Below are 71,877 nucleotides of genomic sequence, written 5' to 3' on the forward strand. Positions count from 1 at the left end.
TTTCGCTGAAAATATTAATGGAGATAATTGGACTTTCCAACAGGATAATGCTCCAATACATGTTTTTTGTGCTACGAAGAAATTCTTTGAAGAGAGAAGCATCCCATTGTTAGATTGGCCGGCCATGAGTTCTGACATAAATCCAATAGAGGATCTTTGGGGTATTCTTACTGCCAATATTTATGCTCATTCGAAGCAATACGACACTCTTAACAAGCTGACCTCCTACTTTTAAAAAAATTGGTAGATTCAATGCCATGTAGGATACAGTTAATAAAAATAAATAATGGAAACACATTACCTTATTGAAAAAATAAAACCACATAAAATAATAAATTGTTTTTAGCAAATAATGTGAATTGCACATATAAATATTTTCTATAAAGATTTAAAATAAAGTTAATTTTTATCTTAACAAAAATAAATTTGAATAAAATTTTTTTATTATTTTAATTAGACTACTAAACATAAAAACAAATAATAAACTAAATTCACCCTACAAAATTTGTTGGAGTTTAAAACAGATTTCAAGTACTGCACATATAATTATTTTACTGGGGTATAAGTTTCCTATAAAACATATGCGCTGTTGGAGTCTAATACAATACAAAAAAAGAAATAAACTCGATAGGCAAATATATAACATATTTACCTCAAAACCTTCAGTTTCGTCAAGGAAATCTAGAATGAGGTTTACCTCATTGTTGGTCCACTTTTTTTTGCTACATCTCCGAATATTTTTGGCCAGCAGCTCCCACATTGTTGGACGTAAAATAAATACAAAATCAAACCGTTTCGCTAAAGTAGTGCCCAGCTAACAATAAAAAAAGTAGTATCATTCACAATAGAGTCTTGAAAATCAAATATGCAAGAGGTAATTGGTGTTGAGTATATGGTCTTGAATATTGTCTTGCAAATGAAGTGCAGAATTATTTATAAGAGAATTGTTTTTGTAAAATCAAATAATTTTGAACATGCAACGATGCACAGACATCGTGAATACCCCTATTAAGTGCATTTAAATTTGAAGTTACAAACCAAAAAAAAAATGTGAATTTGTGGACAGTTTTAAAATTCTATGGATATTATGCTGAAAAATTGATTTAGTCATTTTTTTGCGAAGACAATCAACAAGCAGTAAAACTGGCAAGATTACTAAGAACATTTTTTGTATATATAATAACAGATAATCCTAAAAACAGGGTTTGATCGGAGAAATGTTTTATATTCAGTTATATAAAATTAAATAAAATGTTCTCCTACCAGTATTTTATATTGGATGTCCAAGCTATGGAAATACTGCCAGGTAAAAATGTCAATATTAAATTCAGTGACGACGCGTGCCCTAACTGAAAGGGTGTGCGGCCCTTCTACAATGTTTTACATGAACCGCTTAAATTAAAAATGATAAATTGAAATATATTAGATGTTTCATTAATAATAACTATATTACATAAGGGAACAATATACTCACAATATAATATTTGTCAATTTATCAACAAAATATCGTATTAAATAAATTAAATTAATGATTTATATATATTTATAAACTCAGGAACTTTTTTTTGGCAATGTTGTTCCCAAAACTTCTTCGTTCTTTTCTTAAACAGCAATTCATTTAAATATTACTCTTTATTTAATAATAGGCCTTTTCGGTGGCTCGCAAGTACGGCAAAAAATGCATGTTGGCCTATGTTGGTCACGCGAGTCATTGGCATCACTGTTGCAATCTGTCAAATGTTTTGTTTTGACAAACAGCAAATCTTGTATATGTGCATAAATATTATAAATATTATATTATAAAATTAAAATGAACACGGAATTAAAAGGAATGGTAAGAATATTAGAAATTTAAAAATAAAACACTAAGATAAGTAAATTTTTGTAGGTACTGTCAATCAAAGAAGATAAAGAAAAGAAACTGAGAGGAAATTTTGAATAATGGTGCCTCTTTGTGTAATATCGCAAAGAAAATCTCTTTTACTTATTTACCATACCAGAATTGTCAAATATTAAAAACGGTGTGGCTTATAACCTAAATATTTACTACATTTGTGGTTGCATATTAGCATGTAGCCATTTCTTCTAATTAGAAGAAATAGTATAATTTATTGTTCTTGGAAAATCCATTGTATATATTAATACGATTATAATGAGTAAATATAGGCATGATTTTTTATATCAGTTTTACTTCAATTTACATAAAAGTTTTAAATGCGCTATATAAATCAAATATAAATGAAGAATTGGTAAACTAAAATCAATAGTAAATATAAAGTAGCTATTATTGATATATGTAAATATGTATATATAATTAGTCATGAAATTGTTTTAATAAAGTTAAAAAAATTGTATCGTATTTATTAAAATAAAAGTTCTTTTAATCATGTTGCACATATACGTACTATATTTATATATATGCTGAGCATCTAATAGAAAAGTTAGTATGTGTTCATACATTTCGAGTATTAGGTTGCATTGTTTTAATATTTTGTTTTAAAAAGATTAATATTAATATAATTTTTTAAAATTCAAAAAAAGTTTGGTATATTGTAATACAATTTTTGCTTGTGCATCAAATTTTTTCAAAATAGAAAATCGTGAAAATGTACATACTGTTTACTACTACATTTTTTTTTGTAGTTTTAAGCAATCCTTTCAGTAAGGTGAAATGTATTTTGTATATGAAATTCAAGAAATTCTTAACTAGTTAATAACAACATTGTAAACAATAAGGATCAATTTCATCGCATAGTGTTAGAAGAAATATTAAATATATAAGCATTTTCCGCACCACCTAAGAGGTATGCTTGCTGGCGTGTTACCGAGTTTTAGGTGTTCGGTTCCCCAATAGGCCTATCCACCAAAATATTTTATTTAACAAATATACAATTTTATGTAAATACAATTTAGAATAACTTAATATATACAAAATAATATTACTATTTTAAAAATATTTAATATTAAACCAAAAATAATAAGGAACTATTAAATTAAAGATAAATTATAAATAAATTTAATAAATTATAAAATTAAAACTAAAATATTTTTTGTTTAAGCAAAAAATCACTTAAAGAATATGAACACTTTTGTGCTGTTTATAAGTGTTGAAAGCATAATTGTTTATATTTAAAATCCGGCACTTTATTATCTTGATTGAAATATTTTAAAATGAAGTAAATTCTTAATTTAATGAAAAAAGATAGAAGAGTTTCAATTTTGCAATTAGAACAACATATATAGGGATGAACGTTTTCTAATTTATTAAATAAATGTTGCGCTAAACCTAATTTATAGCAATTGCTGTCGAACTGATCCAAAAATTGTGATTCTAATTTTTCAATATATGTATATATAATAACAACACTCAATCAAAGTATAATTAATAATATTAATTTCTCTTCAGGATTTTTCCTTTTTTATAATTATTAGTATATCATGGAAAAAATAAAAAAATAAAAGCACAACTTAATTCGTAGTTTATTATATACACTAATTAGGCACACATCTAAGTTTCTAATGTGTTAATACATTTATATATTTACTTTATTCTACAACAATAAATTGCGTTATTTTTAATTAATAATATACCTTCGATAATCCTTTGGAAAAATATAGAGATGTTTGAAATTTAAACATCCAAGTACGCACTTCCGTTTCAATTGTAAATAAATATTAATTAACTAATAATTCATATATTTTTCTGGAATAATTACCTTTTTTTAATGCTTTTATAATTGAAAACAAATTCCGCCTTATTTTTCTTTTAGTAATGTGGTATTTGTGCACTTAATTGCAACTTTGGCGCATTTTCTCGTAACGGATTTTTAATGTCAAAAAACCAAAACAAACAACGAAATTTCTCAGAAACCTCTCTTACTTTAGCAAATATCGTGGTGAGTAGGGACCGGGTGGGCAAAGTAGCAGGGTCCGGGTGGGGAAAATATTCACGCGCCATTATGTAGCATTAGGCTTTTTGTTATTGTACTGCGTAATATTTTCACCTCATTACACAAAATTTTTGAATATTTTTTGAATAATCCAGAAAAATTTATACACAATTTTTCGAGTAACTCTCAGTTTCTTTTCTTTATCTTCTTTGCTGTCAATGTTGGGAGAAGAAAGCAACGTTTTGCAGTGGCCGAGAGATGCAAGTTGTTTCACGGATTTTTTAAATGTTATGAATGCCGCAACAACCTCCTCTGAAGATTCTCTTCCTTTCGTGTCAAGTAGCACTCTAGAAAAAATTTTTCTATAAAAAATTTTTTTAGAAAAACTTCGAAAATTATGTTTGTTTATTAATTTTACGTATGTAAACTACAAATTAAATGAAATAAAATAAATGTAACTTGGTAATAACTAACATAATAAAAAATTCAATGTGCTTAATACTTACGATTTCTCCATTCTTATTATTTCTTCGTTACTTTTCAAGATTTTTCAAATTTTTGAATTCTGTTTGAATTTTTATTTCCTCAATTTTTGACATTTGATTGCACTATTCGTTGGAATTTTCAATGAAGGTTCACAATAGTTCGCTTATTGCGTTGGTAACATTTTTTTTTTTACTGGCCGATGTGGTTGGCATAACTATGCTGGCCGAGGTAGAGAAAATAGTGTTGTTGTTTTGCATACATTGCGGCCAGTATAGGCCTGCATATGCCAACAACTTGCTGTTTTATGCGGTACTTGCGAGCCACCGAATACGCCTAATATTTACTGCCCGTACTTACCAAAGTCCAGCATAAAGAACACAAGTATTCTTTGATTCAGCATTTCCTTTGGTGTCTAGTATTCGTTGAAGAAAGCACTGTTATTTGTTGTTTTTGAATAATTTGTAATTTTTTATAAATCATTGCCTGTTCTTTTATATATGCTACATAACTGCTGTATTTATATTGTGAATAATATCACAAACATTGTATATTAAGTTATTTAAATTTTCTGCGTTTTCCATGATAATTTTTTTTGCATCTAACAATACATAATTTAATGTCATCTGTTTCCAATAAAAATGTAAAGAAAGAAAAGCTCTACAACTAGAAATTTTTGACACATACAAGTTTTTCCCCATTCCTTAAGTAACTTGTGATAATGTAAACGAAAAAAAACTTAATGTTACTAAGTAATTTACTAAGTAACTTACTAAGCAAGTAGTGAAAACGTAGTATTTTACCCAATTTTGTTTTTGCTTTTTTTTAAGCACTACGTGTTTTATTGGAGCATTCATGTCAAAAAAATACACCTATTAAAGAGCTAAGCCAATATATTAAACTTTATAATACTGTAACATTGAATATAAATATATATATATATATATATATATATATATATATATATATATATATATATGTGTGTGTGTATATATAGTAATAATAATATTATAATTACTAGTAATATTTACATTATATATATTATAATATTTACAAAATATTTGTATTAGATTTAATATTAATTTTGACTTGTTTTTAAAGCAATTGAAGCTTATGGAACTATTTATTTTTTGTTGTCGCCATTTTCATTATACAATTTTAATTTTTCTCTTTCAAAAGCAAGTTCTCAACACGTTCCAGGCGCCTAGATATACCTTTATAAAAAAGGTTTTGAGCATTCGTTTGTGTCTTTAGCAGATCTAGTCTTGCCTGATTAGTGGTTGCCTTTTATTATTTTGTAATTTTATTTAAATACCTATATCATTCGCCCACGAATATATTTGAAAAATTAAGAAATATTTGTATACACAGTTTCGGTAAATACAGGAAGACTTTTTTGTTTAAAATATTAGAACAAACACACAAAAGCAAATAAGAAAACAAAAATACAACAACTATTATTCTCAAAATATAATATATTACACTTTAAAGCCGATATATTAAGCAGCTAAGCAAAAAAAAATATTAATGAATCATTACTAAATACTGAATGCAATCATATTAAATTTCTATGTTAAAGTGACTGTTTAAGCAATTCAGCAGCATTTTTTTTATCTAATCGACAAGCTTCTACAGCTCAAACGTAATAGACAAATTTATTTATTGCTGATAGAAAAATTTCTATTGATTTTAAGCATGTAATTTTTAACATTTGATTTGTAAACAAAAACCTATGATTTCCTTAATTCGGAGCACTATGGACATTTTCTAAATAAACTTTATTGAATTTTAAAGAAATTAAGGGAATTTGTCTGTCTGAACATAGCAATAGACAACCCACAATAGGCAGTATAACTCATTTTTTAATTAGTTGATCAATTTTTGAAAACAATACTATTTAGAAGAATGCACTTTACCTGCAAATGTGTATTGCTTAACTTATAATTACAAGATATTTAAATATGACATAAAAAAACATTTAATGTGAAGAAGTCGCTCTGATTTGTGACGACGCAGTGTAATATATATATGAAATTATTTACTTAATTATATTCGTTTTCGTTGAATATGCAAGCAAATCCATAACGATACAAAATGTGCTTAAATACATGGAAAACCTCTGCAGTACGTGTGGAACCTCTCAAAAGCTCAAAAATTAATTAAATCGTGTCGAGTTTAGTTCCACTTTCCTAAAACTTCTCGCAGTTGCAATGGCCATTGTGAACAAGGCAGAATGAAAGATGTGATATCGTTTCGTATTTATATCAAGCGTACATATAGGTTCTTATTAAAAATGGTGTTTACAAGTTCATTGTGACTTAACCTTAAAGCGTTAATTACTTTTGCGTACATATTTTTAGAAATTTTTAGTATAATTTATATTGAAGCATTATATATTGATGTCAAGTTTTAAAATTGTCCCTAAAATAATGTCGGTTGTATAAACATAAAAACATTAAATGAAAGGAGTGTATTCTATAATATAATATAAATACATTTTCGGGACAAATTTGTTGTTTATGAGGTTTTATAACTTCTCTGAAGAAAACAATATTCTAGTTTCACGAAAATATGTTTGAATAATTTACGATCGAATGTGGATTGCAGTTTTTAGATCAAAGTAATTATCATTTGCAAATTGATAGAATATTAAAGGTAAATTTTATGAACGTATGTGTATTCTAAGTTAAAACAAATTTGGTTTTAACGTTTAAAATAAGAGTTAAATGTTATCCTATATGTGGAAAATTGGTCCCATTAGCAATTAATTTTATTGTACTAAGTAAAAAACAATAATATAACGATTCTATGGAAGTATTTTCAAACGACAAATTACTATTTTATATCACATTCCATATTTAAAGTACAATATTATAACTGATACGTAAAGGTTATATGGAATACTAGAACAATTTATAATAAATAATCAGGTAATAGAGTTTAAAATGCGATCAAAATATATTTTTTAAAACTAAATATATTAACAAAATTTTAGAAGAACAGTGTTTGCAGTTCCTAGTGATGGAGTTTTGCAAATTGCTGTGTGAACATTTTCGCATTAAACAGTTTTTCTTGCTTATATTATAAACGAGAGTGTTGAACTTTCGAATATAATTTCATGCGCTTTGTTTTTGTTTTTCCATTTTATCTTTGTGGGAAGGTTTATTTCTGAAAACGGTTATTGGAAAGTTGAGTACACTGCTTTTATATTTGTATATGCACTGCTACAACTTATTTCTACATTACGTAAAATATCTGTGTCAACAAGTGTTTATTCCTCCAGGGATATATATCGTTTGCAGTAGTACCCTCTTTGCCTTTTTTAAACTTCGGTTTCTCTTTATTAAGTTTCTTGTTTTAAAATTTCATACACCATGCATGCATGAAGGATTTGCTACTTTCTTAAGCAGATATCAACAGCTTTTAAAAGTTTAGTTGTTTGGGTTGAAATCCTTTGCTATATCGTGTTTTCGTCCATCCTCGAATTTTTATTGGCTTCAATCTGTTGAACATATTGAGAACCGCCTAATCATACTTTACCCTAAAGTAGTAATCAATATTATAAATCTGACAAAAAAAAAAAAACGTATTTCGAGACCCCAAAAATGTATTAGTTGCAAAATTAGTTATTCATTCTTGTAACATAGAAAGTAATTGTTTAATTAATATATTCAGGATAAAGTTGCAAATTCATCGTATTTATTCATCAACTAGTTAGAATTAATATTTTTAACTGGGGCAGAAAATTAAAATATCTGTATACTTGTATGATTCCTAGCATTACTTGTAAATTAGTGATTCCTAGACATTTAATGTGTTAGTTATATGTATATATGCTTCCATTCAAACTTTCTGCCTTTGATAGTTCCTTCAGAAGGTGCTGAGTATGCTGCGAATTATTTTTCTTTTGGAATAAGACACAGTCAGTATTCGGATTGATCGATATTAATGCGTACGCTGTTCAAGTGTTTGAGAACAAATACAAATAAATTTAATGCAATGATGATTGTATATGTATAACTACAGTGGCTCACAGCTTATTTCGTGCAAGCAATATTTTTGTAGATTTAGTCGTGAAAATCCAAAATTTTGTTCAAAATAAAAAATTTGAAATATGCAACTTTAAAGAATGTTTAGTTTTTATTATAAAACAAAAAAAATTAGCAAAAATATCAATATTCAAGAAGTTAAGTGAACAAAAACAAACATACACCAAATTCTGACCTTACAGCTTATTTCGTGCAATACATTTTTTTTAGAAAATTAATAATTTTTGGCATAAAAAAGTGAATTTTAGTATTTAGTGGGATAGCCCTTTTGTTTAATTACTGCCTCCAACCTTGAATGCATTGAAGTAACTAATTTTTGAGTATATTCCACTGATATTTTTTGCCATTCCAATTTTAAAGCAGCTTTCATACTTTCCTTGCTATAAATGTTATGTTTTCTTATGTTAGTTTCCAGAATATGCCATAAATTTGCTATGACATTAAAGTCAGGCAATTGGGGAGGTGTGTGGACAATTCCCAACAAGCCAAGTCTGCACAAGACCCGACTTGTGCTTCGGATCGATATCCTGGTAGAAACAGAAATTGTTAATTATGCCTAAATATTCGGCACTTTTATGCAAATTTTGCTTTAATATATTAAGATACAGTTCTTTATCCTTTGTTGATTCTATAAATTGTAGATTACCTTCTCCTGCCGCTGATTTACGAACAGAAAATTCGGGTATATATACGTTGTAGGTACCTTATAATTATATATACGGTTGCTGTCAAAATAATAACACCAAAGCAAATTTTTACATTAGCATCGCCAAATTGACACGGACCCGCTAGCCCGTGTCAGTTTCAGAACCTTTCTAATAGTCATAACTGGTTGCTGCCCACGTGTTTTGATTTTGGAACTATAGATTTCTGTGTTTCTAATCATTTTATTCGTACATCCAACAATTTTTCTTATTTCGGTGTAGGTTTTACTGTTAGAATCAGATTTTGAATAATTTTATGTGTTTCATGCAGACAATGTGTACCTTTACCCATTTCTGCTAATTTCATTCAACTAAAAAAATTCAAATTTGTTATATTATGTTTTTTTGTAACATTAACTATTACTTGCACTTTATTTGCAACTAAAATTTTAATTATTAGCGCACTTCTCCTTTTGGTGCTATTATTTTGAACACGTAAGCAAAACTAGATTAGCAAGACAAATAAGCAAGATAAAATGTTGCTTTTTGTTTTTTAAACGAACTAAATAGATAGTTGCTTTAAAATACTTCAGTTTACATGGTGCAATATATAAATGCAAGAAAAAAAAGCAATATAAGAAAATAATTTCGGCATAAGTAGAAGTTGAACATTTGGTGCTATTATTTTGACCGCATCTGTATGTTTCCCAAAAAAGCAAGTCTGCGAACTTGAATCTCGTTCTACTGGTAATAGAGTTGAATCTAATTCTGTTGCTAGAAAAACTAGCACCCCTTCTGGCGATCTCTAAGGACCTGCAGAAACACTACATCTGTTATGTGCGCGGGATGTAATAAACAGTGCGACATTCATGCTTGCATATTTATACTGATTAGATTCTTGCATTCCGAAGACACACTCTCCGCATGCAGACTAGATCCCATCAAAGCCAATTTAACTAAAAAAAGCGTTTCCTGCTGCTGCATTCGCAATAGAACAATTCATATGAAACCAAAATCTGTTCATTTCAATAATTGAAAACCCTCGTGTCATCTTAGACCTTGTTGAAGAATGTTTTCATACCGTGGTTGTGATTTGCACTTCGTTGGGAGTTGCTGTACTGCAAAAGACTAAATCAGTATTTGCTTGAGAAAAACAAAAAATTTTTTAAGATCGACGTAGATGGCCGAAAGAGTAACATTAGCATTGACCGTTTAAAAGCAACTTTCATCTTCAACGATTCTTAGGGCACCGCGAGTGACAACGTTGAACGAGTCATGGAACATAATAATCATTTATGTAAATCTACGCAACAAAGAATATTCCATTATTTCTCTATACAGTGGATTCTTATTATTATTTCATTGGCATAAAGAAGTGAGTTTGTAATTAATCTTGATAATGACACATAATATCTCTGTGTTAGTTGAGAAGGCAGTTACATAACTGGACTCATTCTTTAATCCACTTTTTTCGAAACGTCTTTTATACGTCTTCTAATCTCGTCAAAGGTAACGCCATTCTTTATTTTTTTCGTTCAATTTTAGAAATTCTACTACTTAAATTCAGTTTTCGTTATCGTTGCTGTTCTTTACTAATAGTAAAGGTATTACACATATTGTAAATTTATGTGGTTCTATTTATTTTTTTTTCTGAATTTCAAGAAATCTATAATTTTTTTATATTGTGCAATATATTAACCAAAACCACTAATATTTGGCAATATTCAAAAAAATTCACGACTAAAAAATTAAGTGTTCGAATTTTAAAATTTCCTCGTTATTAGAATCCGTTCAGGTATAAAGTAACTAATGTTTTTGTCAGTTCAGACTCCTACTTTCGTCAATGTATATGGCATTGGCAAATTTGAAACGTTACACTACTTTCTTGTGTAAAAAAATTATAATTTATAATTATAAAAATTACTTTAAAAAATTGTAATAATAACTGAGGCTATTGAAAAGCAGTACTGTAAATATAGATGTTACAGTCATCGTAGTTGACATTAATCAATGAGATTTCAAATATGAAATTAAATGTCAAACATGTAAAGTTAAATAAAAAGTTAGTATGTGAATGAATGACGCAAAGGAAAATATTGTCGTGGTGCACGTGTATATTTCACAATTATATTAAAAAAAAGTATGTTGTGCACGACTAAATTATTCTATATTTGAATATTAACGAAGTAACAATTTAAAGTAAGATAAAACAAAAATTAAAATTTAACAACAAAAGTCAAAGCAAATTCAAATCAAAGTATGTCGAGCCGAAAAGGCGCCAAGCAAAACTGTTGTCGTTTTTTTCCGTTAGTCCATTTTGGTATTTTGCTTTGCATTACTCGAAAATTCGAACTCTGATCAAATTAGAGATGCCAGATGTGCTATAAAGTGCAGTAATTATTTATATCGCTGTTTAAGTTTTTCATAAGCTTCATTGCTTGAATGTTCGCCACAATATGCTAATCTACGGTCCGTCATCAGTTAGAAGATAAATAAATGATAAAGATTCTAGTATAGTTAAAGTTTAGTGTGGGACAGGGATAATTCCTCCATCTACAAAAGAGTAAAAGTGCGCTAACTCAAATCACAACAACAACAACATGTGAATGAAAGATGAAGTGTTCACATGTTTTATTTACTACTCTAACAAATTGGCGACGAGGATAAAAAGAAAAAAGGAAAAATTGAAGAAATGAAACGGTGTTAATGACTGATAATAATTCAAGTGAAAGTGTCACGGTTTCAACAAATTTTATTGTAGGACTGGACTTGGAATCCGGCGAGCAAAACCTCGGTGAGAAAGGTTCGTTATAGTTCGATGAGTGATAGAATTTGGAGACAAATTTTCAAAAATTGACTTATCACAACAGCTTACTTGCAATTGGAAATCAATGCGAATGATCGACACTTGTTTTCATTAAATACTCATAGAGGACTTTACCAACCTACACGATTGATGTTTGGTGTTGCTTGCGCGACAGCCAAGTAGCGACGATTCATGGATAGACTAGTCAACGATATATGGGGTGTATATTGGATTAAATCGGAGTTTTTGGTGGACATAATACAATATTGTGGTTATTGTGGTTGAATAGCAAAATAAAGGCTATTCAAAAGATTAAAAAACCAAAGAGTAAGGACGAGATACGTTCATTTTTGGGGTTAGTAAATTATTATAGAAGATTTATACAAAACTTAAGTAAGATCGTATATCCATTAAATCGGTTGCTTCACAAGAATGCGAAATTTAATATTGAACAATATGAAAAAGTATTTGAAGAAGTAAAAAAACAAATTCAGATGAAGCAGAACGTCCAATACAATTCGCATCGCAAACCTTAAATATAGTACATCTCTTACATTGTTTGAAGTGTGGACGTAAATGTGACACTACAAAACGATTTGGTGTACCGCAAGTTGAATTTTCGTTACAAAAAGGTTGTCTATTTCAAGGTGATCGAGTGTACATTCCAATAAAATTAAGACAACGGGTACTAGAAGAACTTCATACTGCTTATTTCAGAATGGCTAAAATGAAGGCGTTAGCTCGTGCATATTGCTGGTGACCGCAGATGGATGGCGATATTGATCGATTAGTGTCTAACTGTCCAGCATGTGAACTTACAAGGGCTGAAGTATAAAAAGTGGAACCGGTACATTACTGGTTACGACCAAGAAAAGTATTTGAGCGAGTGCATGTGGATTTCGCTGGGGCAATCTGCGGGAAATATGTTTTAATATTGGTAGATGCGTACAGCAAATGAAGTGCATATAACCTGAAGTGCATATAATTCCAAACATTACATCAGAAACTACAATATCTGCGTGCCGTAAAATTTTTGCAACGTTTGGAATCTCAAGGTAGTGGTCTCAGACCATGGAACGCAATTTAACTCTACAGTGTTTCAACACTATTTAAAAAGCAATGGTATAAACAAGGTGCTCGTTATCATCCGCCTACTAACGGGCAAGCAGAGTGATTTGTTCAAACGGTAAAAACGAAACTTAAAGCTGCAAACTGTACAGCAGCAAGTATGCAAGATGATATTTCAAAAATTTTAATGGCTTATCGACGAGTGATTCACCATGCAACTGATAAATCTCCGGCAATGTTTATGTTTGGACGACAAATTCAAACACTGTTAGAATTGTTGTTACCAGCAAATAAAATCAAGAAATGACGTTTTGGTAGGATTTTGATATCAGTAAGCGACTTACATTATGACGTTCAACAGAACTATAACCGAGTGTGGAAAAGGCATACAGATCAATTACGAAGAGTTGGAAGCAACTTGCCAAATTTAACACAAACTTTGTTAGTGGGGGAAAAAAGGGGAAACTCAAGTCAAACCGAATACATACATTTCCGACTTTTGTAAACAAGGAAAACACTTAAATAAACGATACTAAAGTGCCAGTAATCCTGATTCATTTGATCCCGATTTCGAACGAGACTGAAGTGTCAGTAACCCCGATTCTTTCGATCCCGATTCCGAACGAGACTGAAGTGTCAGTAACTCCGATTCCCATAAGACATTCGCAAAGAGTGCGGTGAGGTAAGTGTTACAGCCATCGTAGATGACGTTGGTCAATGAGATGTAAAATATGAAATTAAATGTCAAACATGTAAAGTTAAATAAAAAGTTAGTTGTTGTTGTATATGGGTAAGGTACGTCCACACCTAAACGAACGGTTGCGAACGCGAACTCGAACGAATCGATTTGTAGTGTTTGTTAGCATTCGGAAGGATTTGCGTTGGACAAGAAATTTGTGTAGAGTTTGATCGTTCGTTCGCTTACATTTGCTATGTGATCTGGAGGTCTACTTAACACAATAGAACATGCGCACAATTTTATTGTACATTTGTAGATTGTGGATGATATGCAAATGAATGTTCCTTCATTTGATTTGTTGTTTTGTGCAACAAACGCGATTAGTCGTGTTTGTAATTACATTATATAATTTATTATATAATATGTAAAGTATATAAAGTATAAATATAATAATATATAAAGAAATTAGCAATAACGTGATTATAGCTAGTGCTGCTTTCATAGTTATATCTGAGGGCACCAAAAAAAAGCGTAAATATTAGATGTCAGAGTTTCTGAATAAAATAAATCGTGTATGCACATCGCTTTTCAAAGAACTGGATGTTAAACGCTTTCATAACTTCTGTCGGATGTCTGAAATGCACTTCGATAAGATTTTAAAATTGATATCTTGATTGATTTTAAATACTGAATAGTTTGAGCTTGTGTAAGACAGTAATTTATTAATGATAAAATTGTCTCTTATTAAGTTACTAACTTAAAAGTATAATATTATTTCTTAGAACTTATAAACTCTAAAAATAGTTAATGAATGTGTCCTTGAATAAATAGTTAATATATGTGTCTTCGTTAATGAACTGTAAAAAATACTTAATGACTGACATATGTACATAATTATCTAAAATTTATTAAAATTTGAAAATTTATATATGTTTATTAGAATTTGGTAATGATAAAATGGACAACGAACAACCGCATCAAGAACTGGTAAAATGTGTTCTAGTTGGTGATACTGCAGTTGGAAAAACTCGATTGATATGTGCAAGAGCATGCAATAAGCATGTATCTCTCTCACAATTGCTTTCAACACATGTGCCTACAGTTTGGGCAATTGATCAGTATAGAATTTATAAAGATGTAAGTTTTCTTATAAAACTAAAAATAATGTAATAAATTCAGTTTCAATATTTAACAGGTATTAGAACGTTCGTGGGAAGTAGTGGATGGTGTAAATGTGTCTTTAAGACTTTGGGATACGTTTGGTGATCATGATAAAGATCGACGCTTCGCTTATGGCCGGTTAGTTAATATGTTATAATTTTTATTATAGTTATATATGTTATACTAGTATTGTGTGCGCTACTCTGACCTTGGGTTGTTAACACTCCAAATTTTTTTGAATTTTAATTTGTAACTTTCGTAATAAAAAAATTGTTTTTACTAATTCGCTTTATTTTGATGGTGTGTTACGTTTCGGTCTTAATATAATAGTTATTAGTATATATTTCGTTATTTAAATCTGATTCAAATTATCACAACGCTAGCGCTATGCTTTTTATTTTAAGTATGTTTTTAGTAGAACACAAATTTTATAAATTTATATCAAAAATATTTTATAAATTTTATATCAAAAATATATATAAAAATTTGCTATTGCAAAAATGAAAAATCAATGTAAATTATATAAATTATAAAATTAGAAATTTATATAAATATGAATTATATTCTTGTTGTTGTTGTGAAGACTTCAATCAACGATAGCACATATAATTGTGAACTGATTTACTATATAAAGAGCATGGTAAGGTACTTCGAGTACCGTTCAAATGATATGAAATATATGAAAGTTGGTTTAATAAAACTAATCGAAGTAGGTGTTACAAGAAATATGTTTGTCTATTTACGAAATAAATTCAGTCTCCTCTCTATTAAGCAGGAATCTGTTGGTAAAGCTGTGAAGTTTTCTTTATATTTCGCTCTTGATCAATCAAGTTTCTGATCCATACTAAAAGTTGGATTTTACACAAGCATTGTCAAACGTCCCATTAATATCAACATGCCTTTAAAAAAGAGCTTCCGCGTTTTATATTTTGCCCAATAGGATTTTACAGAATTTACCACATTGGTAAGCATGTTGCGAATATTGTAAAAGGAACTTTGACACAGGTTCTCTTTCTTTCGATATAAGTTGCACCTATTCTTTCCAGATTCTTTAGTACAAATAATACTAATGCAAAGGAAACTTTATCAAGTCAACTATATCTGATTTTGAAATTAATGCTACTTTAACACTTCGCCACTATGTTGGGATGTAACATAGTAAAATGTTAGCTTTAAAGGACTTTTTAATACTAGGATTGGTTAGATCTGAACCCTGTTTGACTTGTTTTACTGTTGCCCCCCAACAGCACACGCCAAATATATCTGTTAGATAGGGACTCACGTTTTGTATTGCATTATTTAAAGTCTCACTATTTATTGTGGTCTTACTTTCACTACCACTATTCGATCTATCTTGGTTCTTGGGAAAGCTCGTGCAGATCTATAGATATTTCAAAAAGACGAACTGGGCTTTCTTGTTGAGGCATCTTATTACTTAGTTTAGACATTGTTAATTGTCGAAGAACGTAATCATCGTTGTAGATTGAACATAGTCAATTCTCGCAAAGATACTCTGTACAAAGATATTACAAAAATTATGAGTGATCAACTACATAACAAATGAAAAGACTATTTAGATAACAACATTTAGAATGGTACATTGTGAACTACCATTAAAATCTAAAACATTATGCAAAGCAACTTTGGCGGCTTTCTGTACCGAATATTTTTGCTAATAGCTTAAAACAACACCATTCTATTTTCCCATGATGATGTATGCTATGTGATCAGACAAGTCAAAGTATCGAAAGCTTTGATGCTTTCAGGATTTCTATCCTTACGTAAAAGTATCTGAAACTGGATTCTATGTACATGACTCACATCACATCTCGCAGTCTCCAGTAGTCAGGGTTTTGTAGCTTTTGATTTTCAAACAGATATAGCCACATATCCACTTAAAACAAGCATATTACAGTTTGAATTGCAACAATACCGCACTGAAGAGATTCAAGCAACCAGCATTTCAACAAAAGATTGGTGTGGCCCAATCACAATAACATCAGTATATTGTCCACCAAAACACGCAACTAACACGGCAACATACATAAAATTCTTTAGAACTCTAGGTAATAGATTTATTGTGGGGGGAGATTTTAATGCTAAACACGTTGAATGGGGCTCTCGGTTTTCAACACCTAAAGGACGGCAGATGCTTGCGGCTATAAGAAGCGAAAATCTTTTAACTATCTCATCTGGAGAGCCAACTTATTGGCCCGCGGATCCAAAAAAAATACAAAATGACACATTCTGTAAATCAAGCTTTGATCTTTCATCAGATCACTCGCCAGTTTTATTACGAATAAAATCGAATATACAACCTAAAGCTTACAAATGTTATCTGCACAACAAATTAACCAACTAGGATGCCTTTAGGCATACACTTAAGTCATTATTTGATGTAAAAATGGCGTTTAAAACAGACGAAGAAATTGAAACCGAACATCTTATAAGGAATATTCAACAATCAGCCTGGAGATCCACGCCTCCAAACATGGAAAAATTCGCTACACCATTATGTAGTACGACTCAAGAACTTATTATAGCCAAAAGAGCAGCGAGAAGGCGCTGGCAACAAACCAAATCCCCAAAAGATAAAAACTTTTCAATGTGCTGATCAAAAATCTAAAAGGACATCTGTAAACAACCAGAAATTTGGAAATACAAAGAAATCTCCAACGACTAGACGCAACTACTTCCATCAACTACTCACTCTGGCAAGCAATCAAAAAAAAGGCATCAACGCACAAACCACCAGTAAAAAATGAACTTGGGCAATGGGCCCGAACAGATATAGAAAAAAGGAAATTAGTTACGGATCATCTGTCTACAGTTTTTATTCCAAACATTAATGAAGCCCCGAATGGTATAACAAGAAATTAGAGAGGTATTACAGCAAACGCACCAACTGGACCTTCCAATACGAAAATTCTCGATTTTCGACATAGAATTCGAAATCGAAAAACTAAAAATTAATATAGCACCCGGCTAACATATGACCTAATTACTTCAAAAATATTAAAGGAGTTACTGGATCAACCAATAGTTCTACTGCGGAACATTTTTAATTCTATCGTAACAAAAAGCTTTATCTCCCCTCAATTCAAGGTGGCTCAAATTAGCATGGTACTTAAACCTGGAAAAATGGCTAAAGATGTTAAGTCATATATACCAATTAGTCTTCTACCGGTTATGTCCAAGTTGTTGGAAAATTTATTCCTTACCAGATTAATGCCCATTGTCAATAGAAGGAGACTAATTCCGGAACATCAATTTGGTTTTAGAAAAAAGCACAGTACAATAGAGCAAGTACAGAGAGTGGTTAATGTTATACACACAGCATTTGACAAAAGGAAGTTCTGCACAGCAGCATTTCTGGACATATCCCAGGTGTTTGATAAAGTTTGGGATAACGGTCTATTGTTTAAGCTTAAAAAGATGCTCCCAACTAATTATTACATTTTCTTAGAATCCTACATGGAATGACGATATTTCTTTGTAAAACAGGGGGAAGAAATTTCAACTTTGCGGCCAATTCAGGCTGGAGTGCCACAAGGCAGTGTCTTGGGACCTGTGTTATACTTACTTTTTACTATCGACTTGCCTACCACCATTGGTATTGACATTGGAACTTTTGCTAATGATACTATGATAATTGCTACACACTTAAATCACCAGTTAGCACCCAACAAACTTCAGCGAGCGCTAGATGACATTTCCTAGTGGCTTAAAACCTAGAGAATAAAAGCAAATGAGTAAGTCTTCACAAATAACTTTTACAATGAGAACGAAAAATTGCCCACCGGTACGCCTTAACAATGTGTTAATCGCTCAATCTACCCAAGCGAAATATTAGGAATACACTTTGATACGAAACTAACTTGGAAGCACCATATTTTTACAAATAGAAAAGCACTTGGCATCAGACTGCGGGACCTCTAAAATTTACAGGTCTCAGTCGAAAATAAGCTTCTTATTTACAAAGCTATACTCAAACCAATCTGGACATATGGCATTGAACTCTGGGGAACTGCTGCATCTTCAAATATTGATATTATCCAACGTTTTCAATCAAAAACCCTTATATTCATCTTAAATGCTCCTAGATATATAACAAATGAATGCATACATCGCGATCTCAACATTCCCGTAGTTAAGGATGTTATAAAAAGCCAAGCCAGTAAACACAAAAACCGTATCATCCCAACCACTTTATGAGCAGAATGATAATAGAAGGCAGAACGCTCACACGCCACTGGAACTTTAATGTGTTCGACTTCAACAGACGGATGTACTACTGAGCACAGTCCCTCACAAAAATTTTAAGTATTTAGTCACTTTTTAAAATTGTTTATTGTCTATTCCGATTTGACAGAGCTCAATATAAGAAAATAAATTTAATAATTTGTTACCGGGCTAATTGGTCAAATTTTAATATAAATAAAAAGACACTAATTTATTATTTAAATTTAAAAATCGTTTATACTTTATTTCCGATATTTCGACTATCTTCGATAGTCATCTTCAGGGAAAACTACACAAAATATAGGATGTTCACATTTTTATAGCGGATTATAAAGAAAAATCATACAATAAATACAATAATAATGATGACAAGAAAAAAAAAAAAAATACTACAATAAAAATACAAAAGAAAAATTAAAATTATAAAAAAAACAAAAAAGCTTTACAAACATCCTGTGTCATTTGTTTATAATATTCCTATAAGCCTGAGCACAGTTGTCCGTATCAGTTTTATAATTAAGTCTTATATTATTGGGCACTTGAAGTATTGAGAGCATTTCTAGAAAGTACCTCTTATTATGGTTCCTTTCTTCATATAAAATTTTTGCCTTATCAAAATCAGGTTCATGTTTATGCTCCATACAATGCACAGCCAATGCTGTATTGGCTTCAGCACCACTTTTATTTTTTAAACTGTGTTTATGTCCAGCCATCCTTGTCCTAAGCTTATTTTTAGTCGTACCTATATATATTTTGTTACATACATTGTACCCGTCACCTTTACAATTCAGCTGGTACACTACATTAAATTTGTCTTTATTATTAATTTTAGTTTTAGTATTGCTATATAATTTAGCTATTGTGTTTGTTGCCTTATGAGTAATTTTATAACGTTCCTTGTCATATATACTAGAATTCATTATTTGGTTTGACAATTTCGGAACATAATCAATGGATTTATATATTTTTTTGTCATTATTATTGTTAGGTTGGAGCTTTTTAAAGGTCTTATTAAGCATCATATTAATAATCCTTTCGGGGAAGTCATTCTTTATTAAAGTATCACGCACTATGTTCTTTTGTTCATTATGGAAAATTTTGTCACTAAGTACTAGAACTCTTCTAATAAAATTGGATGCTGTATTTAAAATCACGTGTTTAGGATGATTGGAATTGTAGTTAATTAATCTTCCTGACGCTGAAGACTTTTTATACCATTGAAAGTGAATTTGGTTATTATGTCTAATTAATTCAACATCTAAATAAGGAAGCCTGTTATTCTTTTCTTCTTCTATGGTGAATTTTAAATTTATGTGAAAAGAATTCAAAATTTGAAGTATTTGAGTTATTTTATTTCTGCGTATTATCGCGAAGATATCATCTACATACTTCGTTAATAATCTTGGTTTTTATTCCTGGTCATCCACACACTTTTCCAATAATTCTTCCATCACGATATCTGCTATAATGGGTGATAACGGTGAGCCCATTGGCATGCCTCTACGTTGTTTATAAATTTTGTTGTCTAGCATGAAGTAATTATTTTCTTTAAGATAGAAATTTAAAATTTCGAAGAAAAGTGATTTAGTAATCTTAGTGAATGTCTTAATTATATTCCACTTCTTTTCCAAAATTTTAATGGCTAGTTCAATCGGTATATTCGGAAATAAGGATACTACATCAAAGGATACCATTATTTCATCATCGAATATATATGAATTACTGACCTTATTTTTGAAATCAATTGAGTCTTTAACATTATAAACCGAATGTATGGTCAGATTTTTTAAAATTGACGCTATATATCGACTAGTGCTGTTCACATTATTCGAAGTTTTTAAAAATTCGAAGTTCTTCGAATATTCGAATATTCGTATTTCAACGAAGTCTTCGAAGTTGGAAAAAACTTCGAAGTTTTTGTGAATTTTTGTTCTCGAAGTCTTCGAAGTTTAAATGTAGTGAAAAACTTCGAAGACTTCGAAGACTTCGTAAGCAAAAGGTGAAGTGAGAGCGCAAAATGCAAACAAACGTGCATCACACAAATTATTTGAGGGATGAAAGCGTTTGCTTTGTTTGTACGGTTTTATGTTTTTTGTTGTTATTCTATGCAGAAAATTAAAAACATGTTTTTTTGTTTTATTTTATTACATAAAATTTATTTTATTATTAAATATGTATTATAATATATATTATTTTTAAATATGTTATTATTAAATATTTTTTATATTAAATAAAAAATTCACATTTTAAATAACTTATATTTATTATTTATATTTAAAAAATCATATTTGAGAAAATTTTTAATATAATATAAAATACATGAAAATTTGATGGAATTTCTTTTATACAATTTTGCTTATACACTAATTTACATTTTATTTAGATACTTCCTTATAATATTATGTATTTCTTTTCCTAGAATAAGGGATTTAAAATTTTTCCATAAACAGTAAAATAACTGTAACTACAACAAAACATTCAAAATTTTATAATGCAAAAATAAATTTGCGCTTGCCTGCGTGATCATCACAGCTCATACAGGTCAAATAATTAGGCATTAATAAGCAAAACTCATTTTTCCATAACTAATTTTCAAGATTTTAATTTGTGATTTTATTGAAAAGGAAAATGAAAACTTTTATAAAATTCCATTACTAATAAAATCCATCAATATCAATATTTTCATATTATTACGTATATATTTTATATTATATTAAAAATTTTCTCAAATATAATTTTTTAAATATATATAATAAATATAAGTTATTTAAAATGTGAATTTTTTATTTAATATAAAAAATATTTAATAATAACATATTTAAAAATAATATATATTATAATACATATTTAATAATAAAATAAATTTTATGTAATAAAATAAAACAAAAAAACATGTTTTTAATTTTCTGCATAGAATAACAACAAAAAACATAAAACCGTACAAACAAAGCAAATGCTTTCATCCCTCAAATAATTTGTGTGATGCACGTTTGTTTGCATTTTGCGCTCTCACTTCACCTTTTGCTTACGAAGTCTTCGAAGTCTTCGAAGTTTTTCACTACATTTAAACTTCGAAGACTTCGAGAACAAAAATTCACAAAAACTTCGAAGTTTTTTTCAACTTCGAAGACTTCGTTTACTATTCGAATATTCGAATTTCTTCGAATACTTCGTAAATTCGAATATGAACAGCACTAATATCGACACAATTCGTATGATGGTGAGTTAACTGAAGAGCAAATAGGCCTAAGTGGCATATTTTCTTTATGTAATTTAGGTAACCCATATATTCTAGGTGGGTTGGCTGTATATGTACATAATTTTAGTTTTTCTGTTTTATTTATTATTTGATTATCAAAAAGTTTTGTGACTATTGTATTATTTTTAGTTTGTAACGTTGAAGTTGGATCTCTTCTGAGTATTCGGTATGTCATAATATCATTTACTATATTTTTAATTTCTTTGTCATAATGTTCTTTTTTTATAGCAACTGTTTTGTTGCCTTTATCAGATTTAAGTATTAAAATGTTTTTATTCAGTTTTAAAAATTTTTTCGCTTGTTCCACTGTGCGCAATATGTATTTTTCCATAGGAGAATGTGTTATTTGTCTTTTATACCTTTCAACCATACCGATAAGTTGTGTTCTCGCTATTTCTTGCTCTTCTTTATTTTCTAAAGTATTAATGCAGTCTTCTCCATCTGTTAAATACTTAAGAAGTGGAAAGCTTTTTTTAGAAAGAGGTAGGGAGAAATTAGAACCGAGAGAGAGAAGCCACTGCACATCAGCTGGGAATTCTATATCAGTTTTGTTTATAAACCAGTCTTCTTTTATGTTTATGTCAAGCGATTTTATTAATTTAAGTTTTAATTTTTCAAATTTTTGATCCATTGAATTAGATTTTTTTGTTATTAATTTATTGTAAAGGATTTGTTCATTGTAAATAAAGTTCTTATAATCATTATGGCACACTAAATTTTGAATTATATTTTCTGTTACCGTGATATTGTTATTATTTTGTTTAAGAAGAATGTGCTTCTGTGATATTATAAGATTAAGTAATTTTTTTTGGAATGTATTAATATGTTTATTCAGAGTGTTTTTGATACTTGGCAAAAATGTTTTTTTAATTTTAAATATGTCACTTACATGGTGATTTGAATTTTTTATGAAATTTGGAATAATGTCATAATGTCTGCATTTGGTCAAGAATTTTATATCAGATAATATAATTGCATTTTTCTTTTTAAGTCCACTATATTTTTTAAACATTTTGTTGGTATTTTCATTATATTTTGTTTTCAATGCGCTGTAAGACGTCATTTTTGATTATTACAAATTTTATTGTTTTTAATAAACTTTGTTTTTATTTACGGCGTGCCCTCCGTTTTTTTATAAATATTAAATACTTATATTTGTGACCAAAAATTATTATTATAATAATTTGTTACCGGGCTAATTGGTCAAATTTTAATATAAATAAAAAGACATTAATTTATTATTTATATTTAAAAATCGTTTATATTTTATTTCCGATATTTCGACTATCTTCGATAGTCATCTTCAGGGAAAACTACACAAAATATAGGATGTTCACATTTTTATAGCGGATTATAAAGAAAAATCATACAATAAATACAATAATAATGATGACAACAAGAAAAAAAATATAAATATGATTTTTCTTTATAATCCGCTATAAAAAATGTGAACATCCTATATTTTGTGTAGTTTTCCCTGAAGATGACTATCGAAGATAGTCGAAATATCGGAAATAAAGTATAAACGATTTTTAATATAAATAATAAATTAGTGTCTTTTTATTTATATTAAAATTTGACCAATTAGCCCGGTAACAAATTATTATAATAATAAGTTTTGGTCACAAATATAAGTATTTAATATTTATAAAATAAATTTAAAAAAAAAAAAATCACTTCACTGGTCACCAATATGGTTTCGGTAAAGGGCACATTATCATCTTAGCCCTTTGCTGAGATGGAATGTTCAATAGTCCATTTCGAGATTTAGATCTCTAAGAGTGTTATACTAGCTAAAAATGCCTTTGTTGGTTTTATAGTAACTTTTACAGTATGAGTTCATTTCTTTGATAAATTAAAGTTGTTACAGCTATTGTAGTTGACGTTTGTCAATTAGATGTCAAATATGAAAATAAATGTCAAACATGCAAAATAAAATAAAAGTATGCTAATTAAAAGTCAATATATTCACATGTGTTTAATTTGCTGCTACAATAGAAGTTTAGTGCCATTTAGTACAGCTGTTATGAGATACTGTGTATTGGGATTAGTGTATTTCATATAGGTTGGTGGAACGTTCTTAATTTACGTAGGGGAGTGTATAATCCCCCCTGCAGGAAATCTCTTGCGACTGTGGTAAATTTTAACTCAGAGTTTAACATTAAAAATTTTAGATCTCAACGTGAATGCTATCCAGTTCATGATAGGTCCAGACACTTTCTTTTGGTGAAGTACTTTATTTATTGCCAGATAAAAAGTTGAAAAAATGAATTGGATCTTAATTGAATAGCAAGCCTACATATTGCTTACTTTAAAATTAAAATTATTTAACCCGCAAGTTTACTTTACATAGTTAGATTCAATTAGGGACAATGCTGCAGCATATCAGGATCCGATATACTTCATCGGATCCTGGTGATTTTTATAAATATATACCTGTTTGCCGTTTTTCATGGAAGAGTCTATTTGCCACTTTTTATATTCAATAAAATAAACATTGGGTGTTTCATCTAGATTTTCTGTTAACTGGGTTTCAAAATAATTGTATTATTTAATACCATTTCATTAAAATTATTTCTAGACGAGTAGCTAGTGAAAGAATATAAAGCTTGTCGCAATGATCTATTCAAGACCTTTTTTTTAGATTTTCTCAGTTCTACATTCAGTTAGAATGTATTCAGTTAGACCTGTCTAATAGCCCAGAGCTGTTATATCATTTTTCATATGACGCTTGAATACACTTTAGTTGCCAATATTTCGCGAGAGATATACCTTTCCTATCTGGAACTCTACATACCTCATTTTATTCTCCATATTATATATATTATTACATTGATAATAAAAATATGTCACAGTTTTCAAGTCTAAAATATTTAGTTGCACTAAAATAACTCAACAAACCTTTTTTCCGTACAGAACGTTTCAGTTTTCTTGAAACTGATGAAAATTTCCCATCTTATGATCGAAAAATCAAGTCGTCTAAGGGCGGCGCATTCAGTAATTGTCAATGTCCCTTCCACCCAGCTGCTCAAAAAGACAAGGAAATAACAAGCTTCCAAGCGCTAGTGCCGCTGTCAAAACAAGAAATGACAATCAATAACAATCTGCACAAAATGGTGCTTCCTCTGACAAGAAATTAAGCAAAGTTGTCCACATAGTGCTTCGTCGGACAAATACCTGGAGATCGTTGGTTAAACAATTTCACTCAAGAAACCTGAAATTTAGTGAGGTTAAGAAGGCGCGCTTGGGCATTTAGATAACCTCAGCTACTATTGATGACCACCGTAATCTAACTAGGTTCTTGAATGAGATTAAGAAGTCATTCCATACCCACTTCCTTCCTGAAGAGAATAACCTTAATATTGCCAGGTGTGGAGGGGCAGAGCCCGGACGACATCAAGGAGGAGTTTGAAAGAAAAGGATTCAGCACTCTTGAATGTCATTTCCTCAAAACTCGACATGCAGCCGACAAATTATAAAAATTCGTCTTCCTGCTGATCAGAAGAACATTTATAATATCTCCAGTGTCTGTCTTCTGAAGGTGACAACAGTCGAAGTGCAGCCTCCGCTAAAAGGTCCTTCCCAGCGCCATAACTGTCAACAGTTTGGGCAGTTGTCACCAATTGTAGGGCCGCACCCAAGTGTGCTGCTTCGAAATGCTCGAATTGTAGTGGTGGTCACACGGATAACTATAGAGAGTGTCCTTGTGCCCCGCAGAATATGAAGAAAAAGAAAATCCCTACACCAATTCCAACTATTCTACTTGCAAGCTCCACTGTTAAGCCATTAAGGTCCTATGCAGACTCAGTAATGTCAGGAAGCACATCGCAACAATTCCCCACCAATCCTTTGCCCGCCTCCCATCTTAAGAAATTTATGGAGAACTTTCAAGCACAACTCAACACAGTGATGAAGAACATAATGCAGACCATGCTACAAAGCTTGCTACCTACTCTCACTGGGAAATGAGTGCACCACTAAGTAGATTTAAAGTTGTGACTTGGATTGCGAACTCTATTATCAACAAGAAATACGAAGTTATCTAATTCCTACATGATATGGATATAGACATCATGTTGATACAAGAAACTTCTGAAGCAATCTCTGCAATTGAAAATTCCCAACTATGACTTCTACAGATCAGACAGAGTGTCCAGAAGAGGTGAAAGTACGGCTGTAATTATCAAGAAGTCTATCAAACATCACACTATATCTAACAACCTGCTAACGCTTGAAACAACTACAGTAGTGGTGGATAGTCCGGTGTGAGTAATATAAACTTTACCTCAGTCTACAGACCATCTTATATTCAATCCTACATAAGAGACCTTGAAACACAATTTAATAACAATTCGATGACTTTTCTGGCTGGTGACTTGAATGCGCATCACAGAAATTGGAGTGATAGTGGCACAAATATTGCAGGCAGGGTGATCACTCAATTTACCATTGACAACTTACTGCAACTACAGGTTCCTAATGAACCAACACACTATATATCTAATAACCTTGACTTTACTGTGCTTACTGTCTTAGTCTTAGCCGAGCTAGATTCGGACCATAAGCCAGTACTATTCATTTTAGAAAACTGTCTCATAAACAGTACGACTCCCGCGTTCATTGCCACGGACTGGGACGCCTTCAAAAATGTGTTAGATGTGGGAGGTGTGTTGAACCAACCTGAAACCTTAGTGGACCTGGAGGAGTGTATCCGCAACCTTATTTATCAAATTCAAGACTACTTGAACAACAGCTCTACTATCAAAAATAGAAAACCCAGCAACTATTTTAACATTCCTCAGCATATTAAACACATGATCAGGCACCAAAACAGAGTCCGTAAATTTACCCAGATTACTGGAGATCCTGGAAGTAAAAGAGAGGCCAGCCACCTGTCAAAGGAAATCAGAAGAAAGATTGGCATCTTCAGAAATAAAAACTTAGGTGAATTCCTGTTGGGGCTAGAAACCTGTAATAATTCCTTTTTTGTCATAAACAAATACTTCAGGTTGAAACGCAAATGGGTAATGCCATTTATTCATGGGGCGACCGGCATGGCATACACAGATTCAGAAACGGCCGAGGCCCATGTTGATTCTCTGGAGCTTCAATTCCAGCTTAACAAAGACTGTGATGATGACTCTGAAGAGTAAGAACATATCACCGAGGCTTACAATATCCTGGACCAAGAGCCTGATGAAGACATCGCGCCCTGCTCTAGTGATGAAATCGGCATAATCATCTCAAAATTGAAGATAAGATATGCACCAGGGTACGACAATATTAACAATAGATGCTTACGTAATCTATCGAAAGATGCAATCCATCGCATCGCAAATATAATCAACTGTATGTTGAGGCTAGGCGAAAGTCCTAAGATCTGGAAACAGGCCACAGTTGTAGTCTTCCCTAAACCCGGCAAGGATCCGAAGTTTCCGCAGAACTCGCGGCCCATAAGCTTACTGTCAGCTCTAGGTAAGTTGGCCGAAAAAATGATTCTAGACAGACTCAAAACTTCGGTGGACTCGCTGAATATTCTCCCTGACGAGCAATTTGGTTTTAGGGAAGACCTCTCCACAGAATTGCAAATAGTGCGAACGGCTCAGATGATACAGTTGGCCCTAAGCAGAAGAGAGTCAACGGGTATGATTACATTTGACATCGCCAAGGCATTTGACAAGGTCTGACACGGCGGTCTGATAGTTAAAATGTCTCGTTTTGATATCCCAGTCGGGCTAATCAAAATCTTCAGCAGCTTCCTGCGCGAGAGGTTATTCTGTGTAAGAATCAACAGTACCATCTAGTCAGGATCTCCACTCTCTCCATGTTGTACAATATCTTCTTCACACAACAACCTTAGCGTGAAGAACAGAAAGTTGATCTACAGCCAGATAATTAGACCAACACTACTTTATGGGTGTGTCGCGTATAGCAAAGCTGCCGACTCTACTATCCAAAAGCTACAAATTGCTCAAAGTGAGGCTCTCCGAAGGCTCTTCAAAGTACCATGGTACATCCGCACAGATGACATGCTAAGAGATCTTAAAATAAATCCGGTCAAAAAATACATAAGGGATATAGCTCTGAAATGCTCATAACATAACATAACATAACATAACTAAAATAACTAAAAATACTGATTACTAAACAACTACTTTGAGTGATCTACGAAAAAAAAAACATGGCTGCCACCTTTATTGTTTATTTATAAGTTTCAAATCCCTTAAATTACATGTTTGCTATTGTTGATAACAGAATCATTCATTTTCAATTTTCCAGATGCGCTGCTTAACTCAATCTTTAGTTATTATTCATTATTACTCAATTTAATTATCAATTATTATTCAAATAATTAAGAAAATCAGTAAAGAAAATCATATTTATTTTATTTATTTATATTTTTTTCAATTTCACACTTATCTACTTACTTTTACTATTGTCTTTGTTTTTCAAGTAGTTTCCAATAAAATTACTTGTGTAAGTAAATAGCTTGGATTTATTGTATATTTGTTTTTACTCGAATCAAATAAAAAATAAAAAATGCAGATTTGTGCATACGAAAACACATATGTTTATTAAAATGACGACTATATTAATATACAATACCAAAAAAATAAAGCACACAAAACTAAACACGCTCGACTCTTCATTCTTCAACAGCACGAACGAACCGGCAACGAAACACGTTACAGCCGCCGCCCCCGAATGCTGCATCCAGCATGATAATTCATTTTGTGTTACTCAGTGATATTGGTGCTATGTCGGTGCCGTAGCTAGGAATAGGAAGCCGACAGAGTTTTGAAATTGAACGGTTGTATACGCCCTGTAGTAACTACTCTTGTCAGTCCATCAGCACCAGGATGCAGTGCTATGATTTGACCTAGAACCCATTCATTCGGCGGAGAGTGGTCATCCTTGACAATGACAAGTTCGTTCAATCGATTAGATTTTCACTATTCCATTTTGGACGTGTTTGTAAATGAGACAGCCAGTCGGATTTCCATCGAACCCAGAAACTACGTATCATACGTTGCAAAACAACATATTGATGTTTAAGTGATTGATGGTTTGTAATACTATCCGGTGGCGTTAACAATGTATGTTATTACGTATTAGAAAGTGAGCCGGCGTCAATACTACCAAATCTTCTGGATCCTGGATCTTCAATTTGGACCAACACTCTTGATAATTCTTTATATGTTAGGCATGTGTTAATTGTACGCCAAAGATGATGTTTTACGGATTTAACATTAGCTTCCCATAGTCCGCCGAAATTTGGTGATAATGGAGGATTAAAATGCCATTGGATTTGCCGATTGGTTAAATAGGGGACAATGTCGCGCTCTATATCTGACCTCCATTGTTGTTGTTTGGTTTGAAGAACCCGGTTTGCTACGACAAAGTTGGTACCACAATCGCTATATATGTCATTACAAATTCCATGACGCCCTATAAAACGTTGTGATGCCCAAAGAAAATGGTCGGTACCAAGGCCGGTTACCGCTTCTAAGTGAATAGCCTTGGTTGCTAAACAAATAAATATGGCGATATACCCTTTATATTTAGTGTTTTCTCTGAATCGTGATGACTTTAGTTCTATAGCTCCAGTGTAATCGACGCCTGTCGCTAAAAAAGGCCGAGATGGAGGATTTACACGATGAAACGGTAAATCACCCATTAGACTTACGTCGGAAGCATGTAACACATCGGTGAATATGCTGTTTTATCACCTGTCGTGCATTCACAATCCAAAAACGGTGTCGTAAATATGACAGTGTTAGTTGAATACCACCATGCAGGGTTATATGATGAGCGTGTTTAATGATTAATTCGGTGACATAGTGAGCCTTTGGAAGAATAATAGGATATGTTCTGTTGAACGGTAAATTGCGTAATTTACTATGATGTGGTAAAGGCCGAGATGCTTTGATTGATTTAATTTCTTCATGGAACGCATTTAGATGCGCCACAAACGCGGCCTGCAAGCCACCCGAATTTAGGGGCAAACCCAAACCTCCTTGGTGGAACTTAAACATTGCAGACCTCCGAAAAACCTGTAGAAAACTTTTTAATGATGCTAAAGCAACAGGAAACTGGGTTCCATATAAAAAGAAGCAAAGAGAATTTAAATACGCCATTAAGCGGGCCAAAAGGGCAGCTTGGAAAAACTTCTGTGGCAACATAGAATCCTCCTCTGAGTCTAGCTGACTGCGCAAAATCCTCAATTCCACCCATGAGACATTCGATTGTATCCAGGCTCCAAATGGTCAATGGACCAACTCCAGTAAGGAAACTCTCGACATCCTTCTGGACTCGCACTTCCCAGGGAGTGTAGCCTCTGATGTTGATTTATCAACACAAATCAGCTTGCCCCCTCTAAACATTCCGAAACCGTTTCAAGTGACCAACACTCAAATCAAGTGGGCTATCCAAACTTTTAAACCTTATAAATCTCCAGGTCGGGACGGAATTATTCCCGCCGATATTCAACAGGGTGAATTCGTAATCCTCCCCTGGCTCCTAAGCATTTACAATGGTTGTCTCAAGCTTATGTATGTCCCAAGCTGCTGAAGAGTGGCTCGAGTAGTATTCATTCCCAAATAACTCACTGCAGTGCCAAGGACTATAGACCAATCAGTCTGTCTTCTTTTCTTCTAAAAGTACTGGAGAGAGTTCTTGATCTGCATATCAGGAACAAGATAAACCCAGCATTCTTATCTCCATCACAGCATGCTTATACTAAAGGCAAGTCTGTCGATTCTGCGCTTCATGCACTCATCTCGCAAGTTGACCACTCCATCTCTCTCAGGGAATACACACTTGCCACTTTTCTCGATATTGAGGGCGCTTTCAACAATGTCTGCCCCAATGGTATAAAATCCCTCTCAAAGCTAAATCTCGACAATAGTCTGGTTAAATTTGTAGAGGCCCTTCTTAAAACTAGGATTATTACATCCGACATCGGAAGTGTTCAATCCTCCAGAGCAGTCTGTCTGGGAACGCCACAAGGTGGGGTTTTCTCTTCTCTTCTATGGAACATAGCGGTTAATTCTTTGCTAAAACTATTGGAATAATCCGGATGTAGTGTTATAGCTTATGTGGACGACATTGCTATTGCCTCATCTGGCAAATTCCCCCAAGTTCTATCCAATGTTATCAACTTTGCGCTCCTCATTGTCACTAAATGCTGCAGGGAATTCGGTCTTGATATTAACCCAGCAAAGACAGAGTAACCTCTGTCTCTCTTCACCAGGAAATATAAAATACCGACATTTTCCTTACCAAAGATAACGGGCGTTACTCTAAATTTTAGTTCGAACGTCAAATATCTGGGTATTATTCTGGACTCTAAACTCGGCTGGAAGACAACTTGGCTGAGAGAGCCCGCAAAGCTGTATGCGCCACCTACTGCTGTAGAAGAGCTATAGGTCGCAGTTGGGGGCTCAAACCGTGCATTATATACATTACTCTGGCTCTATTCAGCTGTTATGGAACCAATTCTTCTGTATGGGGCTGCTTTTTGGTGGCAGGCAAATGAAAAAGCGTGCCACATCAAATTAATTGACAAAACTAGGAGAATAGCTGCACTACAAATCACTGGTGCTCTTCGCTCCACCCCCACGTAAGCTCTTTTCGCTCTGCTTCATTGCCTGCCATCTCGGCTTCTGGTAAAACAGCAAGCCAAAATAGTTGCAACCACGTTCAACGCCCTCTCCTGCTGGTCAAGAACTGATATAGGCCACGCGATCATACTGAATCAGGATCTGCCAACTCCCGTCTCTATTGACTACATGTGTTGTTACCCAGACCTAAACAGGGGGTTCGAATCTCTTATACCTAGCAGGGAGGACTGGATCCTTGAAAGAGTGATTCCTCTCCAAACGGTTGACATTTACACGGACGGCTCCAAAATAGATAAACGAGTCGGCTGTGGCATTTTCTCTGAAAGACTGGGTCTCAGTCTTTCAAGTCTTTCACCAAGCTGTAAAATGGGTTCTAAGCAATCGAACATCCGATTCACCAATCTCAATTTTCTCTGATAGCCAAGCTGCCATCAGATCACTGATTAGCACCTCAGCCACATCAATTACAACTCAAGACTGCCGTGCTTCACTAAATGACCTAGCTAGGTTTATTAGGGTCAAACTCATTTGGGTTCCTGGTCACAGGGATGTCACAGGAAATTGTAGGGCAGACGACCTAGCCAAGGCAGGTGCTCTTCTCCCTAACATTAACCTCTCTGATATAGGCGTTCCACTTGCTACAGTTAAACTGGCAATCATACAAAAATACCTGAGCATAGCCAAGCAATACTGGGCTGACGAACCTCAATGTCAGGTTTCTAGGTTGACTTGGCCGAACTTAGACAAGAAAAGAACTAGTCAGCTACTTCAACTAAGACGGAACCTGCTCAGCACTACGGTATCTGTGCTGACGGGACACTGCGTAATAGGAAGGCACGCTATGAGACTGGGTCTCCCCTTTAATGACTTTTGTCGAGGTTGTGGTTCTGAGGATGAGGAGGAGACTGTACTCCATCTCATGTGTCAGTGCCCTTGCCTAGCCAGAAGAAGATTAAAAACCCTTGGATCTCCTTTTCTAACTGACCTGACTGAGTTGTCATCCTGTAATGTTAGGGACCTAGCCAAGTTCATAGAACTGTCAGGTTGGTTTTCCTTTACCTAATAGGTGAGTCGTTACCTTTCTTCGGCCTTAAATGTATACTGATTACAATCTATATACAAATCATATTGATGTAATCTCCAATTTATCAAAACTGCCGTCAAATCGTTCTGTAGTTTAGGACCCACGCATAGAATGTTGTTTAATGATTTGCCGTTTTATGTTTTACTTGATGCATCAAAAATAATTCTCAATTTTGTTGTGAGGCTTTCTTTTTTCAAAACTGCATGATGAGGCAATACATAAGAGTTATTTATTGGTACGTGATTTTGATTCAATTTGCACCGTTGTTTTTCAGTAGAGTCTGCACGGGTAGCGTGTCCCAAGCTGAAATATTCGTTAATCACCTGATGGTAGTTACGCTCCAAATTTAAAAGACGGTTTAATGCAATCTGCCTAGATCGACCGAGAGTTTGTGTCGGATCAAAGTGTGACTTCAGTGGTATCATATAGCAACCATTTTGTAATCAAGAATGAGTTTTAATGAAGAAATTTTCGCACCACTGTTCCTCAGAAGAGACTTCACGATCGGGAATTACCTGATCCTGCTCAAAATAGTGTTTTACTAAATTGCCATGTGAGGTATGATGACACCGTATCGTTTGCAACTTTGGCACAACTGGCCCAATATTTCCAGAAATAATCCACTTTAAATGAGTTTGCTGCGCTATTAGTTGGTTCGACGCCCCAATTCGTAGTCCTGTTAGTATCAACTGTGCATATACATCAGCACGAAGAATTAAATCAATTTTTCCTGGTTTGTCCTGGTGTTCTGATATGAAAGTACATTCGGAACCCTGGTCGTCCAAAGCACGAAGAATGACAGCTTGATCAGTAAATTCGTTCTTAACCGACACTAGAGCGGTAGCCAAGAGAAATCGATGTTGTTCACCTTCGGTGTAGTTGACCGTAGTCAAAGGTGGTAATGAGACGTTATGATGTTGTCTGTCAACCTTGTTGGACGGACGCGTTGTATGAAGCGATGTCACCATTGCTATTTGGTTTTACAGAGTTTTCTAATGGAGGAAAATGCAGGAGTGTATGATGACGCTGTCCACATTGTTGACAGTTTTTAGTACTAGGACACTGTGAAACTGTATGGGATCTACATAAACAATTTAAACATAGCTTCATTCGAGACGCGATGGACTTCCGTTCGAAGCAATCCTTAGTGAGGAATTGACATCGACGAATAACATGATTATTTTGATATAATGGACATAGCGACGTGTTGAGAGCCGAATGGTGTGATTTTTTGTATTGGCGTTTGGACTTACAGAGTTTCGAACTGGTAGTATATTTGCGCTAGGCATGATATCGATAGTTGATTCGCGACTCTCAAGAACATCCAGCGTTATTGCTCTATCATACAGGAAAGATTCCAATGTGGCAAAAATGGGAATGGTGGAGTTGCTTCCAAGATGGAGTTCCCATGCCTTTCGCGTTTCTGGGCACAGTTTCGTTGAAATGTAATAGGCTAACCAATGATTAGCTGTATTTAGGAGTACTTTTATATCAGTCGCTCGTTTCAGTAATTGGCTAAGAATGCTGAACAGATCTTTCATAATATGCATAAATAAAATTCGGGGATTATTGTATCGATTCACCACTAATTCCCATGCAATGGGATAACTAGCTTCTGTCAACTGCATGTTTTGAATATCTAAATCATTGTCTTCTGGGAGCGCCTTTTTTAGAAAGTGGAACTTCTGAATTAAACTTATCTCTTTGTTGGTATGAATTAACCGTTCAAATGCATCGTGGAACGCAGGCCAATCGGTACATTTTCCAGAGAAGGTGGGCACACGAAGAGTAGGTAGTTTTATGTGTGCAACTGGTTCTGGCATTGGGACAATTACTGGAGCTGGTTGTGCTGGAGGATAAACCTTTTCGAAGCCCTCTTGTATAGTGCAGAAAGCGTCAAGATGAGCTTCGTCGAACTTCTCACTTACACCTTTTACAAAATATTCGGATGTTCGATCGTTCCTACTACTTACTATTGATTCATGAGTAGTTTCAAACTGGTATCGTAGATCCTTCAGCTTTTGCAGTCTTTGTTGGTAATAGATGTTTGTCTTCCGAACCACGCTATCCTTCTTAAAGTTTTTTTATCCTGCAGTCATCCTGCATCGCCACCTAATTATTTCCTTTCTGTTCTGTGGTCATTGTGTTGATTTTATTAAAATGCAACTTCCTGAACTGGTCTTATTTTCCCGTGAACGTAATCACCTTTTTGATGTTTTTAGTTTCGTGGAAACAACACAGTTTTGGAACAACAGTCAAATTTTGTAGACTAGTTTTCGTGTTGATACTTTTTATAATAATGTTTGTTACGATTTCACTCCTCGAAAAGCAATCACGTTGCAATTGGTTAAAGTTACAGCCGACAATTTTAAAATGCAACTTATAAAAATGTTCCTTTTCTTAGCGGTCCCCCCATGGGCCACCAAATATGTGTAAGTAAATAGCTTGGATTTACTTATTGTGGATTTGTTCTTACTCGAATTAAATAAAAAATCCAGATTTGTGCATACGAAAACACTTATATGTTTATTAAAATGACAACTATATTAATATACAATAACAAAAAAATGGACCACACAAAACAAAACACGCTCGACTCTTCATTCTTCAACAGCACGAACGAACCGGCAACGAAACACGTCACAGCAATAACCCAAAATTGAACCTTTTTTGTGTTTCGTGTTATTGCGGTTACCACCTTTCTTGTCCATTACTTAATATTTAAAAATTTAAAACATCATTTTAAAAATACTAAATTAATACAATTTATTACTATTCTGAACATTTTCTTTTCTAAAATTATATTTACATTTTTATATTAATACTACAATAGTTTTATTAACATACAAATAAAAATTATTATTTATTTTTATTATGTCATGTTATGTCCGTGAAATACTTATAGCCGAATTCGAACTTATTTGATTTACTGGGCTAACGGGCGATGGTATTGAGCTCAGTATTGGTACTGGGCTTAGCGATAGTGCTAGGCTGACCAATGGTTGATGGTTGGCTGTACCCTCAGAATATGATAGCCCAAGACATTTAATCGCTCCCACACCATCAACTGCTGCCAATCCAAATGTCTCTAAAGCCTGTGTCTCGAAATTGCCATCATTTTAAACTCGGTTCATCTCCAATAAGCCCCTGACTCCTTTTTAAGCGCCTTGCTGGCATGTGCAGTTGGCTCTTTAATACATTCAATGTCTACATACAAAAACATGGTACCAAATATAGAAAATGTAATAAATATGAAGTAAATTACCTCTTTACATTTAGCCACTGTACGAGTTGGGCATCTGCGTGCATTTAATTTTTATGCCAGCTGCTTCCACAAGCCTTGCATTTGTTGAAGTGATTGTGGAGTGTGTTTGCCTGCGCAAATTTCAGGATGAGCTCGGCAAAACGACATATGTTGGATATTTCAATATAAAACGCAACTGTCAAAGTTTAACGCATATCGTACAATTACTTTTTGTACGATATTTTCGTGTGGCGATTTTTATCAATCAATCCAGTACGTTCCCAGGGGAACATTGGGCCATAACGAACTTTTTCCAACTGTCACGATTTTTTGCCAGGGTTTTAATTTCTCCAAAGGTTTTTCCGCTTGCTTGGATTTCTTTCTCCAGTGTTCGCTTCCACGTTTGCTTGGGCCTAACAGGTCTTCTGCTTCCTTGAGGATTCCATGTTAATGCTTGTTTGCAGATTTCATTTGGTGCCTTCCTCAAACTATGCCCGATCCATTGCCATTTACGCTTTTTGATTTCGTTTGCTATAGGAAGTTGGCGGCATCTTGACCATAGTTCGGAATTTCTAATAGTGCGGGGCCACCAAATTTTCAGTATTCTTCTAAGGCATTTGTTTATAAAAGTTTGCAGTTTATGAATCAGGTTGTTGGTGGTAAGCCAGGTTTCGCAGCCGTAAAGCAGAACGCTCTTAACATTACTGTTAAATAACCGCAGCTTGGTGTGCTGGGAGAGTATTGAAGAGCTCCAAACTTTATTCAATAACGAAAAGGCGGAGCATGCCTTATTGATTCGGCTTTGGATGTCGATTGCCGCGCCACCGTCCGGCGATATTATACTGCCTAAGTATGTGAAGCTGCTGACGTTATCGATTTCTGTATTGTCCAGGTTAAATTTACTGGTAGGGTCTGAATTATTTATCTTCATTGCCTTTGTCTTTGCCGTGTTCACTATAAGACCAACTTTACGTGATTCGTGAACTAAGTCGTTGATTTTATCTTGCATATCATTCTGCCGAGTTGAGAGAAGGCAAATGTCGTCAGCATATTCTAGATCCTCGAGGTGGTTTGAACGCCCCCATCGTATACCTCGTTGTGACTGGTCAATAGCTTTAGTAAGGACATTGTTTAACACAATTAAAAACAAAATAGGCGACATTAAACAGCCTTGTCGAACACCTGAAGTAGTGGCAAAGGGGGTTGACGGTTGCCCATTAAGGAAGATTCTGCACCTGAAGTCGTTATATTGTGCTTTGATGAGTTCGACAACTTTCCCGGAAATACCCCTTTGTAAGAGAGAGTTCCAAATGCAGCCTCTATTGACACTGTCGAAAGCGCAGCTGTAGTCGATGAATAATATGTTTATGTATGTCCGCCATTGTTCGATGATAATCATGAGAGTGTTAATTTGATCCACGCACTAACGATTTGGTCTAAAGCCTGCCTGTTGTAAATGAATACTATCTTCGAGTTTAGTGTTGATGCGAAACAGAAGAATACGAGTTAATATTTTCGAAGGAATCGACAGCAACATAATGCCTCTGTAATTCCGGCATTGGCTCAGGTCACCTTTCTTAGGTAATACGGTCAGCAATCCTTCCAGCCAATCGTTTGGAAGACAATTGTTTTCCCATATGCTTTTCAGGAGAGGTTGAAACATTTTAGCGGTAGTCGAATTACAAGCTTTTAACAGTTCCGCTGTGATATTATCTGGACCAGCTGCCTTATTGTTCTTTAAACTGCCTATAGCTTGAACAATTTCTTCTTCATCAGGTACTCTATTCATAACAGATGTACAGCGACTGTTTAGGCTGGAGAAGCTGTTTTGTTCAGCCGGTGTGACGGTGTTGGTGATAGTAGTAGTATTGTTACAAAGAGTTTCTGAAAAATGTTCCCTGAATCGTTGAAGCTGGTTTTCGGTGGAAGTGAGAAGTCGGCCATTCTTGTCCCGTATAGGGCCTATACGGCGGAACCTTCTGCCTGCAAGCTCTTTTGTGACGTCATATAAAATTTTCATATTTCTCTGTTTGGCTGCTGCTTCAGCTTTACTTGCAAGATTGTCATACCATAAACGTTTGTCTCGCTTGCATGAAAGCTTCACTCGTTTCACCATCTCATTGTAGGAGAATTGGGTTACTGCTTTGAGCGCTCTTGTTTTAGCATTGCCGCGTGTGATCTTTGCAGCTCTGCGGCATTCGATGAGAGACCAGGTAGACTCTGACATCCACGGCTTTCTGTTGCGGGGGCGAAGACCCAAGACATCTTCTGTGTTTGTAAGAAATGCTGATTTAATTGTCTGCCAAATTTGTTCAGTGTTACCGGACACTTCTGGACTTTGGAGCTGTTCAATTGAGGTACTAAGTTTGCTGACGAAAGTGTTTTTTACGTCTTCAGAATTTAGTTTCGAAATATCGAGTTTAGGCAGTGAGTTCAAAGTACGTCGTTGTCCAGCGGTGCAGACTTTTAAACGAAGTGTCGCGACTAGAAGATGATGATCCGATCCGATGTCGGCGCTTCTCTTGCTGCATACGTCCAAGAGGCTGCTTCTCCACATTTTTCCTATACAGATGTGGTCAATCTGATTTTCGGTTTGACCGTCGGGTGACACCCATGTTGACTTATGGCAGGCTTTGTGAGGGAAAATGGAGCCCCCGATAACAAGGTTGGGGTCATTGCACGCTTCAATTAGGAGTTCACCAACTTCGTTTCTGATCCCCAGACCATGTTTTCCCATTATGTGCTCTATGTTTGTGTTGTCGTTTAAGTCACCCATTACAATTAGAATATTTCGTTTATGAGCATTATGAATAATAGACGAAAGCTGATTATAATAGGCCAGTTTTTCATCGGATTCGGCGAGTTCAGTGGGTCCGTAGGTTTGAATTATAGTCACGTTTCGTGCACGGGAGCGACATCGGCACAAATGAAGCGGTCGTTGATTGGCTGCCATTGAAAGAGGGCACGAACCGCAGTTTTGCTGAGGAGAAAACCGACACCATTATGATGGGTATCACTTCTGCCAGAGTACAGAAACTTAGTTCCATTAGATAAGTTGATTTCCCCAGAGTCTTTCCACCTGCACTCGCTGATGCCGATCATGTCAAGCTTGAATTTAAAGAGTTTCCGGAATAGTTGCTCAAGTTTACCTGGTCCGATTAGGGATCGAATATTCCAGACGCCGATCATGGATTTTGATTTCATTGAGAGAAAGTTTTGGTTGTTTCGTGGTTGGTTGTTTAAAATTGTTGTGGTTACAGTTGTACCTATCACATTGATTCTGCTTGAACGTGAGTTTCGCACCTCCAAATCCGTTGTGCGTGCTGCCGAAGCAGGTGGATTCGCCGTATCAGTACGGGTACCACTTGGAGACTGTATTATCATCGGATTTTGACTCATGTTTTATCCAGAAAAGTAAAAGGAAGCAAAGCCCTGACGATGGGTTACTAGCGCAATGTCAGTCCTGTAAGCTTTGCACGTAGTGACAGGTCACTTAAACAGACGCCTTTTGCAGCCGCTCAATATGAGTACCGACGCTACGTTGTGGAATGCGCTTAGCTTCATTACTCCTCATTCGACCTTACCGGCAAGGGAGGCCCTACCAGTAGCAAGCTACCGCCGGCATCGCTCGAAGATTCATCGTAACTGCTGTGCCTCCTCACTACGTCAAGGTGGCAATCCCCGAGATGGGGCGATTTTTATAATGGATCAAAAATTAAAACAACGTGTGTGTATTAAATTTTGTGTCGCAAATGGATTCAAGTGTGCCGAAACATTAATGTTAAAAAAGACCTTTGGTGATTTGTGTGTGTCGCAACCACGAGTATACGAATAGTTTAAAAGGTTCAAAGACGGTCGTTTAAGCTTGGACCATGATGAGATTCTTGGCCGCCCAACAACTTCTATTACTGAAGAAAACATTGAATCGGCGAAGCAGATCGTGTTGGAAAATCGTTGTGAACCGATTAGAGAGATTACAGTGTTGTTGGGCATCTCATATGGATCGGCCGAACACATTTTAATTTATGTTTTGGGTTTGAAACGCGTCGCTTCTCGACTGGTGGCAAAATAGCTGAATTTCATTCAAAAAAGGCGTCGTTGTAATGTGGCCAAAGAGATGATTTCCAACGCAGATAGTGACCCCACATTCATTGAACGCATCATAACTGGTGATAAGACATGGGTCTATGAATTTGACATGCCCACCAAACAACAATCGACAAAATGATGCTTCGAAGGTGAGCCTAAACCAAAAACAGTTTTTTGCGTTTTTTTTTAAATTCTCGTTCTTTTTTGATTATAAGGTACATACCTGCAAACTGTTCATACGTTCGTATTTTAGATTTCTGTGAATGGAAATTTATATTAAATTACATATTTAAAATAAAAATGAGTAATATATTAAATAAAGAATCCATTTGTACTGCGAACAGCTGTACACAAACATTTGTGTGTACATTTTTTCGTAGTATTAATTTTAAAATTAAAAATAAAATAGAAGACATTGTTAAAAAATTTTGGAAAAAATATATCATTGAAGACAATAAATTATTGTTCCATTTGGATTCTCCATAATTTGACAATCGCTCAAAAAAAGGCACGTGTTGATTGATGCAAGGAAATACTGAAAATATATGGCCGAAGAGCACTTAAAACGTCGAACTGATGTGTCATTCGCCTAATAGTCCCAACAAACAGTCGCAAACAGGAAAAATGCGTGGCGATTGTTTTTCTACTCTCGAACAGGCTGTTGAGACATTCAAAAACTTAATTTTAGATATACGAACTTTAGAACGGCGAAGGTTTTGATCATCATGGAGAATACTTGAAAGAACAATAGGACCATTATCACTGATTAACCACTGTGTTTTCATTGTTAGCCGTAAGACTTCGACGGTAGCCCTGGTATAACATAATATATGAATAATGGTATGAATAATGCAGTCGTTGATACAACAGTGTAGTGGAAAAACGAATTTAACCACTTATCAAATAATATCGTCCAATTTTTCCATGCAGTCAACAAAGAAGGGAAGTTTGGGACTCACATTTTCTGTAACTTGTACTTTTACCTTTACGGCTTATAGGGTGAGGGGTGACACAAAAAAAAAATATTGTTTCTCTAATAGATAGGTAGAGAACATTTGAAATATTAAACAAATTGTACGGTTGCTATATATGCAGTACAAAACCAAAAATATAAGCACTTAACTGACTTGTTACAGAAGCAAATTACACCAGTATGCCATTAAAAAACCAAAGCCATGTATTATTTTTAAAAATTATTTGAAGATAATTGCCAAAAGTTTGTAAAGATGAAAATTCTAAATAAATTAATTAAATATCATTTAGAGCAGTTGTAAGTTAACTTCTTTTAAAGCTCCTGTTTTTTTTTTTAAAAGGCTTATACGAATAAAATAAAAGCTTGTGAAATAGTTTTTATTTTTATATAGTCTTCTATATAAATATGAATGACGTTTCAAAATTTGTTTGAGTTCTTCCTCGGGGCGGAGTATTATTACAACTGAAAACTTGGAACCATAGAAAGCAGTTATTTATACTGGAATCTGTTTACAAATTTCATTTTAAATAATAAACACTAAATAAATAATAATAGTAGATAAATAGTAAATAGTAGTAGGTAGTTGGTGTTAATGTTGTCACTACCCTCTTTCCTGTTTATAGTTCCGTCGATGATTTTTTGTTATGGGTTTTCTATTCTCAGCGAATTTTGGGATATATAGTTTGTTTATATATGGTGTTTGTGTCTAGGTTCCTCGATATACATAGTTATTAATTTATCGCTGTATTTTATTGATTACAATATTTACATTCAATGTTTCAACTATTCATTTGTTTGAACGAGATGTGTCAGACACGTAGTCGCCACATTTACATTTAATGTTTTAACTATTCATATGTTCGAACGAGATGTGTCAGACACGTAGGCGCCACAGATCTATTATGAGCGTAGAGCTGTCTTTATGTGACTTTAAATAGAATTGAAATTAGATTTACGAGTCGAAATCCCTTAACCACATTATAACATTTTCTTCCTGACACTTTCTTTCAGATGTTGCAACATAATTGATAATATCCATTCGGGATTATCAGGAAATCCGGAAAAGTGAATTTTGGTTAGAATGAGAGATGGAGAGGAATTAAATTACTGCAATTTTGCCATATAGATACCATCTGGTCCCGAGGATTTATAAAGACCAAATTTGCTGATAGTCTACTCGATATTTTCCGCTTTTAATAAAACATTATGTTTCTCCAATGGTCTGTTTGTAGTAATGCAGTCATTTGTGCATAACTTACTGCTGCTTTCGAAAACTGTATCTAATAAAAGCCCTACCGATTCTTTGCGGGATTTAGTCCATCTGGACCCTTCAAATCGCTGAAGTTGCATTGTGTCTTGACTTAGATCTTTAATCTGATATGTTTTCTATACCTTTGCAGTAATTTAGTTAAAACTTAGGCTAAAGATTATTTATTGTTCTTTTATATTTCATTAATTCAGTCTTGTGAGCTTCTCAGTACAAGAACCTGCCTTAAGTTTTAGTAGTGCTGATCATATTTTGGCTAAACACATGAACTGACTCTAGGCTCTTTAACTTCGGGTATTATAATATATAACATTTGCTGATATATAAGTACGCTGTTTACTTGTATGCTGAGTGGCAATAACTTTAAAATCCTTTATACTTAAAGGAGCAAAATTGTGATTACTCGCGCTATGTAAATACACAAGTGAGTAGCCATACTTTATTTGTGTGAAATTCGGAATATCACCGATGAATTAAAATGCTTAATTCAGCATAAAAATAATAACCACCAAATTTAATAAAGAAAACGTTGCAGCTATTACATATATATGTTATTATAATTGATATCATTATATGACAATAACTAACTATTCAATTTTACTCTTTTACAGGTCAGATATAGTTCTTCTGTGTTTTTCAATTGCTAGTCCTATTTCTTTAAGAAATTGTAAAGCAATGTGGTATCCAGAAATAAGGCGCTTTTGTCCAGATGTTCCGGTAATACTTGTAGGTTGTAAAAATGATCTTCGTTATATGTATAGAGATGAAACATATTTGTCTTATTTTGGTGAAAGAAGTACATTTGTAAGGTAGTTATTGAGTCCTAGGTATTATATCCAGTTAATTGTAAAATTCGTTTAAGGGCTGCTTTAAAAAGTGATCTTGTTATGCCTGATGAAGCGAGAGCAGTGGCTAAAGAATTAGGTGTTTCATATTACGAAACGAGTGTGTTTACGTACTTTGGTGTTAATGAAGTATTTGAGAATGCTATACGATCAGCATTAATAGCTCGTCGCCAACAAAGGTTTTGGATAACGAATTTAAAAAAAGTTCAAAAACCGTTGTTACAAGCCCCATTCCGACCACCGAAACCGCCACCACCCGAAGTTACCGTTATGGTTGGAAATTTTCGGCAAGATATGTTTAATATGCTTATATCGCAATCATACACAGATATCGTACTTATTGTAGGGGCAACAAAGTTTTCCGTTCATAAATTTATGTTGACTGCTGCTTCTGCTGTTTTTTGCCGTCTTTTAAATAATGAACTTTTAGATCTTGGTGGCAGAAGTACCAGTGAATCTAGCATGGTATAAATTGAATTTTTAATTGATTTTAAAATGAGATTAAAATGAATATTATTTGAATAGGTAAGCTCAACATTTGGGGAAGCAACAGCAGGAGATTTCAATGACGATACGGAGTATTTGATACGTCACGAATCACGTACACAAAGGTTTGAAAATCATTAATATATTAAACAAAACAGGAAACTATGTTTATTTAATTGAGTAGAATGTGGGAGCATTTAAAGCGACGTTCCAGTTATCAAGCTCTTCCTTTAGTTGAAACAAAGAAGCCAAATGATTTATGTAAAGATTTTCATCATCCAATTTTTCAAAATATACGTATTGCACAATTAGAAAATAAACATGGTGTTAATATTACTCAAACTGTTGTTACTTTCACAAAAATACTTAAGCCTCAAATTATGCAACAATGTCTGAAATTTATCTACACTGGCACAATCGAAAAAGAATATAACAATTTACAGGTATATTTTTTAATATATTTTACATTTTTAAGGTATATTAGTTAATGCTTACAAATTTAATTATTTAATTAATAAATAAAAATAAATTACCTTTAATTATGTATATTTTGTTAGCAAAATATTTGCGAATTGCAATTTATGTTATTAATACTTCTTATTTAAAATAAAGGTTTTGAATAAAGCTTTTATTTTATTTTTATTTGCAATTTAACAATATTTCGTTCATAAAACTTTAGAGCAAAATATGATTTAAACGTTAATAACGCAAACATATAATTTAATTTTAAAATTTGATCAAGCAATTACAAGTAATTTTTTTAGCTTTACACGTCAGTAATATCGCTTTCTAATAATTTAATATAAGCTAATATTGTCTTATTTATATTGAAATGCATAAATGAGAATTAAATTTGATTCTTCACATAACATATTTATTAATTCTTTTTAAATATAATAGTAGGAACGCTGTTATTTATATAAAAATTTAATAATGGTTTTTTTTTGCTAAAGTTTTTAATCAAAAGTTATTATTTACAATTTAGTTAACAATTTTATTGAAGTAATATCCTTTTCTTTGGCAAGAATTCAAATGTTATTAAATATACAGTAGAATTTCGAAAAAATTAACCAAAATGTCTGAAGGGTTTAACTTAACTATAACTTAATTTTTAGTTAACTTTTTTCATTTATCATTTTTCTAACTGGTTATCAAATTAAAAAAAAACAATGTTGCTTTCAATGATTTAGTTTTCATCATTACAAAAAAAAAAAACACTTATTATTATACGAATTTTAAAATGATTGTGGGATATAGAGATAATGCGTCGAAATTCAGATGAAAAATAAATAAAATAGCAGTTAAAGAAATATATTAATTACTTGTAAAATAAAGTTTGACGTATATATACTGAAATTTCTACAAATGTTGCTTAAAAATAATTATAAATTACTAGATAACCCGGCAAACATTGTTTTGCCGAATAAATTATTTCCAAGAATTATTTTTTTTTTTTAAATAAATAATAACAAATGTACTGTAGATGTGTGGAGATGCGTTCTATGATAGAAAGAGGAATTCAGCGCTGTAGACGATGACCGCCGATAAAAACACCAACCATTCGTTTTCTTAATTCAATGTATTTCATTTAAGTAACGGACGTATTCATGAAAAATAAAGTGAATCAATATAGATTTCGAAGAGCAATATAGTGGATTTTATTTTTTGTCAGTCCGTTTTTAGTCAACACAAATAGGCTTGATGGTTTGCCCACGCGAGAACATGCCACGTATAGTTGTCCGTGTGAAAAACATGGTGTGCTCAAATCTAAGCCGTAAACAGACATCGTTTGAGCTTCCGACTTATTGATGGTCTTTGCGAATGCCAATTTAATAGGAAATTTAACGCGTTTGAATTCAATTGACATGTCTGTGGAAATGATTGAAATTCGTGGCACTAAAACATTTTTGTCTCGGAACTTGACATTCAAAGTGGTGGCTTCGATAATGTTTTTCATCAATTTTTTAATAACCAACCGCATATCATTGCATCGCCGTGGTGAGTTCAAATTCCTAAATAAAATAAGCGGTGTTCAACCGGTGCACTGATAAATCCAGTGAGTTTAAAAACTCTGCTGGGTGATTCACAGTTTCGTTGGCATCACAAACTGTTTCTACCGATTTTATATGGTTCGTTTAGCATTGGTTGCAATGAACTCACATTGTGATACACTTAGCCTTTGATTATAAACGTTGAATTGAATTATTGATCATTTGCCATAGTATTGTGAACTACGAGGGTGGTTTGATGAGTCAGTGACTTTTTGAATTTCCAGTGCAGTTACTCCAAATTCAACAGTGCTGCCGTCAGCTGTAATCTACCAGTGGGCAACTTTCTAATTTTGAGCAAGCCACGTCGTTCAGTTAGTGTTTGATAGTCGTTCAAAGCAGACAACCTCGTGAATTTTTACGAAAATGGAAAAAAGTGAAACGTAAAAAACGTATTTTATTATTTCAAATACGTTTTTGTTTTGGATGCAGTATTTTCCTAAAGTTGGTCAAGAAATTTCGACTTCTGCATTAAAATCCATAAGAACAAGATCGGTCATCAATTTTTGATTCTCGCGTAGAAAGCATCTTTGATTTTTGTCTTTTGTTTCTTTCGGCGTGTGTACTAAAGTAAGATGATGTTAAAAAATGTTTTGTTGGTGCAGATAATGACATGTCTTTCATTCAATGGTCTTAATCGTTTAAATGATTTTGAAAACCTCTTTCTAACTACAAAACCGCATCTGTTTACATATCAGGCGTAGCATATATTACAGTTTGCATGCTAAAGTATCCTTGTTTTGTACGTCGTATTTCCTGTATCTTAGTGATACCAGGCTTACAGTTATTTAGAACTTTTACCAGTTGGAAAGATAATCTATGTTTGAGATCAATTTCTGGGGTTTGTTGGCGTTCTAGTTGATAACCCAGCATGTGCTACGTAACTATCCAGGTTAAATTCAATCGCACATATTCTGTGGTGTACTTACTTTCAGAGAATAATAGCCCAATAACTATTTTATTTTTTCTTGCTTAATTACAAAAAAGTGCGCTAATCAAACGTGAATTGCAAAATTTAAATTTTTTGTATTAATCGTCATGCTTGTCAAGCGTTTATTAAAAGCACGCACTACATTGTGTAAAGAACCATTATTTCAAATGTAATGTCCAATGCTGCTTTCTATAAGTGCATGGGAGTAACTTTTAGTGTTAATAGCTTCAAAGTGTTTATAATTAAACGTCATTGACTATTTTTAATAAAACTTTATGTACTTTATGGTATATTCACTTCATTTCTCACTGATAAAATTGTTTATTTATACAGGAAATAAAACAGGCTGCTAATTTATTAGAACTGCCACAATTAGCTTTACTGCTTTCAAAACCACAAAGTGTTTTGGCTAATCTTAATGAACCAAATCAATATTTTTGCCTTGTAAGTTTAAAGTACGATACTAACTAAATGTGATTAATTTTAATGGACTCTTTCTGTCTATAGAGTATAAAAGAAAATATGGAAATGCACTGTATTGGTAACGGCAGCTTTACTGATGTCACATTCGAGTTGGATGACGGACAAATGAAAGCACATCGTGCAGTGTTAGTAGCGCGTTGTGATGTTATGCGAGCTATGTTAGCAGGCGATTTTCTTGAGGCTCACTCAAGTATCGTAAGTTAAGATTTATATATAATTTTTATTTTTCCATGTTTTGTCGCGTTACGAAACATAAAATTGTGATTAATGTAAAACTATACCTTTTATTAACTTTTTTTTTACAGATTGTATTTCCAGGTGTAACTATCTATACTTTTCACAAATTGCTTTCTTATTTATACACTGATGAAATACCTCCCATTTCAACTGATAAGTGTTTAAATTTATTGGAATTATCAAACCGTTTATGTTTGCCGCGCTTGTTAAACCTAGTAGAATGTAGAGTAATTGAAGATTTAACAATAATATCTCAAAATAAAACTAATGAAACAGTAGATCATTGTTTAAAGCTTCTCGAACCTGTGAAGGTAAGTGTATATATATAAACAGATTCATTTATTTATTATCTTTATATAAAAATTTATTTTAGTTGCACAATGCTCATCAATTGGCCGAATGGTGTATGTCCTACTTGTGTGTTAATTACAACATAATTTGCAAATTTTCACTTAAAGGCTTAAAAGCTCTGCACCAAGATAATCAAGAATATTTGCGCGAACATCGTTGGCCTCCTGTGTGGTATCTAAAAGATTATGACTACTATCAGCGATGTATGAACGAAATGAATAAGGAATTAAAAAATTCTAGACGTGATTCACCAAGTGATGACGAAGGGTGCCTATGTTTTAGCGGAAGTACGTAAAATATCTATAACTATACAATTATTGAAATATCGAACTACTGTTATTATTAAAAGTCCTCTTATTTTTTAGATGATTCTTTAAAAAACAGTGAAAGTTCGTTTAAGAAATCAATGATTCGACTAGCAGTTCTGTTTAGTTAAGATAATTTTCCTTCAAAATAATATGCTTTTCATAAAAAATGAATATTTTGAAAATTCAGCCGTTGAAAAGCGATTATCGGAACCCCTTATATAAGTTTATTAAATTAGAATATCAGTAAGGTCTTGAACTCATTTGTATGGGCAGCTGCGTGGTTAGATATCAAATGTAAAGAAATTAATAACACACCCTACTTGGATTGTTGGACAATTTTAAATATTTTCAGTAAATATGCGATTGGTATATATTATAATATGAATGATGTTTAATAGTATTTATATTTCTGGTAGTTTGAACAACATACTACGATAATAGACCATTGTGCACTGCATTTATATTCTGTTATAACTTGCAGCTGCCGTCACTTTTAAATATGAAGAAAGGCGCGAAAATTGTGAGTTTTATCAGTTTTGCGATGATATTGAGCGACAGGTTAATATTATTATATCAGTGGTTTGTTTTTTTTTTTTTTTTAATATTTTGGACTTTAAACTGAATAAGAAAAGTTAAACTGTATTAATTGTATGTATATTAATAATTGTAATTTTTTTTTTTGAAAAATGATCAATTTAATCAGTTTTGCCAATTATTGGAGGCGATGCGCGAACGGAAGATATCAACTAATAATTTTTATTTTTTTACAGTTTTCTACTCTATACTAGAGGCAACTTTAGCGCACTGTAGCGTTTCGAAAAAAAAAATTGTTATTTTTCGAACCACCCTAATATATAGTGTTTTATGCTTGATGTTTTGCACGCTATCAGAATCTCTCTTTTCACCACTTATAGCCAGACAACTACTCATCCTCTTCGTACATACTTTATGATTTATTACTTTTATTTAAAAATTTCATAAAATATTTTAGCAAAAATTGACATAATGAAACATTGCCCCAATTAAGAAAATTTTTAATTTACAAGCTCGTCTTCATTAAATAACTTTGCCTTCGTTTTCTTCTAACCAATTTATATGTTACTCTTTAAACTCAATCGTATATAGTTTATTCCGACCAATCTAGCATATTTTACAATGTAGACTTTTTACGAATGTATCCAAAAATTATGCGAAATAATAGTTTGTGGTGTCACTAACTACAACCTGTTGACTGCTGAAGTAGCAAGAATATTAAGAATCAAGCCAGCTGAGCAAATTTTACTAAATTTTAAAAAATTGTCTGTCAAACTTTTTGAGTGTAAAAATCAGATTTATTGATATTCATTCGATAAAGTCGCGGAAACTGGGCTAAGTTTATACGACTTGAACGATTGAATTTGTTGCTAAGAAAAAAGAACACGAAAACTAAGCAATTATATTTTCATTGCTAAAAGTTGATAAATTTATATTTTTCTTAATAGTGTAAATTATACTATGGTATTTAATACTAAAAAATGTAAGATGAATTTTAAAAATTTAAGTATTAAAAAAATACAAATATAATTTTCCAGAAATAAATTATTATTTTATGTCTATCTGATAATAGTTTCTAATATTGTCAGTGTCCTTTTTTATGTTAATGGTCCGAGTTGTTTTTTTTAATGTGTATAATTTTCTTAACTTAATCTTATATTGTAATTGTTTTCTCTATCTATTATTTTGGTGTTGTTAAAATCAGCATAGTGTCAAGTTAGTAATAGAGATTTTGATAATTCTGCATCTGTCGTTTGTGTTACTCAATATTTGTGCTTAAGCCTTTCTTAATTGTAACGATCTATATATTATTACAGCTGTCATGGTTTATTTCGTTGCGTTTTATTTCATAGACTATGGTTGGTTTTTTTAGGTTTTTATGTTATTTTGTATATTATTGAATACATATTTCACCGTGTTTATTTTTTAGTGTCGTGGCTTTGATTTGTTCAATTCTTTTAGGATTAACATATGGTTTGATGTTTTTTTTATTTATTACAGCAATGATATCGTCAACATATTTATAGTAATGTTTACATTTTATTATATTCTTCATTAGGTTATCAATTGTTTTATTTAGTATTTTATTTGAGATCAATAAAAAATTTTAATTTTAAAAAATATAATCAGAAGTGCTGTACCAAATTTTAGTTTATCAGGTTTGCCACACCATATTAATGCTATACTTTTAAAGTGCCTGACAACCGCTTTTATGTACTTATAAAACTTACTAAGATAAATATTGTAAATTGAGAGACTACTTTAGAACTACAATGTTTATTAAACGCGGCAATATTTAAATCCAATGTTTGTATAAATCAGTAATTTATTTCATGCACTTACCAAATCTTTTACACGAAGATATGCAATATAGCTATAATTACTTTTTTGGTTTGGTTTTTAATTCAAAATTAAAAACGAATTTTTTAAAATTGAACTTTCACGCTACCTTTACAAAAATGAAAACTTGAAAATAAAAAGAAAGTCTATAATGTCATATTAATTTGTAGTGTTCTCCGGCATATATTGTTATGATAAACAAGTTTTTTTCACCTATGAATTGGCAAAAATGCACTATTAATCTCTATTGTTTTAGGATTAAATTTTTAAAAAATATTTTTTATTTAAATATTTCGGTCTACTTCCAAGATCATCTTTAGTATACATAAACATATACATAAAAGACCTTCTGTGTTCTGTTTATAGTTTAGTCTCTGGAATCTGCTCGGATACTCCGTATTCTGGAATCGCATTTTAAGTATTAGTCTATATCTGTAATTTGATTCCTGTATATATGATCAGAACCTTTTCAAAATTTGGAGTATGATCTATCGTAAAGCAATAGATTGTTATGCCCATGACTTATGTCAATGCTTAATATGACAAGTCATTGCATTGTAGACAAAACAAATGTGACATTATTTATTAAATGTACTTTTATTGAAGTGCAAAATTAAATATGGCGGCGACGGATTTAGTAATATGTTAGTAATATGTTAAATCTGTCGCAGCCACATTTAATTTTATATATGAAATCGTGCTTTGTTGTGTCGTTGTCAACTAAAGTTTTGATGTTTTTGGTTACATTCAAGATGTTTGTAACAAACTGTCAACAATTATATTTTTAAATACACATAGAAAAAGTTTGCATCCACCTACAAAATTTTTCTTAACTCTTATTATATTTAATTTTTACTCAAATTGATTTTTGTTTTCTAATTTATTTTAACCAGAAAGTAAAAATGAAGTTCAAACATAAAAAATTAACAGTTATTACAGTTGTGACAATTATTCTTTTAAAAAATAGTTTTAACACAATTATATGCAAAAGCAATAATTTTCGAAGCAGAAAAAGTCTGCGTACACTTTTTAATATTTAGATTTACCGTTAATTTAAATTTGCTTGCATACATAATCATGTAATTAAATGATATTTAATTATCAGTTGATTTCTTAAAAAATCTAAGAATTAATCATTTAAAAGTATTTTTGGATAAAAACAGTAAAATTTTACTATGGAAATTATCAGACGCCAAATTAGTGTTAGGGAACGACAAATAATTGTTAAATTTTGGAAAGATGGCGTAAGCCAACATAAAATTGGTGAAGATATGGGTCGTCAATATTCATCTGTCCAAAGAATTATAGACGGGTAATTACGTTTCTAAACCTTGCACAGGTGGCACTTTAATTCAGTCAGATAAAAACATAATGTCGAAATTCTTGAAAACAAATTATGTCCATGTACCGTGCAGAAAATTCTAAAGAAATGCATGTAATATTTGGAATCAAACGTAGAAAACTTGTGTGAAGAAAATCATGTAACATACAGCCTATTATAAACAAAACTTAATTTCAACGGTGAAACATGGTGGTGGAGGCGTATTGGTTTGGGGTGTATAGCAAGTAATGGTGCCGGTAAACTTGAGTTTATATAAGATTCAATGGACAAATAAATATTCTAAAAACAAATTTAAAAGAAAGTGCCATAATGTTAGGACTTAAGGCAACCTTTTTGTTTCAGCAGGACAACTTTAAGCATACAGCAGCGATTGTACGGAATTGGCTGTTGTATCATGCTCACACGCAACTTCAGACATACCACAATCACCAGATCATAATCCCATAAGACATCTCTGGGATTATTTTGAACAGAATATTTGCCAACACACGATTTCAGCAAGGATATGTTAAGAAATGTCATCAAATAAGAATGGCAAGAAATAAACGCACAGGATACTGTTAATTTTTTATGTTTGAACTTTATTTTTGCTTCTTTGGTTGAAATAAATCAGAAAATAAAAATCAATTTGAGCAAAAATTAAATTAATTATGTGAAATTTAAGAAAAATTTTGTGGGTGAACGAAGATTTTTTCTGCTATGTGTATGTATATATTTACTTGAAAAAAATACAAATTAAAATATAGCTAAAGAAAAATTATTTATATCAAGATTTGAACACATTTTTTTGATAAATATTTTAGTGAAAGTATTGTTTTTGATGAATATTGAAATAGACATTATAACGATACGGATTTGTTATTTGATTTACTGAGATAATACTCAGGCGTGGTCCGGGTCGTTGCAATAAATTTCTTTATATACTAGTTTGAGAGCTAGTAAAAGGTAATGGAGTGAAGAAAGTACGTTGTTTATTTAAATTTGAAAAGAATATTTTTATTATAAAATTTCTAATATTAGGAAATATGTGCTTATAGGTAAAATAATTCCAACCTATAGTGTTAAAATCTAAGGGGTTCAACAAGTTGTAGCCTATGGTATGACAATGCGTTATATTCTATAGAAGACTTAGTGATTGTGTAGAAGCCTAACTGTTCGGTGCATAGGCGCTAAGGATTTTTCATATAAAATCGACATCTATTTGTATGAAAAATCACTTTTATTCTTCGCATGTTCAAAGGTTGATGAAATTCTTGTCTAGTTTTTATTTTGCATTGCAAATGTCTTGTGCTGGCTATGCGTGTGGGTCTACGTACTTCACTGCTACATTTATGAAAATTGTTTACTCGATTTATTACCAATACGTGGTGGTGATTTTTAGTACTAATATATAAAAGGTATAAGTAAATAATGAATAATAAGGTATTATTCATTTATTTAAATATATTTCTTTATGTATTGCAAATATATTTCGTAGTTATTATGTGTTTACGTAGGGCGGAAATTTATACAAATTTCCGTCCTTATATAACATAATACTTAAATTAATAATCACTTAACTGTCCTGGTTTTTCACTATGTGCTTCTATAGCACCAAAAACTAATCATATCGTGTCAGTCCTTCAACATTGACATTATGTATTTTCAAGCCAGAAAATTTATATAGTCATCTTATTTTTAATTATCTAAACTTTTAATTTTTTGGGTTTAATAAAAGTTTACGCATCTTAAAACTACTTGATATATAAATTCTTATAATATAATTTATTAACATTAACATTTGGATATGAAGCTTTTTCTTGGATATTAGGTAAATCAAAACGTAATATTGGTTCAACTAATACAAGTGCCGAAAGCACAAACGATAATCAAATATTCAACTGCACAGGAAATTCAATTAACCATATCGAATTAGAGGCTGATATGGACCTTAATCTTTGACATCCAACAATTGGGCAAAGACGGTAAATATAAAATTATTATGTATTTATTTGAGATAATTATTTTTTTTATTGTTATATAACAGATCCCTACGTTTTATAGTTATTTTGCCTGTTCTAATATGCTTCATTTGTACAATCTTAAGCATTTTGATTTTGTTTCAAATTTACACATAACAATTGCAAATGAAATGTAATCATACGTTTTAAAAAAAAATAATGAGTTACCAAAAAATTTTAGCAAAAAAAAAATAGTTTACAAAACAAAAAACTTGACTAAGTTAAATCATTAAATTGAAAATAGAATTATCTATGCTTGAGTTTTTCTAAAATTAAAAACTTTAAGAAATAAAATTTTTTTAGCTGTTGGAAACTTCTACAATAATGAGAAATTTCTGACATTATTGATACATATTACAAATATTAAAAAATAGTGTAGTGGCAAACATAATGACATAAAGTCATACAATGTGTTATAACTTTAAGCTCTATTATAAGCGTAATCATTATGCATTTCCTAGAAAAAATAATTTTGTAAATCCTGGTGCGGGCTTGCAAACTCGACTGTGAGTCACGTACCGTGATTGTAAGCAAAACTATAAATTTGACAGTCAGATTACATGTAGGCATGTTCATGAAAATTTTTGTCAGCTCAACAGCGTATAATCAACATATTGTGAATTCAAGTTTGCTATTAAAATCTTTCATTATTAAAATATAAGTAAATACATCACTTCAAAAATTTTAATTCAAGGAAAAATCTTGATTATGAACAAATTGGAGCAAGACAGAATACAACTTAACTGACTGTCAATTTTGCAAGGTTAATAAAATAGTTTTCAATTTCAGCAATTCTTTTTATAAATTTTAAAATGAAATATTGCTTAATTTAATTAACAAAATATCTACTTTATTACATTAGCGGTTCTTGCGCAATTTTTTTTATAACAATCGTAATTATAATTTCAAATATTATTATTGGTGCTTTGTACACCTTAAGATTCAATGTATCTTGCTGATGAGAGTGTTAAGAAATATCTATACTGTACATTATTTTTAATTAAAAGTATAATAATTGGTATATATAAGAAAGTTTCGTAAATTTTATATGTGTCATATTTCTATGTGAATTATTCCAGTTTCTTTCCTAAAATATTTTAACATATTTATATTTTATTTATATATAGTTAATTAATAATAAAAAAAATAATTATGAAATAATATTAGAAAATAAATAATGTCTAGCCATTAGAATGTAATCTTTTGTAAATTAATAAAATATATAAATGCCAATATGTACCTATATGTATTCTTGTTCTTTATACTACATTTTTTATTTAAAAACAAATACTAATAAAAATAGCAAGCCTATATATGCAATGAGATTTAATAGTTGTTATTTTAATGAAATTACAAAATATTAATGATTTGAATATACTAAAATATTAAATATATTATCTGCCAAAAAAATAAAAGTTCTAGCCGGACGAATAAAATTTTTGATATAGCAGACTTTTAAGAATTTTTGTAAGTTATATTCTGATAGTTTCCATTGAACACAAAAATAAAAACTCTGTTTATACGCACATATTTTAGTAAAAAATGCATAATTTAGATTTATGGACAATATATAACTTATAAATAACTTATCACCAAACGATGAAAAAAGGTTACAATCTAATCAACTCTGCACATAAATACGTGTATATATGGTATAAATTTTTAATTGAAACAGCCGCAGACATATCTTTTATAAAACAAAATTTCTGCACGACACATTTTATATACACAAACAGAAAATGCTTACTTAAATGAATCAACGACAATCACACAGAGACTACATGTTCTACAAAGTTAAATATTATATTGAATAAACAGATGGTAGTATCTTATATTTATAACGTTGTTAAAGAAAATTTTACCATCCATTTAAAAAGTATGTTTTGAAGGCATCTGAAGAATATGGAAAAAGATCTTTAACAAATAGTTTAAAAGCACGTAAAAGTGTATTAATCATAAATCAGAATCACAATAAAGCAATTTCCAGCGACAAGTTAGTATTTTTTCATTATAAGGCTTCAAATATATAATGGCCCTGGTATTAGAGGAAAATACTTGTTAACAAAGCTATCAATTGACTCTTATTAAGACTTTTACTGTCCTATTGTTCTTTAAAAAAACGAATTTTAAACTCCCTATGTATGCATTCCCTATTATAGCATTATAATAAACCACCACAAATAAAAAAAGAAGAATAGCTGAACATAAGCACAGCGTGAAGCACAAAAATGATTTTAACTTCAAAACAGCACTAGCTTCACATTATATTAAAACAAAAATATAAAAACACCTTTAACAAGTCACGAATAGGATAAATATACAATTCCTGTATATATGTTTTTTCACATTATTCGAATTTTTTTAAAAACCGAAGTTCTTCGATTATTCGAATATTCGTATTTCAACGAAGTCTTAAAAGTTGAAAATAAATTTGTAAATTTTTGTTCTCGAAGTCTTCGAAGTTTAAGTGCAGTGAAAAACTTCGAAGACTTCAAAGACTTCGTAAGCAAAAGTTGAATTGAGAGCACAAAATTCAAACAAACGTGCATCACAAAATTATTTGAGGGATGAAACGAGGATTTCTTGTATTTCGTAAAATAACGATTAATAGGTCAGGTAAAGTTGATGCAGCAGCCCAAAGCCCACTTAAGCTCAAAGACGAAGTATCCGTCGTCTGAGTGTAACGTAGAGCACGGAGGATAACGCCTGTTTAGTTGTTCGCCACCAAAAGGCAGAGCATGATTCATCTGGAACCACTGATCTTCTATAGTAGTAAATAGTAAATGTTGCTTTATGGACTCTCAGCCAAGTTATTCTTTCAACTGGGTTCAAAGTCTAGTATGACACCTAGATATTAAACATTCATTTTTAGGTTAAGCAAGATGCCTTTTGTTTTGGGTAAGTAAAACGGAAAGTTTGTATGCCTTCTAGTAAAAACTATAACCTTTGATAATTTATTTTCTTTACAAATACAGCTGTGTTATATATATTATACATTATAACTATTTGTTTTTTGTACATGGTTGGCGTCCAAGTTAGAAATAGTGCCACTTAATGTCTGATAATTAGCTTTCAAGTGGTAATTAAAATCCACATATTGGAGTAAGTATACATAAAAACTTACTGTATTCCAAAATTTTTCGTGCCATTAAAATGAATGAAATTAAACCATAATAAGAGACTTGTAGAGCGTAATTTTTGTTTATTGAGAGAGGACTATTTATTTATTGAGAGATTTCTCAATTGCCTATTTAGCCCAAAGTAAGATCTGTTAGCAAGTGATTCTTCGTTAAGTCACTAGGCTGGCGTAATTTTTGGCGTTTACTCTGGTCCCCAAATAATCAAAACCTTTCACAAGTTTGAACTTAAAATTGTTAACAATGACGTTGGCCCCACAATGCACATGAGATTTCTTTGTTGACAGAAAGTACTTTATTTTGTCCTCTTTTACCACGAAACACATTTGCTTCGTTTATTTTTCTAAGCTGGAAAAAGCACTGAAAATATTGTGCCAGTGCGGTTTCAATCTTTCACATAATATGTTTACATAATACATAATACCTTATATAAGATATTTGAAAAACTGATCCCACGATACTTGGCGCAGTTTGCGGGATCACTTTTTTGTGGAATTCCAATCGTTTAAAATGTATTCATCCGACTGTATTTTGCGAATTATAACTGTAGCATGAATTTTAATAGCTCTTCACTACCAGCTTTAAACAACTCAGCCGGCTAACTATCGGTGCCTACGTTCTTGTGTAACATTTGTCGCGACTGATCGCAGGATGGCTTGATATGCAATATCTCAGGTAAGATACTATGAGAGTCGAGTAGCAAAGTCATTAGCTATCTGTTGTGATTGCAACTTTTCGATATCTAGCTTTCGCTGTGCTTATTTACATACCTTTTTTATCACACAGAAACGTGTGCGGACACTCCTTGTGCATATTCTTAAATCATTTGCTTGTGGCGTTAACAGTAAACGGTTTCTTTATCTAAGGCTGACTCTTCGTGTTCATTGGAAACGTGTTTTTAGATAGTGGGTTCTAAGCCCGACGCATAACCTCATATATCCATATGCATTACGCCGCAAACATTAATTCACTACGCACGGATGATTGTAGTTACTCAGAGCGGGCGGTGTGGAGGCCATATGTCAACTTATAAAAGATAGTGATGGTGATCATGCTGGCATTTGCCAACTTAAATGCAATAAGTCAATTTAATTGTATGCTAAACAACAATGCATACAACATCAACACTTTCAATTTTGATGACTATCGATCAGCAACAAAATTCTAAGCCAGATAATGCGAAAGCGAGTTGCTGCAACTATGATAAGTCACATCGTGGCTATGTTGTTCCCAAGCATCATCAAAAAATTAAGTTGGCGAGTCAAAAACTCAAGTAGTTCCTTAACCTGCTAGTTCAAAAATTTAATCCAAGGCAAATATAAATGGAACGACATAGAACAAATCCATCTTCTATGCACAAATAAGCGCTCAAAATTGGTACCGGAAACAAGAAGGGGAATGAACAAGAAAAACTATTTAAGATCATTGAACAGCGCCTACGAGCCATAAAGGAGAATATGCAGTATCTGGACCAATTAACCAAGAACCAATTAATCGAATTTTTTCGATCGGCTCAAAATTAGAAAGTTTACATCAATAGTACAATGGAACCTGTTTGTAGCGCAACGAAGCGCAGTACAACCTCAGATTTAGCAAGGCTATTTGATTAGAAGATGAATTATGGAATTTGAAGATGAATTGGAATGAAAAACAACAAGCCGAACTGCATAATCAATTGTTGGAGTTCCGAAACAATTTTATAAAGATAGTTTGTCCGACTATACATCCAAATGAATAAAAGATTAAGAATATTAAAAATTTAAAAGATGATGTAGACAATTATCACTTCATTGCATATCAGCAACGACAGCGAATATAATCTTCAAATCGACAAACACTAAACAGATCTACTAAAACAAATATGACCAATGTAGATTCTCTGACATGAGACGATAGGTCCAAGAGTATAATACTCTTTGATAAAACATTCGATGGCAATAAATCATCGAGTAATGATAACATTCACATTAAATTACATTTTTCACCTTAACAAATACTATCATTCATGAAATCTATAATGGCTCATCGAAATCAACAAGCACAAACGTAAAAAAAATATGCAGTTCATTATTGGTCACAACCAGAGGCGAGGCGTCGAATGGTTCAGAAAGCTTAACAAAGCTTCCTTTTTAGATCTTTTTTTTATTAGGTAAATAATATCTCTATTTTGCTACAAAATAACATTTTTTATAATAGCTTTTCCAAACAGATTAACATAAACACAAAATGTACAATACAAACAAAATCACACATACATATATTGGTTACACCCAACATTACTTATAATTAATAAAATAGAAAAGACATTCCTCTTAAAATATACTAAGGTTCAGAAAAAAACTGTACCGCGCTGCTTACAAAGCATGCAAATGAAATAACATTCACATTGGGACTATGTTCAATATTAAATACACAAGACAAAACATACAAACAAATATAAAAATAAAAGAGAAAATAAGCCCCGCAAAATATGTACGTAAAATAATCATAACTCTTAACTTAATGCATGCAAGCGGTTCAATAAAAAAAGTGATCATCCAATGTTATGCAAAGTAAATATAAAAGAGAAAAGAAATGACTGAGCGAAAAACGCTTTACATTTGACTAGAGGTTCAGTCGACTAAACTGAATCATAAGTTCATACAAAGCTTGCAAATACAATCAAAATCAGGGTTGCCGTTTTATATGGGCAAATGGTTCAGTAAAAAAACTGAACAGCGCATAGTAAATACAAAGTAAAAGAGTAAATGAATGCATGAGAGTTTCTTACTTTTATGCAGAGGTTGGAAATAAACCAAAAACAAAGTCATTATTGCAATTTTATACTAGCAAATAGTAAAAGTAAAGAAAAAAATTAAAGAAATTTAAAGTGAAAAATAATGTTTAGAAATGGATAAATGTGTGATTAAAGATTTGATTCAAATATCTTTTTTTAAACGATCTTCTGAAAAAAAGGTTTTAATTCATAAAATGAATAGACCAACTCCAGATATGAAGAATTTGGTACCTGATATAAAAATGTCGAAATCTGTAGTAAGTCGCTGTTTTCCTACAGCTATTTATCATAAAATCCAGTGGATCACAGGCTGCGAACATTTAAATAAATTGTTTTGTTGGTCTTGTACGCTATTTGCTTGTGGAAAGGACAAAACTCAGGAGTAGAGGGAATACGTTATGGTTGGAATTCTATTTTGATCAAATTGTGAACACCTTGCCTAAAAGCTGACGCCTCAATACTGGTCACAATGTTACTTTCTCTATTATTCCTGCCATTGGTATTAGGTAATTCAGTGAATGTAACATGTTTCGAAAATAATTTAGGAATATACATCGAATTCATTGGCTCAATGGAAGTCGCAACGGCGGAATGGAAAATAATTGTTTACTATGATATTCATCCATTTTGGACCGAAATTGACTCTTTCTACAACGGGACTAAAGCCATCAAACGTTTGTGTTCAAAATAGCAAATACATTCAGCAAGTACACTCTCGTTACTCACTTTAAAAATGTAAGAGATAAGTAACTACAAGCAAGCGAGCTGCAATTAATACACAGGAAAATATTGCACACACATTATTTTAAGTACTTGATTCAGACTATGCTGAAAGCATATCTGACACGATTAATCAGCTTAACTGTAGAGATGATTATGTAATGCAATTAATTCATAATCAAACATATAATCAGTGCGCTACTATTAACACCTGAGCAATTGACAAAGGAAATCATTAAATAAATAGTCACTTACTATCGTCACGCACATTCGCGTTCGTGGAAGACAATTTCATCGATTTTTACAAACTGATGACAGTAAAATCAACAATTAAAAATTGTAATGTGTTATTCTTATTCCAACTACCGCTGCTAAACAAGCAGCAATTTGAATTGTTCAAAAATGTCGATACCGGTTGTAATTAACGACACCAAGATAATTGTTAAAACTTTTTTTCTTTTTTTGTTTTAAATATTTCCTTTTATTGCGATCTGTCATTTCAGAATAGAAAATGAACAGTATTTAAGAGTAAGTGGGTTTAAATTATTGTGGGCTTGAATAGACTGCGCTCAGTAGCATTTCCTTCTGTTGAACTCGGCCACAGATTAAAGTTCTAGTGGAGTTTGTTTGTGGAGTCGTGTAATTGGTTTAAGTATAGCTTTGTAGATAAGAAGTTTATTTTCGATTGAGAGCTTTGAGCTTTTGTTCAGTATCCATTAGAGTTCCCGCAGTCTGATACCAAGTGCTTTTCTTTTTGTAAAAATATGGTGCTTCCAAGTTAGTTTTGTATCAAAGTGCATCCCTAAATATTTCGCTTGGTTAGATTCGAAGACTAAAACATCGTTAAGCCGTACAGGTTGGCATATATTTCTTCTTGTTGTAAAAGTTATTTATGATGACTTGGACTAATTTGCTGTTATTCTCCAGGTTTTAAGCCATTGGGAAATGTTATTTAGCGCTCGCTGTAGTTTATTGGAAGCTAACTGGAGATATTCATCTGTAGCAATTATCATAGTATCATCGGCAAAAGTTCCAGTGTCAGTACCAATGGTGGTTGGCAAGTCACTTGTGAAGAGTAAGTATAATACAGATGCCAAAACGCTGGCTTACGGCATTTCAGCCTGAATTGGCTGGAATGTTAAATTTCTTCTCCCTGTTTTACAAAGAAATGTCAATATTCGAATTATCAAAACTAAAGTAGAGTATTTGGCAACAAACACTCTCTGAGACCAGTATAAGTTAACAATTGTCCGGCTTACAATTGTTACAAATTATTTTATTGTTAATATTTTACAATTAATAAGTTATTAAAATGAATACATAAGCATTTTAAAAATATTTATTAAAAATAATTTATTTGCTGATAATGCATAAACTGTCAGTAAATTTAACGCGCTTAAATGTTTGCGTTGCTAACTTATATTCCATTCAATTATCATAAGTTAAAAGAGCGTTTTTTAACAAGGGATAACATATATACATATGTGCTCCAATAAACAAACAAGAATGGGTGAAGAATCGTCTGTAAGTACATGTGAAATTAAAACACTTAATAGTAATCCGTCAATAACATATAATATAACAAAATGTAATATAATTGCATTGAGGCAATTATACAACCTCAACTAGTGGCTATATGCAACAAAATTTGAAACTTTGATGTCAGCTAGTTGGGAATCCTACTTGAGTCAGTTCTCACTAATGAAATCCGGAATGTTTACATTTGGATCTGCATATATTATTAAAAACTCAGAAGTGAGATGGCCATTAAACTATCTCCTCTACTGTGTCAACTGATTTGGAAACGTAGCAGCAGTTGTTCACATTAGTGAAGTGCAGAAAATCTTTAACACAACAACCAATAAAGTGGAAGCACAGCTCAAAAAGCTCACAGACCTGAACTACTCGTAACTAAGAAAAACTGACATATCTTCTCTCTCAAGTACGTTTAAACAGTATTCATCATCCAAGCTATTTGGCTTTGTTAGTTTCATTAACGTTAATAATAATCCTTAGATGAGGAAATAAGAGGAAATCCAACATGTAACAATGATATACAGAATGTTGAGTTGTCACTCAACGTCAACGTTATTTAATAATTCTTTTTATGATTAGCACACTATATAATTTTAATAAATTTTAGAGATAATATACAAAGCAACTTTCTCGTATTTATATTTTATTTATCTCAATGATTAGGATGGGATACAAGTGCTCAAACTACTTCACACTAATGAAGCTGCCAAGTTTACACTAATCCAGGATCTGGATTAGCAAATAACGTACAGAAGTTATCGAAATTTTATATATTTGACACATACAATAAAATGTTAATAAATAAAAAGCAAAACAAGTTAAAGTGAGTATTTCTTAAAATGCTCATGCGGAAATTTGCTATAAAAATTGGTTAGTTTCTTTGGCAATTCCAAAATTCCCAGTCCTTTCCAAAATTTCTTTGTTCTCTCCTAAAATAACAGCTCATTTAAGTTTTACTTTAAGTTTAATATATTTATTAATATTCACTATCCATCCTAACAGAAGGCCAGCAATTTTTCCATTTTCTCGAAATTGTTGACGAAATAAATTCTAATTTTTTTTTTTTTTAAAATCAATTTTATCGTTGTATTGCACGGCGTTTTTATACGTACCAATTTCTTTTTAAATGTTTTAAACAGTTTTACACACATTATACACCATTTCTTTTTACATTTTTTGTAAAATTAAATTAAATTAGCTTAAATTATTTTCCGCTAACAATACAACGCTAATTATTATTTAACAATTTTTTTTTTTACAATGAGACTATTAATAAGTTTTAAAATCTTATTACTAATAATATAATATTACAATTTTTATTTTAACTACATATTGTATAATATAAAATAAAATATGTAAACCTAATATTACGGATCTCACTTAAATCAATGGTTTAAATATTATTGGACAATAAATGTTAGGTGTTTTTGTTTATTTATTTTTATTTTTATTTATTTAATGAAGTGCTATGAGGGACACCCTTTCAATGCACTATCTTACATGCTAACTTACAAACTAACAAATAAAATTATATTTATTTTTTAACTCATAATTGAAATCAAAATAAAAAACAAAAAGAATAGTAACAAAAAAAGAAAATAATAAAAAGTCAAAAATAATATTTATGATTAAAAGCAGAAAATTAATCGAAATAAAAAATAAAAACAATATGAATGAATTCAATATAAGATTGTAATAATAAGCTAAGACAGTTCCTGCGAAACTAATTTTTTGAAGCACATTAAATTGTTACCGTTTCGCGTTCCAGAGTCTTACTCCATTTATGAAAAAGAAACTAGTCGCAGAAAAGTGGTTGAACCTTGGGATTAAATATTGAATAGATCTGTTTGAATGCAATTTACATAGATTATTAAAAAGGTACCCAGAGATTTGGGTCGTAGAGATTTTAAATAAAAATATCCAAACATATTTATTAATACGAGTATATTGTTCACATCCCAGAATATTATTCCTGTAGCCAGTTAAATGATCAAAACGCCTGAGTCCATAGACATACCTTGTCAGGCAGTTCACTTAAGCTCTTAATTTGTATAGGGAGTCTGAGTCAAGTTTGCTGTAGACCAGACTAGAATACATAATTATAGGCATTATTAATTGCTTTACTAATGTGCAACAAAAATTCATTGGAGTATATTTAGCTGATAATTGTAAACATCTAAGTGATACAATTGATTTCCGAAAAATTTGATTTATGTGGTCACGGGTATTCAAGCTAGAGTTCAAGTAAAAACCTAAGCATTTTACTAATAACTTATAATCAATTGTAGTACTGCCGATTGAAATTAAAGGGAATTTCTCCAGTATAATTTTTTTCCTCGCAATAGGCAGAATAATTGTTTTATCTGTATTAAGCAGTATGTTGTACTAGAAAGATACATTTGAATATAATCTGCATATGCACGCAATTTGGAGTATTTACATATAGTGAAAACATCATTTATATATATTGAGAAAAGCAGTGGGCCGACGATTGACCCCTAAGGAACACCAGTGGGCAACGATTTAAAATCCGAATATTTATCAGCAGAGATTACAGTCTGCAATCTCCCTGTTAGATAACTATACATAAATTTAGAGGCAGAGTACGAGAATGAAAAATAATCAGTTAATTTCTTACATAGTATGGAGTGATCAACACGATCAAATGCTTTAGAGAAGTCTAAATGACATAAAAACGTAATTATGTCATTATCATAGCTAGGTCAAACATCTTCTAAAATTTTGAACATGGCAGTAGAGCAACTATGACCCTTTCTAAAGCCAAACTGTAATGGAGAGAAAAGTTGGAAACGCTCATGGTTAATTTGATTAGCCATTATAAGCTCACAAAATTTGGATTGTGATGGAAGAATACTAATAGGTCTGTAATCACAAGTGGACGAAGGGTTAGACTTCTTCGCAGTTGGAATAATTTTAGCCTTTTTGCACGTTTTGGGAAAGGTTGACGTAGTTCTATGTGTAATAGGAGCTATTATGTACTGCGAAGTGAGCTTTAGAAATTTGAAAGGAAAGTCATCCAACCCAACAGCATTTGATTTAATATTCATCAATCTTTTACAGACCATTTCTTCACTAACACCTATAAAATTAAACCTCTCATCTGAAGGACATACATCAGAAATTGGGAATATCGAAGATGTATTACAATTTACATTTATAGACGAAATAAAGTAATCATTCAGGTCTGTTAGGATTAAAGTCCAATGTTGCAAATAGTAGATCATGATCAGATAAAAAAGAGATTTGATCGCACAGTAAGACTTTATTAGGATCCTATACAACAACTATATCTGGAAGACTAGGTCGCACACTGTTACAGTATCTAGTTGGTTCAGTTTCGTCAATGATACTTAGTTTCAGAATTTCACTACAATTCTCTAAAAAGTCACAATGAAAATCACCAAGTACTGCGATAATTACATATATATGTACAACTGAGAGAAGCGAGTCAAATAATGAATCGCATGAGAATCGGTCAAAATTTTAGGAAACTAAAATTTTAATACTATGACTTCTGATAGACACACAAATAAATTCAATATCAGGTTCATCCGAAGTACATATTAACTGACTACTTAAATAAGATTTGCAATAAATTGCAACACCACCTCTTTTTCTTTTTTTTCTATAGTGGCGATATAAAACATAACCTTTTATAGAAAAATATATATCATATAGGTTTTATGATCATTCATGATTGATAATTAACTTTATCTGCCTCAAATTTAAGTCTTCGTTGTAACGTTTTACAGTTCATATTCCTACAATCATAATCCGTAGAGATATTCTTGAGATTACGAGTTTTTAGCATCTTCACGCAGTTCATACATTTTATAATGTTGCTAACACACTTTTTATGAGAGTGCCCAATTTCGCTGCATTTTCCACAAGTCCCTCCGGTTTCTTCACATATATTTGCTTTATGATTGAAGCCCCAATACTTAAAGCACCTCATTACGTTAAAACCCTCATAAGCAATGCATCTATCCCAACCCACATTAATTCTACGCTGTTTCATTATTTTAGTAAATGCAGTACTGTCTAATTCAACAATAGCATTAAAAATGTTTTTGTTTTTGTATGATTCATACACCTTTCGCACTTTAACTGAACGAATCTCATTCTGATATTTAATTGCATTTATAATTTTATCATTATCTAATTTTTCAGACATTCCAGATATCAATATTTTAGGATTACGCATATCCGATGTTGAAATATCATAATTGTCACTGTACGCTACTTGATGCTAACCCAGATCCTTAATCTGTATTAGCTTCGTAGCCTATTTTGCGTGTGAAGTAGCTTGAGCACTTGTAACCCAAACTAATCGATGTGAGAAATAAGATCAAGAATTGATTGGTATTTATTTTTCTGTATTTCTGGACTTTATTAAAATTATTTATTCTATTTATACAAAACTATTTCATATAAAAAATATTGAATTATGCATTAATTAACAATAAATATTAATGCATAATTCACAAAACAATAAATTTGCCTACGCTGTGCTAACATAATTATAAGCCAAAATATGACACACTTTCTTCAGTGCAATGACCAACAAGAAAAGCTGATATTGCAGAAATGCACTTTTCGTTGGTCAATAACTGGTCGCAGGTTGGCCTAAATAAAATGTAAACACATCTAACCAAATATTTGTGTGGTAATCACAACAAAAAATTATTAAATAATATTAAAATAAATATAAACATAAACAGTCACTAAGGTTTTTTTTCATTTCACTAGCTAAAATTTCACTTCAGTAGTACCGCATTTAATTTGTACTCCTCCATCTTGAGTACTCATAAAACCATGAATTTTAACATTTAGATTTGATGGATTTATTTTTAGCTTTAATTCCTTTTTTGTTTCTTCACTTTGCTGTTTATTCTTTGGCTTAAGAGTGATTGGCACATTTTTATTAAATCCTGAATTCAACTTAGCAGCATAGGTAACAAAACTGGACTGATCCTTGTTAATAAGTTTTGTACACATTCTCTCAAGTTCTTTTCAGGGTTCAGGAAAACACTGCGCTGTGCACAAAAATGCAAAGCACCACGCACAAATGTTGTGTGCATCTAAATAAAATTTTACACCACAAATGTGGTGTGCGAAAATTTTATTCACAAAAAAAAGTGCACATCTTGTGTGCTCAAACAAAATACACATTTCACACGAATATGGAGAAGTGAAATAAAACTCGCACACGCATTCGGTGTTTATGCACAAGTTATTTCACACAGCACAGGTAGTTAAGATGTATAAGTCGGAACAACAAAGGGGGTTACTAGTACCGGTAGCAGCTAAAAGAGTGACTTCCATTAGCGTGCAAACTCAGAGAGCACTAAAGCGTTCTGCAAATGAGAAACCGAACGGTCCACCACCCAAAGTTCAGATTAGGGAAATTGGAAGCAAGGAACATGGAACGCCTTGCAACAAATGGCAACTAGTGGAAAATAAAAAGAGGAAAACTGTGACAAAACTGGACCTCGTTAAAGCGCAAAGAGTGAGACCCAAAGCTATTCTTATTAGCAAGACGGCAGACAAGTCTTACGCTGAAATGTTAAAGCTCATTAAATCAAAACCAGAGCTTCAAGAATTCGGAAAAAATGTGAACAGAATTCAAAAAACAACGAACGGGGATATATTGATTCAGCTTACCAAAGAAGCTGGAACTTTAGCTAAGGACTTATGCACTGAAATGAAGAACACACTTCAGGATTATACTAGTGTAAAATCCTTAACACAACGCACCCTAATAGAATGCAGGGATGCTGACCAATTTCCAGCAATAAACGTAAGCGACATCAACGTCAAGTTTTGGTGTTACGCAAGGGACAATACACGAACAGTGATTATCGATCTCCCTTCTAAGGATGCCAGTGTACTGATCATAGCTGCCTCAATCAGAGTGGGCTGGGTACGCAGTAGAATCAGAAAGCATATCACACCCACGAGGTGCTTTAAATGTCTTCAATTTAGACATGCTGCTAGACATTGCAAAAGCGATAATGATAAATCTAGCACATGTATGAGATGCGGAGAAGATGGTCATAGAGCAAAATCGTGCTCGGCTCAACCAAAATGCACCCAATGTCCGGAAAACTGTAAGGGTGGTAATCTACACTACTCAAGAAGTTCTAAATGCGAATATTACCAAAACGAATTACCGTTTTAACAATTTCAGTTTTGCTTTCAATTTTAACAGTTTTGCTAAAATTTGCGTAAATTGCACAGAACAGAAATTCATGCGTTCACTTCTTCACGTGGATCTTCGGCATAAGCATCTATTCTGTGCAATGAACAAAGAAAAAATTAAAATATATAAATGCATAAGCTTAATTTATATAAATTTAAATGAATAAACTTTATTAGTGAGCCAAAAAACAATTAAAATATATAAATGTATACATTTAAATAAATAAACTTAATTTGTATAAAATTTCATTTTCTTGGAATGAATGTGTGCTCGTGAAGATTCCGAAGAAGGATGATGGCTCCAATTGTCACAACAACCGAGGTATCACGCTGCTCCCCGTGTCCAGCAAAACACTCACTTTGATTTTACTAACTCGTATCTCACCAGTCACTGAAGAACTCCAACGTGAGAATCAACATGATTTTAGGCGAAATCAATTTTATGTCGACCTGGTCAACACTCTCCGTATCGTGTTCGAACAATATAACGAATTTAGGTGTTCTGTTTATGCAGCATTTATAGACTCTATAAAGCCTATAGTCTGAATAGACGTTTTATATGGGCTGCTTTACGTCAAAGGAGTATGCCACCAAAAATGATTAATTTATATACATATAAGTTTAATACTATATCAATACAGAATAACCACAACTTTTCTCATACTTCTCACAACACCAAAGCAACTCTTTTCAAACAAAAGAGTCTGTACTCAAAATTATACATTTTTATGCAGTATTCAAACAAAATCGAACGCACTTGCAACGTATAAATGTGCGGCCAACTACTCCGCACACCTAGCAGCTGAAATTCGCTTATGTTACTCCTTAAGGTGCATCCACACCAAAGCGAATGCTTGCGAACGAATGATTATTTGCAGCTTATGGTACCTGCAAAAGTACATTCGGTATTTGTGCATTTTCTGAAAGTGTGTTTGTTGGTAGGTTATGTTGAGCTTTTTTATGTTTTCATTTTATATAAAATCTTCTTTGATTACATGTATGCATATATAGTGACGAACAAAATTATTGGCACAGCAAGCAAATTGAACTTTAGCACTATTTTCATCCTGTTAATGAAGCGATTTTTAATCAACAAAAAATTTTTTTAGATTAAATGCTTAATTTGCTTTTAAATTCATTTCATTTCATTTTATTTGCTCTTATATTTAATTTTTTAAAATTAAAAAACCAAAAAAAAAATAAATTTGGCTGAACAAAATTATTGGCACAGCTAATGCAAAAATTAAAAAACAAATTTAAAAAAAATATTTTCGATAACAATTAATATTTAGTGGCCAAGCTCTTCTATTTAATAATAACTACTACTTGATTTGGCCCAATATTTTACAACTCTTCAGCTGTGCCACCTTCAGTTTTCCCTTTGTCATTATAATGGGCTTCTTTGGACGTCTATCCAATTCTTCCCGCAAATGTGAGCGAGCCACTCACGCACATCACATTCTTTCATCATTATTGTGTGGAAATTTAAAAAAAAACCACAACAAATTTTTTACATCCCTTGTATATTCCCATTTCTACATTTAGTTTATTTAGCTTTTTAATTTATTGGACCAAAGTTCAAGATTTGGTATGCATTTTCCACACCACCCAAGAGGTATGCATAAAGGTGCGTTACAGAGTTTAGGCGCCGGTTCCCCAAAAGACATACCCATCCTTATTTATTCGTTATAATTTTTTACAGATTTTTACAAAAATATTATTAACAATTATAATTACAATACTCTTAAAAATTAATTGCAAATTTAAATATACATAAACTAAAAGCAAAAAAAAATATTAAAATAAAAATTTAATTTAAAAATTTAATTTATAAGTAAATGTCAACTGAATATCATGTGGAAAATCAACAATCAAAAAAATACATTTAACTACAACTAATAACACAAAGTTAGTTTTATCTTTGCGGACGTTTCAATATTTTTCAAACAAATAGTTATGCTAAAAAACAATTATTTACTTTTTACATGCTATATATTTTTAACTCTTATATGTAAACAAATTTGTTGCACAATTATATTTTAATAAATACATGCCATTGAAAACACATTCCATTTCAACATCTATTTTGTAGATTGCTTGACATTTATGGTCAGTAAGATTTATAATCAATTTTCATTTGCTAGTATAGGCTGATATATGTATATATAGGCAAGAAATATAAAAACCATAATTACAATTTTTTGATTTTTTATATAATCATTTTAAAACTAATTTGATTGAAAATAATATTAAAATTATTTTGTTGTTGTGCAAATTTCACACCACAAATGTGGTGTGCGAAAATTTTATTTACAAAGAAAAATGCACCACTTAAGTGCACAAATAAATTATATCTTTTACAAGAATGTGGTGGAGAAATAAAACTCACACATGCATTCAGTGTTTTTGCTCTTTGTGTGTGCTGCAGCCAGTTTGTACCGCACATAATCCCAGTAGAAAAAGTGGTCTTCGAAGACATTGTCTTCAAGACGGTCTTTGATATTGCGTCCACATGTTCAAGCAAATTTGCAAAACAATTGCTCAAAACATGAATGTAAATACTCTTTCTTTGCTTTCTCTCTCATTTTTAGTGTTCATAGCGACGTATTTGAATTTTGCCTCAGATGACGCTATGTTTTATAAATAAAGTGACGCAATAATTTTGAAGTGTAGTGAATAAACATTTGTGAAATAAATATTAAAAAAATCAAAATGAATAAAGAAACAAAATCATTAAACTATGAAATATTAAAAAAAAAGAAATTAAATCAAAACAAATTAAATAGTGACTTAGTTCCTGGAAAATATATTGATATTAATATTGAAGACAATAATTCCAGTGAAAGTTGTTTAAGAAACAAAACAAATGATGTTGAAAATAAAAAAACTAAAAACACTTGTGAAAAATTAGCTGTTATATTTAAAAAACACATGATTAACAGGCGTTGTGGTAATGATATTTTAGAACTCTTAAGATCAGAAGGTTTAATTGTACCAAAATCCTCTTCAACGCTTTTGAAAACATAAAACTTCAACAATTGATGATAGCGAAATGCTATAAATTATTTTATATTAGTTTTAGTTAATTTTAGATATGCTAAGTTATATTCAGTTAATAATTTAAATTAATTTTCATTATGTTTACTAGTTTTTAAGTTTCATTGTTTAATTTAATTTATTTTTAATACCTTAATAAAATTTATAATAATTTATAACAAAATTTATAATTTACTTTTAAAACTTTTAATTTTGAATGTAATGTAAAAAATTATTATATAAAATAAATAAAAGTACAAAATACAATAATTTCTTTCTACTTATTTAAAGAGAAAATTGAAATTTATTTAAAATTTAAAGAGCGCAATAAAAGAGTAGAAATAAAAAAAAGGGTAAAAAATTATATGAGCACTGCACTAATAGCGCACAATTTTCTGTCGAATGCATCCGTTATGCAAGACATGGTCTTCGAGACGGTCTTCGAGACATGTACGCAAAAATTCATTGAAGACATTTGGCTAATT

At 32.0% G+C, this 71,877-nt stretch overlaps 2 protein-coding genes across 4 annotated transcripts; both read left to right on the forward strand.

The window, feature by feature from the left end:
• The first annotated feature begins 6,421 nt into the window (after window positions 1-6,421).
• On the forward strand, window positions 6,422-54,172 carry LOC119672891 (rho-related BTB domain-containing protein 1). Of its 3 annotated transcripts, none has more exons than XM_038084051.1 (13): window positions 6,426-7,028; window positions 14,560-14,756; window positions 14,815-14,918; window positions 43,173-43,370; window positions 43,424-43,871; window positions 43,932-44,017; window positions 44,077-44,335; window positions 47,205-47,315; window positions 47,379-47,549; window positions 47,660-47,902; window positions 47,965-48,229; window positions 53,758-53,929; window positions 53,992-54,172. In XM_038084051.1, the coding sequence occupies exons 2-12, from the start codon at window positions 14,577-14,579 to the stop codon at window positions 53,904-53,906; spliced, it is 2,214 nt and encodes a 737-aa protein (XP_037939979.1). In that variant the 5' UTR covers window positions 6,426-7,028; window positions 14,560-14,576; the 3' UTR covers window positions 53,907-53,929; window positions 53,992-54,172. The 3 variants fall into 3 exon arrangements, with proteins under 3 accessions (XP_037939982.1, XP_037939979.1, XP_037939980.1); XM_038084052.1 differs by having other exon boundaries at window positions 53,776-53,929; XM_038084054.1 differs by lacking the exons at window positions 53,758-53,929; window positions 53,992-54,172 and adding an exon at window positions 48,308-49,715 and having other exon boundaries at window positions 6,422-7,028.
• Window positions 54,173-67,415: 13,243 nt separating this feature from the next.
• On the forward strand, window positions 67,416-68,336 carry LOC119688452. Its single transcript, XM_038103132.1, has one exon. The coding sequence runs from the start codon at window positions 67,416-67,418 to the stop codon at window positions 68,334-68,336; it is 921 nt and encodes a 306-aa protein (XP_037959060.1).
• Window positions 68,337-71,877: the final 3,541 nt, after the last annotated feature.

The sequence above is a fragment of the Teleopsis dalmanni genome, chromosome 1, assembly GCF_002237135.1.
Source record: "Teleopsis dalmanni isolate 2A chromosome 1, ASM223713v2, whole genome shotgun sequence".
Lineage (NCBI taxonomy): Eukaryota > Metazoa > Arthropoda > Insecta > Diptera > Diopsidae > Teleopsis > Teleopsis dalmanni.

What these genes read in the sequence shown, in the direction of transcription:
- LOC119672891 (XM_038084051.1), top strand. Translation starts at nt 14,577, where the DNA reads ATGGACAACGAACAACCGCATCAAGAACTGGTAAAATGTGTTCTAGTT. An exon ending in AGTATAGAATTTATAAAGAT is followed by an intron (nt 14,757 to 14,814) that starts GTAAGTTTTCTT and finishes AATATTTAACAG; the next exon opens with GTATTAGAACGTTCGTGGGA. An exon ending in AAGAATATAACAATTTACAG is followed by an intron (nt 44,336 to 47,204) that starts GTATATTTTTTA and finishes TTATTTATACAG; the next exon opens with GAAATAAAACAGGCTGCTAA.
- LOC119688452 (XM_038103132.1), top strand. Translation starts at nt 67,416, where the DNA reads ATGTATAAGTCGGAACAACAAAGGGGGTTACTAGTACCGGTAGCAGCT.